At 44.6% G+C, this 70,617-nt stretch overlaps 1 protein-coding gene across 9 annotated transcripts; it reads right to left on the bottom strand.

Moving 5' to 3' along the window:
- Positions 1-32,531: 32,531 nt before the first annotated feature.
- On the bottom strand, positions 32,532-60,659 carry ST3GAL5 (ST3 beta-galactoside alpha-2,3-sialyltransferase 5). Of its 9 annotated transcripts, none has more exons than XM_075752745.1 (7): positions 60,544-60,659; positions 43,420-43,541; positions 41,514-41,622; positions 38,950-39,293; positions 37,342-37,528; positions 35,259-35,417; positions 32,532-33,996 (listed from the first exon to the last, which is right to left on the bottom strand). In XM_075752745.1, the coding sequence occupies exons 2-7, from the start codon at positions 43,455-43,457 to the stop codon at positions 33,730-33,732; spliced, it is 1,104 nt and encodes a 367-aa protein (XP_075608860.1). In that variant the 5' UTR covers positions 43,458-43,541; positions 60,544-60,659; the 3' UTR covers positions 32,532-33,729. The 9 variants fall into 9 exon arrangements, with proteins under 9 accessions (XP_075608860.1, XP_075608857.1, XP_075608854.1 ...); XM_075752742.1 differs by having other exon boundaries at positions 41,508-41,622; XM_075752739.1 differs by having other exon boundaries at positions 43,430-43,541; positions 60,544-60,655.
- Positions 60,660-70,617: the final 9,958 nt, after the last annotated feature.

Here is a 70,617-nt window from a genome sequence, read left to right on the forward strand (position 1 = left end):
TCTTGGGTTATTGAAAGAAAGCTAAAAATTTTAAGCTTGGCTGGAGCAAAACCTAAATTTTTTACAAATGTTTGGTTCTGTAACTAAGGCACACAAACAAACAAACAAAAATCTGTTTCTCACAGATCAGCTTCCCATCCCAATAAAAGGTCTTTCTCCAAACCACTGGTTTTCAGTGGATATGAGATGCCACCTTTGGTGATTTGCTCATTTGGAGGCTACAAGACTTCTGCTTAAAAGCAATTAGCAGAAATTGCCCCTAGTGACAAGAAGCCCATGTTTCTGGCACAAAAAGCCATTTTGCTCCTTCAGGTGGCAGTTTATGACAAGATCTGTAATAGTGAAACTCATTGTACCAGCAGCCAGGCCTTATCTCACTTATTTTAACTCAAAAGTAAGCAAAATGAGAGTCTGTGATGCTGCACTTCAGCTAGGGCAGGTCACTTGGAGGCGTCTAACAGGCAAAAGACTCTCTCTAGAAGATAAGTCCCCAGCTACCACCCAGCACAGTCCCTCTGAGGAGCAGGTGACTTGTCCAAACCACTCCCTAGTGTGCCTGGCTTATACCTTTGGATGAGCACTGAAGCCTCCTGGGACAAAAAAAAACCCAAAAAACAAACAAACAAAAAAAACCCCCAAAACAAACAAACAAACAAAAAACAAACTACTAAGAGCTGGCAAGATTAAGCTAATTTGTCCTTCCCTGTGAGCCATTGAAGTATTTTTAAATGGACCTTGAATAACAGAGCCCACCTCACTTGTACTGTCCATGCAGTAGACGAGAGCTTCTGGCCCCAGGCAATGTCTTGTGGGCATCATTCTGAATAGGAAACAAAAATAAAGTTGTTGCATTAGCAAAAAGGAACTTGTTTTCCTCACTTCTCTGGTTCCCAGCTGTCCCAAAGCCCCTAATGGCTCTGGTGCCCTTACTTGCAAGTGCTCTGATGAAGTACTACCAAATCCTGGCTCCCAGGCCTATCCCACACCAGTTTTACGTGACAGCAAACCCTTAGTTTAGAAGCTCCCAGAAGTTTAATGTGCAGTGACTAAAATAACCTGTCTGATCGGTGACCCAAAATGGCTCAATTACATATCCATTGGGATTCTCAGAGTTGTGGGGTGCATGGAAATTGGTCTATATTGAGCCATCAGTTGTGAAAGCATTTTTACTCCTAAATATGAACTGGGGGAAAAAAAAAATCTGGTCAGTGTTTTTCCAATGATTATGGCATTTATGATCTAAATTTTGCGGTAAGTTACTGACAGCAAGCTGGACGCAATAGTAAAAGTTCAGGTGTGTTGGTACAGGCTCATCCGTCCTGTGTACCACCTCCAGTGGGGTTAGAGAAGACGTTGCTCCAAACACCCAAAATAAGGGTTATTAAATACAGGCTGCTTTATACTGTCACATGTCAATGTACTCAGCTGTAGCAGTATATTAGGTTACCTGGTCTTAGAGGGAAGCCACATCAGCAATTTGAGAAAAGCACCTTTTGGAATCCTCCAGCACTGTCAAAGGACTATTCAAAAGAGGACATAAAAAAGCAAAACAACCCCTCCAAACAGATATATTTTAAGATAGACTGAAACAATAGATGTTGAACTGTACAGATTAAAAAGTTGGGGTGGCAGACCTAATGAACCTGTTTTCCTGAAGGCTTTTCCCCTACAACAGGTCCACACCGTCCCAGGCCAGGAAAGACATGGCCAGTGGTGCCCTACGTGCTGCCCAGCAGTGGCCTAATCCCAGGCGCATAATCCAGGTCCCTCTTCTCATTCCCGTCAGTTTGCACAATTAAAAACCAAATGAGACAACCTTGCCTTTGTCAAATTTGGTTGACCAAGTAATTTAGGTGAAGATAATGAGTGGATGGCAGAGATGCTGCTGAGGAAAGGATCAAAGATGGAGCAAAAGGTATCCAAGATACTTGGAAAGATCCCTGGGCTTTGAACTGGCTACCAATTAAAAACCACAGACAACATGACTCGAGGCAGACTTGTGCATCAGGCTGCTTAGGAGTGTGCACACTACTGAAATCCACAGGCAGGGACATGTTTCACTAATATTTCACTGATTTGCACAAACCCTCTAGCCTGCTCTATCTGAACTTTCAGGGACGCAGGCTTGAACTGTCCTCAGCTGCCCAAACCCAAACTCTGTTAGTAAAGACAGTGGAAATCAGGACCAGGCTTTGAAATTGTGGGTAGCATAGACTTCAAGCATAGACAGACTCCCATGGTGGGTGGAGATGCTGCTTTCCATGCCCCACCTGCTCCCTTCCCCCAGCTAATTCTCTGGATACTCCAGAAATACATCAACTAAAGGCACTTTTTAAGCTTCTGTGGCAGAGGGTGAATCTCCAACCTCCACAGCCCAGCTCCTCTGGCTTTTGGGGTTTGCCAGGCAGTTGAACACTTGTAAGCAAGAAACCACTCCATGCTACCATGGGGAAAGGAGGACTTGAGCTACCCCTTGAAACAGAAATGCTGATGCCCAGGGTAAAGCGAGCAAGCGCATACTCTCCATGGATTTTCTACCTGATCATGAAACCAATTCCAAGGCAAAGTTCAACCACCACAGCTCAGAGTGGGAACCTTTCGGCCACTTGGGTCTCTTGGGCTGTGTTTCCTTGGCCTTACCTTCTTGCTGCTCTCCTGTTCCTACCTCTCCTTGTCCTCCCTTTCCCCAGTCCAATCTCTCTTCCCCAACTGTCATGTTTATCCTCAGCTGGGTCCTTTTCATGGCCTTTCTTCACCTGGGCAGAAAACGAAAGGCTTTACACCCAGCCTCTGGGCTCATTCCTGGCAAACCAAACAGCAGCAGTTCCCACAAAACAGGCTGCTCCCCTCTCCAAAAATCACAACTCAACCTCCTTCACGGAGGAGGACTGATCTATCCCAGCTCGCGGCGTTCAGCCCAGGCACATGCTATGGGGTTGATAGGAGCATCACTGGGAAAACCCCGACCCAACGCCGCTCCGTTATTAAAATGTGCCTCACAGCCAGCCAGCAGAGCCCTGGGGACCGATTCGGGTGCGACGATCATTGCTGCTGCTGCTGCTGAGCATTTTGCAAATATCTGATGATACGGCCCCTCTCCTACAGGCACCACGATATAACTAGGCAAAAGTGCGATGGAAGGAAAGATAAAAAGAAAACATGGGTAGGTTTGGCACACAGCCTGCTGCTCTCTTCCTTTGTTTATAATATGTACAAGGGAGAAAAAGCAGAGGAGAATGAAGGATTTTGTGTATTTGCAGTGCACACAGGTCTCGCAGCATTATTAAAAGCTGATTTGATCATCTGCAGTTTTGCATTCTGTTCTTCCCAAGATTTGTGAAAATGTACATGGGATGATAGGCAAAAAAAATGAGGTGTGAGGGGACTCTAAATCTCTCTCCAAAGACAATTAACTGTGATTATTCACTAATAGTGAGTTCGTGTTTGCAAACTAGCCTGACCGCAGAATATGCTAAACACGTTATCATCAGCTCTGAGCTGGGTGAAACCTGATAGTGCTTCAAAACACGCCTCACTGTGAGGAGCATTGCTTGCTTTTTTATCTTCTGCCTCCAAATTTCAGTATTATTTTAAAACTATAATTGAATTTCAATCATGTGTGTGTGTGTGTGTGTGTGTGAAGAAAGGAAACACTTCTCCCAAGATTTACTGCATGTCTGTTACTGTGTGGGCTGTTTTGACTCTGCAGCGTAGCAGAGACCATGCAAACCGCGCGCTATTGGAATCGGTTCAAACTTTTACAGTCCTTCAAATTGGGGCTGGAGCCGGAGAGGAAATACTAAAATCCTGTATATACAACTTCTGTCTGTGAGGGGGAGAGAAATTCCATGAAAATTAAGAACTCAATGATGTATAAATTTATATTCTGTTTAAAGGGTGGGTTGGGTTTTTTCTTTTTTCTTTTCTTTTTTGGGTCTTTTTTCTTTTTTTCTGTTGAAAAAACAATTGAACTCTTATATAAGGAAACCTAGGATCTTTAAATAACACTGAGTCCTGCGAGCTGATGGTAGAATAGGGGCTCAATCTTTTTAAGCCAAGCCATCTAATTAGCATGTGAGCCAAGTTTTATGAAGGTGAGTCAGTTCAGACGTGTTGCTCCTGAGAAAGCCGAGCCAATTTCTTTTAATGGCATGCGCTGTGAGTAATTAAACCGGATTCTGCAATCAGCATATTGTCCTTCCCGGCTGCAAACAGCCGCCAGTAGGCTACAGTCAACAGGCACATCCACAGCAACTCCTGCCCAGCAATGACTGGCAAGCTCCACGGCCAGGATGGAGGGAGGAGAGGATTCAGGAAGCTTTTAGCACCCTCTGATGGTTGCACAGCTTTGCCCCAAAGAGCCTTTCAGAACAAACAAAAAGCAGATATAATAACCTCATCTCGGGGTTTCCTATTCCACCAACACGATGCCCGGTGCCTGGTACCCAACTGGCCCCGCTCTGCCAGTACGGTCCTGGTGCAGCACCGGTTTTGGAAACACGGACACCGTGACCCACCCTCGGTGGCTTTCCACAGGGATCTCACAGCCTCCCTGGCTTCTGCATGCGGCTCTCATCCAGAAGGAAGCCGCTTTAACCAGGACTATTCCCATATTGTTTCCATTATATTTTTATGACTGTCATGTGGACAGGGGAAAAGGGGAGGCGGGGGGAGACAAATAAAAGAAAAAGAGAAGCAGGATGTCAAGTTCTGCCTTTGAGGAGGGAGCTGACAAAAACGCGATGGTCAACTCCCTCTAGCACATACTTGCAAACTCTGAAAATCTAAGCAAGCGCAGGCAGCCCCATGATGGGAAGGACCAAGCGCTTCCCTCAAATGCAGTTTTACAGCCCCTCTTGCAAGCAAGAAGGCTACAACCTCAGCCCCCCTCCCTTTTTTTGTTTTTTCCTTTGGCCTGGGCAATTTGCTCTCAATCACACAGGTCAGGAGAAAGTAAGCACAACAATTTGACGAATTGCTTTCTGCAACCCTCACACGGCTCCAGCAGGATGCAGCGCTCAGCCCTTCCCCAGCTGATGCCACGTGCTTTTGCCCCAGCGGTGACACTGCACGACCCCGTGGGTGACAGCACCGCAATGGGCACGTCACAGCAGCCCCCCGCTGCTTGCAGCTCACATCCACAGGGTCACGCACACCGATGTGTGTCCCCAGACCCTCGCAGGCCAAACCATTTTGTTCTCCATCTCTGTGACAAATATCTGACCCTGGTGAGCCCCATCTGGAAAAATGGGATCGTTTTATTTCAGTCTGGGTCCCTCAACCAGCTCCTGCTGGTGCTGACAGGTTAAAGTGCTGCAGCTCGTCTCTGTGTTGATGCCACCATGCTAGAGAAGGAGAGTTCATCTCTTCTACCCCACATGGATGTCCATGTCAGTGAACTTTGGCTCTGCTGCGCTGGTCTCCATCAGTCCGTGCCCTCCCTCCATGTGCTAAAATGTTTCTGGAGTTTGTCCTGCTACCAAAGGGGAGAAAAACAGAAACCTTGCAGAATTTGTCAGTGGGAAAGAAGTTTGCTAACCTGGTCAGGGCATGAAAGGCAGAACTAAAGACTTCTCATTTGATTGAGAATCAGATGGTGATATCAGGAGTGGCTATCGAAGGAAGAGACGAGACAGATGAAAAGGGGAAATAATCTTCTGCAAGTATTTTTACTTAGTACAAACTCTGCACTGGATGCAAGCTCTTTCTACAGCGGGTCCTCACTGTGCTATTTCTTAGACTTGTGCATCAGCATCTCACCTTAACTCTCCAATATCTCCTGAAATAAAGAATGTACCGTTATTGCCTTTGTTAGGGTACAGACAAGGCTCAAAGCAAAGTGGTTGCATCCAATACTCTTACAACGTGACAGCAAGTGCAGGGTGCACATAACTAGCACAGATTATCTTGTCCATATATGGCCACGTGTCCGTAGATATTGTTTTAACCTCTTCCTAGAAAATGTCATTCTTATGATGGAAATTTTTTGCCCCCTCCAAAACCATCAGACCTAAAATGTGCATTGCAGTGCTTTATGGGAGCTGTAGTTTTCTCCTGGAGTTTCCACTTTCTGCAGGGTCAGGAGGCACAGCCAGACTGCATCTCCATGAACACACCATGAGAACAGCTTGCAAACAAAAAGGAGACAACAGGATGGGCAACCAGGTGGCAGAAACAAACCAGGTCAGGAAAAGCAAATTACCACTGCCACTTTCAGCTGCAACATTTTCAGTTCCGTTTTGACAAACCCAAAAAGACTTCTGTTTTCATCAAAAGTTTATGCAAAAGAAAAATCACTTTCAGGCAAGGACTTATTGTTTCCTTCCTTTCCACAGAGTGATGACAGACCTTGCAGAAGCCCTAAGCATAGGTGAAGTAGGAGAACCACGTAAATATAAGCTAAAATACAGCTATACTTCCTTCCTGTGGAATACCGTCAACCCTTGTAAATTCTGCAACGTGAGCAGCTGGGTCAGAGGCAGAGGGGAACAATAAACAACAGAGGAAGCGATTGCTGACATTGCTGGAGAAGCTCCTAGAAACCCCAAGAGTGGGGTCCCCTGCAGTGCTGTGGTCTGTGTGCTGAGTTCTTCTGGTCTCCAGTGGAGTTACAGGCCAAAGAGGTGATGAGAACACAAGGAGAGGTAGAATAGTTGCTGCAGGGTCACCTAACACATCTGTGGCAAAGCCATGTTCTCCATCCCTTCACACCCTGTCTGGAGACCAGTGTGTAGACACCAGAATATGTCAAAGAAGGGCAGCAACCTCTAGCTCCCACAGTTTGTGCCTCTCTTTCCATCCACGTGCTCCATGATGGCTGGAGATAGTGGGACAAATTTTGGTATATTTTTTTTAAGTCATCCAGAGATGGAGAGTGCACCACCTCTCCAGCTGAGTGACTTAGGGTAGGAAGAGGCATCTCCGAATGAAATGTCGTGGTTTGATATCATGCTTGCACCACTTTTTAAATTTCTTAGGGAAAAAGTAGAACTATTAACTTTGGGGTCTCTCACCAATGGGTTGTGCATGGTTCCTCAAGCATTGGCACAGCTCCTTCCTCAGTTGTTAGCCATTTCTCAGCATCCTTTTGGATGTAGCACAAAGGCAGCATGACTGCACCACGCAATGTCATGGAGTTTCAATCTCTTGGGCATCATCACGCTTGTGCACTGCCACCTAGGACATGCTGGCAGGGACATCAGGTTGTCCTGCAGGTCTTCGTTGGGACTGTGCAGCCCACTCTGCCCCAACACCCTGGGGCTGCCACGGGCACCAGACACTGTTAGGCTAGCTGAGATGTGTCTACACATCCCTGCTCCCTAGGTAGTCATCTCCTAAAAAAGCTCATTTAGGCCACAGAATGAAAGCTGAGAGGAGACATGGTTACTGTCTATAAATACATCAGGGGCAAGCACCAGGGAGGCAGTTGAGCTATTGAAGCTAAAAGACAATGTTGGCACAGGAACAAATGGGCATGAAGAGGCCAGGAATAAATTAGGCAAGAAATTAGAGAGAGAAGACAACCCTCTGAGAAGCTCTCGCCTGGAACAGCTTTCCAGGACTGCAAGACACAAACTGCTTTTCTGTCAGATGGATCTGACTAAACTAATAAAGATGTGGGGTGGATGTGCGGTGGCTGTATGTCACTGCTACCTGAAACACAAAGGGCCATTGCATGCATCCAGATGATCCTTCTTAGTCCCACATCCTGGTTCTTATGAATGTGTAGGTATCACTTTGCTAAACACATAGGTAAATACAGAGATATAGCTATAAAAGCTAAATTTTACCTAAGCTGCCCCAATTTCCCATCAAAATGTCCATTTTTGGGAATGTAGTTAAGAGAAAAAAGCCCACTGTAACTTTTTCCATGAGTTTGGCCATTTTTGTTACCCGTTTTCTTCTGGTGCCCACCAGGACTATGCTGCAAAACATGCTGATGAGGAACCATGGTCCCTGCTCCACAGAGCTAGTGCAGGTCTTCTCCATAGTGCAGGTGAAATTGGAATTCACCCCCTTGACAAGGAAGGGGTAGGACTAGACTGCTCATCCTATGGGAAGAGGTAAGGAAATGGCCTGATCAATCCAGAAGACCAGGTGGAGTAAACCAGTAAGACTTACCTGTCCTGCTGTCAAGACCCACTAAGATAACGCATCTTGCCATCAATGGTTGCCGCCACCACCACATGGTGCCCCCAGCCCTCCACAGTCAAAGGTGGAAGTGAAACAAAGCCCTAACGTGGAACAGAGAGCTCCTTCCCTTTGCACTGAGAGAGGAAGGAAAGCCACAGCGCATCCAGACACAATGCAGCGCTGGGCACAGCCACGGAGCTGGCAGCCTGTGCAGCCTTGCAGGCTGCTGCCCCATCTCACTCATGGACATCATGAACAGTGCTAGCCAAAGGGATGCAACCCCCTGAAACATCACTGCCCCTCCCTGGGGTCTGATTTTCCCCCTCGGCAGGAGGAGCACACTAGCATCCTCTGAGCTTTAATCAGGTTTACAAGGTCCAGCCTGTACAGGTGGAGTCTCCCTCGATGCTGTGCCTGCTGCAGGGCTCCCCAAGGAGCCTTTTCACCCCACGTGCTGCAAAGCCATGGGTGGGAGAGGAGGTGGGCAGAGATAGCTGCAGTTCACTGCCTGATTCATGCATACAAATTGGGGATTTATGGCAGCTGAAAGGGCTGAAAGGAAAGCTGAGCCCAGCTTTCCTGAGGAGCTCTGAACACTTCTCATCAGCCTCAATACCAACGCAAGTCTAAGTAGTAACATGTACCGGAGGAAAATGGTAGGTGCTCCCAAAATCATATTCTTTTTTTTTTTTTTCTCTTCCTCTTGCCTGGTCTAGTGGAGGGTGTCCCTGCCCATGGCAGGGGGTTGCAACTAGATGATCTTTGAGGTCCCTTCCAACCCAAACCGTTCTGTGATTCTATGATTCTATAAGAAAGTTCTGGTTTACCAGCTGGAGATTTGCCAAAAGCCAGCCCCCATTGTAAGATCACACTTTTGAAAAGATTGCAGAAGTAGGTTTGTGCTTAAATATACATGATGCATAAATGTATATGGTGGATGGGTTCCCTGACATTTCTGAGATAACCTGAGCATAGTTTAGATAACTCAGGAACTGTAACTCAGATTTGTTCTGTAAACACTTCTAGGCTACATTATCTTTTACATCTATTTTACTCAGGCTTTATTATCCTAGTCATCCCAAATGAGAGCCAATAAACCCTTCCTACCACACCCCGTATCATATGTTCCCTATATACTTCATATTTAACAGACAAAGTTCACTAGGGATGTTTTAATCTGATTATTTTTAAAAAATACATCTATAAAGCCAACTCAGGGCAGATGGGTAGGAGAAAGGCCTAATTACTAAACATATAATTCATATATAGCTCTCAATTCCTCTCTGCATTTAGGTTCAATCCTGGGAACGCTATTTCCAAGCATAGCATTCTCGGCATGTATTTTTTCAATAAAAATCAATGGCTGTTCTCACAGGCACAGAATCAGCTTACATAAAACCTCACAAGTTCTTCTTTTGGCCCACTGACTTCACGTATTTTTAGGATCTTTCTGACCATTGGAGACTCTGAAAATGTAAGCAATTATATCAGGTTTAAGAGATGTTGGATGGGGAATTGTCAGGAGAGGAGCCGTTTCATGTAACTCTCCTGACTCCCAGAGAACCACAAAAGGCTCCACCACATCTACAAGCGCATCTAGAGGAAAACAACTGAATTTAATTCACTTTAACAACAGAGAGAAACACACTCTTGCAGCTGTGCAATAATCAACCATGCAATGGCCCATGTATTACAAACTTAATATTTACTCCCAAAACATTTTCACCTCAGATGCACTTGGTTTGTAGACTTCAGAAACATGTTCCCACTCCTCCTAAGGGAGATGAAGGAAGGGGATGTTTGAAAGTCCTCTCCATTCTGCATTGCCCAAGACGTTCTCCCCCTCACCGCATGCCCTGATGGAGCATAGCACGAGCCCAGGAGCTAACCCCACACTTGTGAATTGAGACCGTCTACCCATTCCAGCACACAGCTCGCACATTTTTGTTTCGAAATGAAACAGTGTTAAGGAGGCCTTTGGGAAATGAAACAAAAATGGCGTTTTATTTCTTTTTTTTTTTTTTTCCTATCCATCACTTCTCCTCAAGACCTCAAGTCCCAGGACATCCTGCCTGACACAATCCAGAGCTGGCCACTTCAGGCTCTAAATGAAGTCACAGCTTCAGGGTTTCCAAGCAGAAAGTTCACTGGAAGGGCCGTGGTGGGGGGTGTTTGTCCTTCCTAAGTAGAAACCTGGATGTTGGTTGCAAAGGTAGGAACTCAATTCTCTGAGGAGCAGGACAAACCATGAATAATTTTTCTTCTTGTACCCATATTGGTGGTGTTTTAACAAGGTATAGCTTAATTCAATAGTGTTCACAGCAGCTCACAATAGTGACAAGAATAAATGAGCCATGATATTTCACTCCAAGAGCAGTAGATGGGGGATTCACAGATGGGAATTTGTGAAACCTATGAATTCCCTGCAGCTGCCTCCTTTCTCTGCATTTGTCTGAAAGACTCATTTTTCAGTTCCCTGTTATAACACAGGAACAACCTCTCCCTATTCACCAGGGAGCCACAAGAACATGAGATGCTTAAATATTCTTGCATAGGAACATCTCCTATGTACCCGAAGAACATCCATCCCTCCATACCCTCCGATACAAGACAACGAGCCCCAGGTCTGCCAAAGTAACACCCTCAAGAAGGAGGAAAGGAGGTAATCCCTTCGTGCTTTTTGTACCCTGTAAGTAAAGGAGCATAGGAGAGGCACACGCTGCAGCTAAATGTGCTTCTATTTCTGGAGATATTTCTCCTCTTTATGATCATGCATCACTTCGCTGTCACTGTGCAGGGACCTAAGTAGATATATCTGCTGTGTCTTCAAGCATAACTCTTAGGAGCTATGTGAAGACTCACAAGTCCCTGAATTTCAGCCTCAATTTCCTTGCTTTGCTTGTCTTTCAGATGAAGTAAGAAAAAGGGATCCACCTTGAAACCCAATGACAGCAAGTTAGCCTGTTTCACCCCCACTCAAAGCAGGCAGGAACATGCAATCTGGAAATTGTCACCTCCTTGTAGAAGTGGCCACTTATTTTCAGGACCCAGTAAGTCAGAGTTAGCTTCATATCTGAAGCCTGGCACAGCTTTCCTCCAAAATTTCCTATATGAAATTTTAGGCTTAACACCTTTTTTTTCTGCAAAATTTGCTTTTGAGCATTCAACTATTTTCCTGCTAAAGTTTGCCTCATGCTGAGATATGAAAAGCATGGATTTTGGCTAAAAATTAATCACTCAGGACAGAAAGTTTCTACAGACCTCATAAACTCCATAGCCCCAAGTAATTTAAGGCTACAGCCCCAGGGTTCCTTTTGGGATAGCCTTTGACTGAACCAGGAATTTGGTTGACCGCTATTCAGTTCCCAGTGGAGACTGGCACTTTGGGAGATATTTTACAGTTTGAGACTGATTTCAGGATGGTGGCTCTGACAGAAGCATCTGTTGTGTTGCATGGACCATTGAGACAAAGGTTGTTGCAGCAAGAGAGCTCTGACCGCCACCCACACGATGAAGCAGTGCAAGATAGGAGGAGTCATCCCTCCACGGGCCCCTCTCCTCAGTCTCTGGTCCTCACCATCATAGGCTACTGGCTTCCCATGCCAGGCTCATTTTGCTCCAATCCAGAACATTGCAAGCTCATTTTTACAAATCTTTCACCATTTTCCTCTAAAACCCTCCTCTGCCAGCTGAAAGGTGGCTTCTTCACCTCCAATGTTGGGAAGCAGAGGGGCACCCACTCCAGCTCAGCCACCTGGGAGCCACCAGCCATGCAGGGTGCCAGGGCTGCAGTTTCCAGCGCAACAAAAATAACATCAAGACTATCAACCTATTTCAGGACCGTTCCCTCATGCAGGGCTACCCGGCCAAACTATTCCAGGCTGCTACTGTACTTGCTGATGGACGCTGCCTGCGTGTGCCCGGCATACTGTACATTCCCTTGTAAGGGCTTGCCCCATTCCCTGCTATGCTCTGAGTTGTCATCTGGCCTTTTGCCCCACACCTGCTGACGGGAAGGTCCCTGCAACACCCACTCTTGAAAACCTTCTCCTGGAAGCTCCCTGGCAGGCTACAATGGCTTCAAATTGAAGGAGCTGCTCCCGGGGCAGAGCTGAGATGGTTTATCATGATCCTGCGGTGCAGAGTCACAGCTCTCCAGTCATGCAGCACCCCATGCAGCAGACACGTGCTTCTTGTTAGGAATCTGCTTTGAAAAACTGTTCCTACATTTGTTAGATCTTCTGCAGTCAGCTAGAGCCTGGGACTAGGGCATCGGAGGAGGGACGTGGATGTGAGAGCTGGGTCTAACACAGAATCCCCTCCTGGGGTCTACATTGGAGATCCTAGAGTTGGAGCTTTGCTCCAGGGTTTATCATCGCTGATGCCAGCAATTTATAACAGCAAAACCAGACTTTTACAAAGTTCACAGTTTCACTTTGATCATCACTCAGGAGCAGGATGGCAGCAGGCTGTGTTGGTGTAAACCTTATGAAATGGGATTCTGGGCCACACCAAGGTCTGCAGGGATGAGTAATACTGATGAGGCAATCTTAGAAGAGAAATAGGTAAAAGCCAGTGGATATGGGGCTTTATGAATGTCAAAACATTTCAGATCTCAACCCAGAGTGCTAAGGACTGTGGGTTGAATTCATCCTATCCAGTTGTATTTTTAATAAGATGTCTCACTGCCCTGTGTTTTCTTTACAGCCTGTGAAGATGATTCAAACTCCAGGTCTAGGGCACCTCTTCTCTCTCTCTATTGACGTCAGAGAGAACTTCAACCAGATGCCAATTCAAAGTTAAGGACCTGAGTGGGTGAACCTAAACTGAAACCTCCAGTTTACCACCAAAGCTAGTAGAGCTCCTATACAAACATCCCCGTAACACGTTGAACCTGATGTCTGCCAACAACGGCCTGTGGGAAACCCCTTCAGAGCAGGGAGGAGGATGTGGCCTCCATGGCCAACCAGCTGCTAAGCCTCTCTGCTGAGATGGGTGGTCATACCCAAAATTACTGCCACAGAGGGGATGAATTCTTGATTTTGAGAGCTCTCTGCCAGCAGCTTGATTGAAAACATCCTGAGATGAGCGAGTCCCTGATGGAGATCAGCTTGCAGGTCAACAGGTTGGCTCTGAACTTTCTTTGGGGAATGGAGCAGCCCCCTCTGAAGTTACACACTTAACCTCAGTAATACAAATGTGTTTTGATTTTCCCACCTGCCTTTTTGCCCCACTGAAAGCACAGAAGACATGGTGCTCAAAAAGTATTTCATCTGTCCTCCTCTTCCTCGCCATACTCTCTTCAAAATCTGCGCTGTATATCAGATACTCTCTCCCTTTTGAGCTTTTCAAGGGCATATCTGCTCCAGCAGCCTGCATCCACCAAAGATTTTGGGCACCTAAAAGACACATAGCAGGGACTTTGAACTCTTAGCTCAAAATTCACCTAAAATTCACACAGCTGCTGCTTAATTCCTGGAGATGCCTGACATCAGTAGGGACCAAGGTTCCCACTAGCAAGGTGCCTGCCTGCCTCTTTGTGGGCACCTCCTCTCTCTGCAGCACTGTTTTTTCCTTCTGATTTAAGATTTTTCCTTACACAAAAAAAATGTATATACCCAATTTAAAAATAAGCATGATTCTTACCATGCAATGCACATCAAGCTAAAGAGCAGCATGAGTATAGAGTGCCACAGTTCTCTCAAAAGACTCAAGACGCATTTTGACATTGTTCATCTCTCACACCATGCACACAGTCACAGAGCTGTCAAACACTTCGGTTTTGCTCTGGAAATGGATCCCTCATCAGTGTAAAGCACAGCGGCCGTGACAACTCGTGTCACGGGAGGCACCGAACACCTGCCAAGAACAACAGGAACGGACGGGGCCATGCACAGAACCAAGCTTGCAGCAGGAGATGCTGCCTGCTGCTCCAGCAACCCGCAGCCATCTCACACTCGTATCTGAGGCGCTGACAATGTGACTAACTGACACTTAAGCATGAGAATTTGCATCCAAGGAGCATCATTTGCTGCAAAACCTCCTTCCCCTTTGCCATCCATGGGGGTAAGTCAATCAGGATAGTTAAGCTTCCAAAACCAACAGAAGCTCTGCGGCTTTTTGGCAGCAATGCGTCCCTGCTGTCTCTGCAATACTGCTTCCAGACGTGCACAACCTTCAGTCAAAAGCACCACTCGACACTGGCCACCTTCAAAAGTTCACCCAGAGATCCTGAGGCAGCTCACTGCCCCATTGCCTCACGTTGAGATGAACCACTTCACAAATTCTGGAAGCCGTTCCCTTGACCTGTCAGATAAAGCTGCTGCAGGAGCCAATTTCTCAGCAACACTCCTAGCCTGCAGCTGAAGTAATTCCTGCAGTAGCCCAGCCTGATAAAACTGCTGCTAGATTCCTCCCTTTTTGGCTGAAGATTTAATTTGAGATCTAGTATCCCACTGTGCACTCCCCTAGACTTCCAAAATGTTCTTCTCTAAACAGCCTTCCCGTCTCGCACTGCCAGGCTTTGCACATCTGGAGTCCAGACTTCATTGTCACTGACCCAGAACTCACCATAGTTCTCCTCCAGCTCAAAATTAAACTCATACAGTTGTCCTGATCTGAACACAACCCTTCTGCCAGGTGGTGTCAGGATCCCACAGCGCCAGGTCCAACAGCTCACGTTCGCTTTTAAAACAAAACAAAACAGCCCCAGCTCAAGGCACCCACGCTGAATTTCTAGGAATCCCAAAAAACCTCCACTGTGTCCTTAGTAATCACTACGGCCTCTCCACCCACATCAGGCTGAGGATGAAATCAGGGAAACTCTATTATTGGGCTTCTTATTTCCCCCCGAGGTGGAAAAAAACCCAAAATAGCCCGTGGAAATGGACTGTATTGGTACCCCACAGAAGCATTGGCAGTCACTGGTTAAGTCCCCACCAGTGGGAAGCCTCTGCAGGCAAACGCATTGGTGGGTGTGATTTCTGTCCCTCACCACATAAGCCCATGCACCATTTGGAATCAAGGAGTGGTTAGAATCAGGCCATGGAGACCAGGCTGTCTCCAGCCCTACAGGAAGGGTAAGAACCACCCTCTCCTCTGCTTTATGTATTTCTCAGAAAGTTACCCAGCTCCATCATTCCTGCCTTGTGGAGGGTGTCTTCTGCCTGTATGTCACCCTGCCCAGACCCATCACATAGACCTCTTGCAGCTGTAGACCCTTATGATGGCACAGGACCACAAGAAGGAAAAAAAAAAAAAATCTACATTATATAGCCACTTTGCTCTGACATAAAAAACTTCCCCTCCTCCATATTCTACTGTGCAACTACTTTTGAATTTGTCTGCAGCTTCTGGTGAATTTCAGGGTGTCACTGGAAACATTCAGGAGAGTAAACTGCTGGCAAGTAAAACACTTTCTTCACCAAGATGAATCCCTTTGCTTACAGAGCTTGTCCCTATCCAGACATTCAGCTTAAGCAAAGAAACTCTTCAAGTGCAGTTTCTCCTGCTCCTGGTTGAGGAGAACATCCCCATCTTCTGCTCTGAGTCATCAAGTGTAAATTAGCAGCAATGCTGCCCACAGGGAAGAGTCTGGAGGAAACATAGACTGGACAGATGTTCTGCTTTCAGAAGACAGCAAGTGATACATATGCAAGAGCAATGGGCACTGTGAGAGGAGTGAGACTGCTCTCTAGCAACCCTTGGAGGAAAGGGTCAGGACCAGCTTGATGCTATCAAGCAAAAAAGAGAAGCACAGGAAGATCTGAATCCCTCCTTCAAAAACTTCCTCTAGCATCACCTAACCTGACCCTTGCTGTATTAAAAATATAATGATTTTTGCTCAAAACTTGAATACTAAGGTCCAGTCCATCACTGGACACCGTGGTTGGCAGCAGAACCATGTTCCGTGCATGTGTGTCTCCTCTTTAGCAGGCACCTAGTGTATCTCAGTGCATCTGATTTTAACATTGTAGAGCTTTTGGGTGTCAGAATGACTGCGCTGAAGAATGACACCTTCTGTTGCTGGAATGGGCGCTTGTTCAATACCGACTCAAGAGAAGAAAACGCCCCTTACTGAACCTCCAATACTTGTTTCTCAACAACCCAAAGCTCTTGGAGGTCTCCCATCTAAATACTAACCAGGCCTGTTGCTGCACAGCTTTTGAGACCTCACAAGAACAGGTGCAGTATAAGGAGGATGCTGAGCTATTCAGGGCAAAAACTGGTAGGAAACAGTCAACTGCTAGAAAGACTAAGGCTAATACTGATTGTTTTGTTTCAGATCTTCTGCTCTGAATTTCAGGTATTGGTGGGTCGGTGCATAAAATACGCAGGTGTTCTTTGTGTGCATTCATATCTGAGTGTGGTGCCTTGAGCCAGAGGGTCTGTGATCAGCAGGGAAACAAAAGGAAGGAGGAGGCTAGCTAAGAAAAAAGATATTATTACCTTCACGCATATTTCAGGGTGGTAGTTTTCTCCTGGTATCTCCTCCCAAGGTCTCCATCTGCAATCTGCTCTCAGTGTATTTGTTCAGGCAAAAATCTATGGTCAGAATACGGGATTTCATCTGTTTTCCCTGCCCCCAACCACCCTGAAACATCCACTCAAAATAAATTACGCCAAAGAGAAATCATCCCTAAGAATTCTGCAAGAATTAGCATCCTGCAGGGACCACTTTAACCCACCCCCGTCCTACCAAAGACCCACACCGAGCTCAGGTTTTATGGGCTGGAGCCACAGGCACTGTCCTCTTCAGCTGGGGAAATGAGAGACCCAGCCTTGATGCCGCCAGCTTCTGAGCAGGCTGGCCTCATCCAGCAAAGCAGTTAAGTATGCGGCTTACGCTACAGCATAACTGGCTCGAGATCCCTGGCTAAAGGGCCCCCGAGAAGAGTAAAATAGGCCTTGGCGTATGTTGTGCATCCATCTGTCCGTCTGTCTGTCACTGCCCTCTGCCGGGGAGCGCAGTGGCTTTGGGACTGCGTGTCCGGCACAGTCACACAGGCCTGGGACACGAGCGGTGTGAGTGTCGGGCAGTGATGCTGAGGATGGAGAGGGGAGGATGCAAACCTGGACTCGCTTTCAGGCAGGCTTTAACTTCTCCCGCCCCACGCTGAGAAGATGAAACCAAACCTGAGCAGCAAGAGATGCCACGATGCCGATGCACCCACGCATGAGAGCCCACCTATCCAATGCAGACACCCATGACATCCATAAATTATAAACACACTGACCAGAGTAAAATATTAACTTGCCTTGAAACACAATATAAGCTTACTAAAACAGGGTAGCTAGCGAGAGCATACGAGTGCTTTGTAACGCTGATAGCATAGCCAGACACCACTTTGCACATGTGTGTCAGCGCTGTGATCGCCAAAAAGCAGACAGAGATGGTGTAGGCGTACTTAGGAGGCATCCCGGTAACAAAAGTCACCAGAGGGAGGCCAAGGTAAACACAAGGGGCTGCAAAAAGGCAAATCATCCCCCCAATACCCAAGGAGGCTGGCTAGCAAGACAAAGAACATGAAGTAAAGGTATCATCAGGAGCAGAGGAACACACCACCACCACCACCACCCCCCTTCCCCTTTTTGGGATGGGCAGTAGCGTAAAAACACCAGACATAAATGAGGAAAAGTAGATTAAAAAAAGAAAACAAGCAGTTTGGTTCTGACTTGCTCTCTCAATTCTGGTCACCTTGACCTAGATGACCAAGAGCCACCGAGACTGCAGCCACCGGCGCTCCCTGCACAGCATCCATCAGTTGTGTGGTTTTACAGCTAACGTAGGTAGGATTGCTAGAGACTGAGTCTTGTATATGCAGTGACACAGATTAACACTATGGAAGAACTGACCATCAGCAAGAAGCCTGTTGGAAATTTAGCAAAGTTTAGTTCTACACTTTAAACCTGGCCTGATGTGCCAGTCTTCTAAATACTCCCATCGCAGCCGCCTATAAATCTGCCACAGGTGGATGGATGGATGTATGGGCAGATGGATTCATACACAACACAGGGCTCTACTGGAGAAAGACTACAGGCTCAGCAATGTTTCACTCCATGCCTGCTTGTTTAGGTACCAAACACCACCTCCCCTCTCCCCAAAACAAAGTGACCACCCCAGGACCCAGGTAGAGGACGGCAGCTGGGAGCTGTACTCTCATCCATCGTCTATGTTGTCTGCAGACTCCTTCTGTCCCCTTCGGTGGCTTTATTTGTACCAGGGACTGTAAGGAGCACAGCTAGTGACAGGGGGCCAAAATAACATGGTGGCCATCAGAAGTAGTTGTCACTTACCTGCCTGGAGCAGGGGGGGACCCTGAGCCCTGCACAGGTGCCTTATTCTGCTCCTTGTTCATGAGGGGTTTGGACCCTCACACCCCCGCTTCCTTAGCCCTATAATACAAATTAGGAACAAGAGAACAAGAATTGCCTCCCAGATGACATGAGAAGATACCTCACATGATCCCAGCATCCAGCACGAGGCTGGAGGCGGGTTTGCAACTCCAGGTCTCCCTGCCAGACACCCGCCTGTGCTGGCTTCTCCTTCACTTGGAGTTGGGACAAGCACGACATTTGTTGGGAGTATCTTCCTTATGATCCTTCAGCTAGTCTACACACACTGCAAATTGACAGCCACAGCAAGAAAATACAAATCAGAGCCGTGCTTTCTCCAGCACACAGCAATGGGAAGGTACAAGAAGACAGCAAGGAGGCAGATATTTGGGGATCTCTCAACCATGAGGGTCTCGTCCTAAACTCTAAGCACTAGAGAAGAGCTAAGGCCTGAAAGCACTATTCAGATCTGCTCCAAAACTTGCTAGCATAATCCCTTATGGGTCTGGACTAGTGTTGCGATCCATACAAATATCTGACCTCCTTTTGAATTTTACTAAGTGCCTGGGATTCAGCAATACTCCGCAGCAACATGTTCCAGAAAAGGATTCCACTTTCCATGAGAAAACCATGTTCAGATGCCCCTTGAATGAGGTGTGTGACATAAGAAAAATACAATACAATCACATAAAACAGTGGGAGATCCTTACTTTGGAGAGCACAGCAATAGTTAGCTCATCTTAGAACGGAAATCCTTGATGCTCAGGCCAGGTCCTCAGCCTGGATTTTTCCTGAGCTCTGCACTTCCCTAACTGCATTGCCTAGAAAGCACTGTAATTGATAAAGAAGTGAAACCTACTGCTTTTTAGCTCCTCGTCCTTCCTTTTCATTTTGAAGGACGCTATTTCAGCACTGAGCTCCAGGATCTAAAGGCCACAGAGTTGGGCAGCGATCAATGGAAATTCTATCTGAGGGTGTGAAGGAAAAGAAACGCATTCATACAGGGAAATCTGGCATCAGTAGAAGCAGCAAATGAGACAGAGAAAAAGGTTTCTTCTCTCTCAGGGGGAAAGCACAAGAGCTATCCCAGCAACTTTTATGGACCACAGTCTTGCAGCCAAACCTGGAATCTCCTGGCTGCTGTGAAGGACTTTATGAGGTTCCCCCAATATATGCACTGAACTGGCCTGTTTCATATGCACCACTTGTCCCTTTTGATTTATATCCCTCAAGCTCTGTCTGCTGGAAGAAAAACAGAGCCAACGGCAAGTGAGGTGCAGCACAAGTTGTAAAATCACAGCAGCGAGAGCACAGGAGAGCATCCGATCACTTCTGCTGTGGAGCAAACACAAGACAAGAGAAGGTGAGTGTGGTCCTTCCATCCCCTTCCAGCCCAACCTGGTGATGAGGCTGGGTTGTGTTTTCTGACTCTAACACAATTCCCTGCTCATTGCTAGCAAGGAAGCCATCAAATCCATCAGTTCCCTCCAGTGAGGATGAAACTCCTGCCTGCAAAGACTCCCTGTTGTAATTTCAAGCATCTCTTCAAGCAAAATGAAAAACACCATGGATTGTGCTTCTGCATCCCTAAAGTCACCCCTAAAATTGTACCTGCAAAAGCCAAAGTTAGAAGGTCTGTGAGCAGCAGGATTGAGCAAGCCTGGATTCCCACCAAGTATTGCAGCCAGAGCTGGCTGGCCAAAACAGGGTGGGAAATGACCTACCTTTTTCCTCCCCTACCCAGGCACAGATTTTTACATTGTTTATGAACTTGTAATACCTTTTACAACTCTCCCCATATGTAAAGTTTATTTAAAATTGGCCATAAGCTACCTGGGGAACCAACAGACAGAGGTCACACTCCAGAATCTTTATTTCTTCAGTAAACCTATTGAAAAAAAGAAAGAAAAGGGGGAAAAATACTTGTCATTAAACATACCAACAACTTGTTCAAGAACAAAATGAAAGCTAGATGCAGACTACAGTGGAGGCAACACGCTGAACAGCAGCCACGTCTCCTCTTACCTGCCCTGCCTGAAGGCACATCAGCAGAAAGCAAACTCTTCTCATTTTGAAATTGGGACCTGACCTAAAGGGCTCACAGAGATCACACAAAACCAACATTTGACCTGCTAAGAGATCCATCAGTTTACAACTTCCCCTAGTGCTCTCCATAGGCAGTTGGAGATACTCCATGGTTCTTCCGAGGGAACCCACTGCCGCACTTGCAGATCCTCCCAGAGCGACGTCTGTACGTGTGCACTGGGTGAGGGGCTCAACGCCCATTGCCTCCTTGTTTCTGTATAAGAAACCTGTGTGTCCTCCATCTTTCCAGGGAGCTGGTACCACAGGGGATGACTGCAGGCTGTGCGCAATACCATGGGCTTTGGTTTTCAGCTGCTGTTAGCAGGAGGAACCACATGCCATGGACAGCACATTACACCTCCTGTGATGTTCCTATTCCTTTCTTTCATGCAGCCTGTTGATGAGATGATGAATTGAGCATCATTTTCTTCCCATCCAACAGCTAGTGCAGATGGAAATAAAAGTCAGAGCCAGAATAAAACTGCTCCAGGTGTATTTGCTTCATTCCTGCATTTTGCAGCAGTACTCCTAGCACCGCTGGTTAAGAAATGATATGTTCTTGGCTTACACTTTTCATGGCAGCTTTACGTTGGGAAACTTCTCTGTCAAAGGATCGAAAGTCACACAGGAATGTATTTTATTTGGAGCTCTGCATGTTGATGATTACCAGCTGCTGGGTCAAACATCAGGATCTCTTCACAGGTACATCAGGATGCTGTTGTAACTACCAGGTGTGAACATTTTATGGCAACTCTGATTTTTGTGGACTGCAGAGAGAAATGACAGCAAAACTCTGATCTGGGAAGTGCTGTTTGGAAGGAAAGTGGTGGGATTCTCCCTGTCTGGCCCACACATGCTCAGGAATCAGCTTAGGGTTAAAAAGAAGGAGACCTCCAAGCAATGTTGGCTGGAGCAAGGGCCGAAAAGATGTCATTGCATTGCCATAACCCACCGCAGCCATCACCAGCAGCAAGAAAACCAGTCCGGAACAGGAGAGGAAGCTTGACTGTCACATATGCTAGATCAGGGACAGGCTACATCCCACAATAAGAGTCATAACAAGCTCATGAGACCAGCTAAGGGCAAGTGCATATGCCAAGAACAAATAATACGGGCTCAGGCTTGCAAGTGTATCCCAAAACAAGAGCAGGAGCGGTACGTATGCAGTCCCTTCATAGTCAAGGATTGGGCTGACAGTTAGAGATAAACAGAGTATGGGAAAAAATGCTTTAGTTTGCCAGGCCAGTATTTTAGCCAATTATGTTTTTCCTCTCTTCTCCTCTCCCATAATAAATGTGGAAATAACACTGTGATCAGAAAACCTAGAGAAAAAGCTGAGGTCCTTCAAACACAAGGAAAAGATTCTCCAGGGACATCAGACATGGCAGAAGTGGCTGCAGTTGATATCAATGGGTGATCTCACAACCTGCTGTGGCATCAACCAAGGCAGCTCCCAGCTCTACACAGATCTGCGCCTGCAAAAAACCCACCCCCATCCCGCTTCAGCGGCTTCACGTGCAATGATGTATGTGTTGTATACAGACCAAAACATATCCCACTCCATGTCACACCACCTCCTCTGTGCTGCAGGTTTCACAGGGTAGCTCCTCCTGTGGCCACCACGGCTGCAGGTGCAAGGAGCAGCTGAAGCAAAAGGCCAGCTGAGAGGGCAACGAGCCACGGCGCAAATCCTCCCTGGACAGGCTGCAGGCAGGATTTAGCGGGGAAGTGTTTTACAGTGTCAGGGTCCATTGCTTCCCTTGGCTCCAGCTGGCTTCTCCAGGTTTCACACGTTATTTTCACAGGAGGAGAGAAAAACTAAAGGGAAGTGCAGAGAGCAGTTCTCCTGTGGTTTTTGAGCCTCCCCTTTATTTCTCTACAAGGTGGAACCTCTTTTGTCCCCAAATCTCCTCTCCTAAGTTGACATTCCCAATCACGACTCAAGAAGAGAGGTAAGTCCAAGCCCCAGTGCTCAAACATACCTGAAGACACATCTCCAACTAACTAACAGCTTCTGCAAGTTGATAAGGTGCTTTTTCCAGTATTATAATTTTAAATCAATCCAAGAGATGCTCTAATTTTGGCCATGGTGGGGTTCAACATGCAGCTCCTTCTGAATCAAGGGCTTGCAACTCCCTCACCTCTGCCCCCAGCATTGACTTTAGCTACAGGGGCAAGTCTGTCCCCAGTTTTATGGCTGGGCTTTACTTTTTCACAACATGTCCTATAAGTAGAGCTAAAAATGCTTCAGGAGGAAGGGTGAGTAACCACAGCCCCAGCATCAGTGTCTAATACCATGCATCAAGCCGAAAGAAAGAGGCTGGAAAGAACACTCCCTTCCTCCCTCCGGGGCAGTTAAATCCATCCCCTGCCCACGGTGGGATCGGCTACAGCTGAAACAGTGCTGGCTGGAGCTCATCCAATTCAGTCTTCAAACTTTCCAGTGCTGGAAGACCTCCCGACACAATCCATGCCAATGCTTCTCTAATCTCATGTTAGAAAAATCTTCTTGATGAACCTAAACCTCCCAGGATGCTACTTGTGTCTGTTACATCTTGTCCTTTCCCCAGGATGATGTAGAGGGAAGAAGAGAATCACTCACTGTCATTGAACATTTTCATTGTCTTCTCTGGACTAGTTGGTCTCTGTTTGCTCATGTATCCAGGCCAGTCATGTTTTCAGGTGTCTCAGGATTTTTGTTGCCCTCAAAGTCTCTCTGGTGGCATTGAGGACTGAGCCAGGCTAGACAGACCTTCATGCATTAGTCCAGTTCCCTGGCAAATGAAGCAACCCACAACATCTGTAGCAATGCTCCCTCTAGAGCTGGAGACTGTTCCCTTCCACAAACCTCTACACAACAAGATTTCTAGAGTATGTGCATATGTGTCGTTCAGACTCGCAGAAGTCTCTAACACATTGTTTTCCTTAAATTTGTGCTTCACATTTCTGAATGCAAAGACCTAGGACTGAAAATAACAGGAAGGTTTTATCAACCGGAGCACAGGCAGCTCCTGCCTGTACCTTCGCATGCCTGAAAAAACCATCTCGGAGTCTCCTTGTGCTACCAAATACAGAAGGGTTTGTGTGAATTCATCAGGAAAACACCCTGTACCTTCACCTTGGTACTAACAAATCCCTAACAAGCGAGAAGGTACACCCCCAAAAGTCATATCACTGCTTGGTTTCTGCGTAATACCTTCCCTCCTACGGCACTATGCCCGCAGGGAGCTACCACGTTTTGGGAGTATTTTACTGCTCTGCAAAGCTGGCTCCTCGCAGTCTTGGTCCAAAGCCTATTGAGGTCAATGAGCCTCTGTATTTTAGTGGGCTTTGGATGAAGTCCTAAATGACCTCTGTGGCAACTTCACAGCAGAGAACTAGGAAACACTATTGATTTCAAATCTTCTCTTGAACAGCCCTCACTGTGAGTACCTAACACTGGAGATGCATCCATGACAGATCAAGACAGATCAAGCAGGACTCACTACAAACTCATGGACTCAGATTGTTCCCAGGGCTGTCCTGATATCCTTCCCATTTGCCTGTAGCAGTAGCAATCTGCTGAAACCATCTCACACAGAGAGGCATCAGGACTGAGATGCGCTCTGGCTCATTAATTACATCTTGAAAGCGAGGAACAAACTTGAGCACGATTCCTGGCGTCCTGGGTTAGAGCTGGGGCTGCTGAGGATTTTACACACATCACTATTGTCCTGTCCATTATGGCTGCCCTGACTTTCCTCATGCAGGTAAATCTCAGCTTACCTCAGATCCAGAAGATTCCTGCTGTCTACGAACCTCTGGGAATTGTGAGCAACAGCCTGTATATCCATGGAGGCTGGAGCAGGAGGCATCAGTAACGCTGACCATGTTCTCCTATATCCAGAGAAATGAAGATGCATCATAAAACCTCTGTCTCAAGTGCCTTCTTCCACTTTCTCATGCTGGAAGGAAATAAAATACAGGGGGCATTCCTTCAAATGATGCCAAAGCCCAGCGCTTTGTGAATCCCAGAGAATGGATCATCTGGGCAGCCCATGGTTCTGCCTCCAACCATAGCCAGGGCTTCAGGTTAGCAGCCAAAGGGCTGAGACCCCTTTTGAGGTTATTTTTGCAGGGCTCATGGGTGCAATTGCTGAGCCAAGAGCCAATTAGGCTGTGTACAAAGGAGAGCTCATTCCTGAGCCTGGGGAAGGGCCCCATGCTGAGCTGCACTCGGGGCATCTGCCTTCCAAAAGGCCCTGCAAGGTGGTATGGAGGCAGCTCAGCACCACAGCATCTCTGCTGCTCCGTGACACAGCGACCAACACCATAATTCCCAGAGCAGGGGAGAGGCTTGAGCTTACGGAGGGAAGCAAGGAGACTCCTCCACATGTGGGGAAGGACCACCAGATCTGGCTGATCAAGACCATGAGGTGGTTCTTCAGAAGCAGCACAAAGCAGGATCAGGGCAGGAGGTGGGAGAGACCTTGACTTATCTCCAAAATACTGTGTTGGACCCTCAGAGATTCAGTGTTGCTGGTAAAGGCTGTGGTATTTTTTGGACTGTTCTGAAGAGGTCTGATGAGTTTCTGCCATGGCAGGCAAGCTCCACACTTCCATCTTCACCAACCTCAAACACAAAGCGAGCTTTTCCTTCTGCACTGCTGGTGTGTGGAGCAGCAGTGTCACAGCTGAGCAGTGAATTTCACTGTCCTCACAACCTGGAAACACTCCCCAACCTGCCCCTTCCAGGCCTCAGGATGCTGGATTGGGCTGAGGGAATAGAAAAAATTCCCTTTTCCCAAATGCTCTTAAACATTAGAGGGAGGGAATAAAATACAAGCTCCTCGAATCACTAAGTGGCCTCTCCCACCCGTTTTCCCTGCAACCACCAGAGGAAGAAAAATAAAGGACAGACAAACCTAAATACCTCTATACAGGGTGTTAAAACCCACGATTATTTTTCTCCAGGTGCAGGCAGTAGATCCAGGACTGGTGCTGTATCCTGGCCACCTGAGTGCCACCAGCACTAGAGTGTGATGCTCTGCTCAGAGGACACACACTTGTCTCTGTGGGGGCACAGAGCGGCAACACAGTGAGTAGGAATGGGGAAATCAGCTCTCCTCCCTCCAGCCCATGTAGCAGGTCCCAACTCTTCAGATGGCTTTGCTACAGCCGTGCCCTTGGGTCCACACCTTGCTAGCTCTGAGAACATGCTCCACACCACCAGCAACCACCCGCTGAAATATTTCTGTAGAGAAATGGGCTTATCTCTGATTTGATCTCAAACATCACACACAAACCCCACTACAAGACAGGGAGAAAGCCCCATCATCACATGCATTGGATGTCACTGTACACCTCTCCTAAGAGTTCTATGCCCCATCTTCCACCTCCCCTGTGCTCTCAGGTCTCTTCAGGATGCCTGATTTAGACTGATTTATTATGGACAAAGGGCACAGAGTCAGGCACCCAGGTCCATTAGCAGCTCTCAGATATCCCCATCTCAGTCTAGCTCTTGGACCACCAATGAAGATTTTGAGGAAAGAGGATTTATAAATATTATTAGGCACAAGTTTTGCTATGTTCATAGCTACACAGATGAAACTGAATTTACAATCTAAGAAAACATTATCCATTTAAAAAAAAACCCACAAAAAAACCCAACACACTTTGGTTCCTCTTGGAGAGTGGCAGACCTGGTGTAGGGTGGTATTTGTAACCTTGGGTTGCATCCTTTGCTGCACTGTGGTTGGGCTGACAACTGATGGTATTTAACACTCAGCCATGGGATACAAGTCCTTATTTCAAGCTCCACTCGTGTGTCAAGCAAGGAAAACAGTTCACTCCCACGGCCTTCACTTCAGGCTTTACCTTCCAACACCCAGCGCACCCGTGTTCCATCAGTGGTTAAGGATTTTTTTCCTGCTTTGATCCTTCAAAAGGGTGCATTGCAGCTGGAGCAGGACTTTGGCCACAGCCTGTGCGCATCTCAGCTTAGCAGCACGAATGACGCCAGAGCACTAGATGGGGCTACGCGCCCGCTTCTCATCTCCAGCCCTCCTGCAAATGGGAAATGCTTGCCTCAGGCTCAGCTGCAAGAAAAGCCCAAGCTGCATTTACTGACCGCAGGGAGCCCTCCTTGGCGCTGCTTTCACGGACCACTTCACCGCATTTGCTTTTGTACCACGGCGTAAAATTCAGCATCTCTTATCTGTGAGCCCCCAGATCTGGTGTCAGGCACGGTGACATCTCTTCTGGTACCCAGGTATCAAAATTCATCGACATTTCTAATGCAGCATGAGCCATTATAGGCAATGGCTGGGATTGTCCCTTTGCAGCAGGGGGGTCCAGCCCAGGACACCCCCAAGTGCCTCCCCAAGCTGCAGAGCTACAAACCTACATTCATCCATCCACTTCCGAGAAGCAGCCAGAGCAGGGGACAAGTCAGCACAAATTACTGGCTAGTGAAACAAGGGAAAAGCCATGTGGGGGGGAAAAGTAGGCTTAGAAATCAAACCAAATAAAACCAGACAGGAGAAGCAGTGACAGGCTTCAGACCCTTGTGACGCAGAAGGAAACCCCCGTGGGGTTTTGAGCCAAGCCGTGATCTGTCCTGATTAACTGCCTCTATCAACAGGAAAGGACTTGCTTAAAAATTACCCCAAACCTCTCCACCCAGCCATAAGACTGAAAACACTTACAGTAATCTTGATACTCAACTGCTAGAACAAACCAACCCTTCACTCTTCTTGAAGATTTTGCATTTAAAAAAGCATGATATGAGCAACTATGGTAGCCTGCAAACTTCTGTCCTGGGCAGAGAAGCACAAATGGGTCATAAAATTGCCCTGGACCCATGTCGTGATCTTTTCCTGCAGGTAACCCCACAGTAAATGCCTTTGCATCCCTTGGGCACAAACCATTTCCACCTGAACTTCTCCAGCTGGTCACCCTCAAGAAGAGGCCAAAGAGACACTGCAGCCCAGTGGGGCACACAGGAGTAAGCAAGGTGGCAAAGAAAGGAGTAAAACAGCATAAAAAAACCCCAAACCTAAACCTATTGATGGCCTAAAATAAAGGAGGCAGAACCAAAAGGGAGGCAAGGGAAGAAAACCCATGAGCAACAATCCAGCTCTCGCAGAGGAAAAACTCCTTTGCAGCTGCCCTATCAGCTCCACCAGGTCCTCTCATCTTTAACTCAGCCTGAGGGGGTGGGGAAATAACTCCAGCTTATGCAAAATGTGGTTGGGAGGGTTTTTTCGGGGTTGGTTTGTTGTTGGGGGGGGGGGGGGTGGTTTTTTTAAAGCTGAGATCTGGTAGAAATGTGCTGGAGAAAGGGAGAAATTTGCAAGGAATCTTGGTTTCTGGTTCCCTCTCAGGCCTGGCTTACATACTAAAGGCTCAAGCTAGTGCTCAAGACTTTCTTGAGCTACAGAATAATTCTTTTAGCTACAAAAGGAAAGCAAAGACCACTGAGAAGGAAGCGTGTAATGTTTAGCACAGCAGCACCTGTTTGTATTTCTAGTTTTCCTTTGTCGGAAAGATGGAAAAAAAAAAAAGTTTTTCTGCATCTTGCCCATCATGTTCCTGTTGACCCTTGGCAGCCCCTTCCAACAAGCAGCTGCAGTGCCCGACTGCTGCCATCCTGTACAACTGGAAGTACCTCCTTCCAAAGGCCAGGGCTCCTGGCTGCCCAGGAGGAGGGAGCAGGAGTGGCTGCACTGAACAAGAAGGCTTTGTTCTCCTCAAAGGCGTATGTAGGAGCTTGGAAACAAGTTGATTTTGGCCCGAGCACAAGAGAGGTAGGCTGTGGAAATGAATGACCAGACGACATGACCCCAGAGGGAAGTAAACCACCTATGTTCAGCCCTGCTCAACCCTCCCAAAGCATGAGCAGCTTTAATTCCAGTTCACAGGCTGGAAAATGCAAGTGTGAACAGGTATGAGAACTTCAGTCAAGATTCAATCACAGGGGTTTTTTGTTAAACCGCAAAGAGGTGATGCACAAGTGCTTGGGCAAGAAGAAAAAGGTAAATCAGTTGGAACAAGCAGGTAGCTGAAAGATTAACAAAACCTACAGGCACTGGCTCTCTGCTCCCCACCCTGATATCAACATAAACCACAGTTGTCATAGCACAGTTGATTTAATGCCTGTCTTCTACCTTGACCATCAGAGTTGCCACTGACGGTGTCATGACCCTACAAGAATCAGTCATACATGATAGAAGTTTGAACACCAGATTGTGAGGAACCAGGCCCTCACCAAAAGATGACCACCCCTTGTCATGCTTCAAGGAAGGCATCTTATTGTATGGGTTTTTTAATTAAAAAGTGTCTTGTTGCTTTTAGCACACAGGAGCAATAAGCTTTATACAGAGAGGAGCAAGGAATAAAGGCAGAGCTTGAGGAGGAGGATTCCCTCACAGCAATGTAGAGGTCTGTCACCAGTGATACGCAGAGCAGCAGAGATCTGTGAACCACTGCGGCTCCTTCCCAGGAAGGGTGGGGAGGATGGTATCTGTGTAAAATGTGAGAAGTTTTAGTCAAACAGTAAAAGCGCTCACCTTGCAACACACCCACCCCTTCAGGGACATGCCGAAATGCAGACGAACACTCGATACCCAAGTTTGTGAACCACACCACCAGTGGGCACGTGGGTGGGTGCTTCAGTCCCTGCTCACAGGGTTGTTTTAGGGAAAACAAAGAAAATAGCCATGGAGACAGAGAATGCAGGAGACTGTAGCAAGAAAAGCCCTTTCTGTGTGCCTCAAATGCGATGAGATACATGGAGTTTTAGGTATGGTTTAACAGCCCTTTGGGGACCTGAGGAGTGGGTCACCTACCTTCAACACCTCATGAAACATGGGACAACGCTGATGCTAAACCACGCAAACATGTTGTGACCGGGATGTACCTACATTTGTCTACAAGCATAACTCCTAGGGTTTTGGGAACTTTCCAGTCAAGATCTGTGCCGTGACAAGAAGGTAAACATTTCCAGAGTTAGGTGGCTGCAGAAGAAAGGGGTTGCATTTCACAGCTGGGCTCAGCTGTCCCTCTTCATACTCCTTCATCCTTTGATTCGTATTTGGATCTGGTCATACATCACTTCAGGCAATGGTTTCTTCAGCAGCATCTAGCTTCTCAGCAGTAGCATTTTTAAAGATCATCATATTCTCCAGTTTTACTGGAATTGGTCATAATCTCAACCCCAACAGGCAGGATTTTGCTGGACTTTTTGTTTTTAAAAGATGGGCAAGGTTGTTCTTCGCCAGGAAACAGAGAGCCTTCATTTTAGATGACAGCCACAAATGTTTGTCAGCATGTATAGCCTGGATTTATTTAATGAGATCTATGTAGAATACCATCACCTTAGGTATGTTTGAAATTAGGAAAGGCAACAGCCTTCCCAGGCCACAGAAATTTCAAAGGGCAAGATCCAGGTGCTGGTAAAATCGAGTATTTGTATAAAACCTTGCTGCTGGCAGGCTGGAGGAAGGAAGTCACAGCATCGCATCTGTGCTAGTCTTAACAGAGGTGCATGAGCTCCTCCTTCATCTGCCCTCGGCAACAGGCAAAGACATCACACTCGTGCTACGCAGCCACCTCCTCTGATCCCCTCCCATCTCCTGCTGGAGTTCCGACCACAGCACGAGAGCCCAAGCTATCAGCACACATCCATCCGCTGAAGAGGCTGAACTGCTCTTCAGTTCCTTATCAGCATCTCAGCAGACAACCCTACATGCTAAACATCCGGTTCCAGTGTCAACCAGTCACTGACTGTGGTCCACAACCACCTGTTTTGGCTCTTTCCCACTCTGCACCCAAACGGCTCTATATGTCTCTTCCTGCAACTCTGGCACATGTTCGTGGCATCGTAAGAAACAAATCGTAACCTTACCCATGGCACTCTTCCAAGTTCAGATGCTGTTCATCTCTCTTGCTATTCCCTAAGTGGCCATACAAATCTGAACATAGCGAAAGAATAAAAAAAACTTCACAAGTTATCTAAATCTTCAGAACTGTTTCAGAATTGTTCAGTCCTAACACAGAATTTATACTTATCTCACCTGAAAGACTAAAACATAACAGATAATGCAAGTATTTAACAACCACTCTAAATCCAAGGGAGGACAAAGTTGAAGCTACGTTCCCTGCACAGGAACCATGAAACAAATTCAGCATTGGAACAGGTCAGACAAACAGAACTGTGACAGCTCCTAGGCAAAGAGGAGAGTTACAAAGAGAAATTCTGATGTGGAGCACAATAGCTTTATCACCGCTCCCAAATTCTTTGTTGAGTTTTTAAACAGACACCATTAAGGCACATCTACGAGGGATGATGCAAATTCTTTGCAAAGCGTAAGATGTGGGACACAGCAACACAGACACGCACAGTTTTTGTTCTTATCTCACCTCCAGCAAGACTTGAAGCAGAGAGCAGAATCTGTGGTCTGTCTCCACTATCGAAGGACACACACCCTTGACTTTAAAGCCAGTGCTCTAACCCAGTCTGAAATATTCTCGTCCACATTAGTCAGCATTGAGATGGATTCTCTCTTCCAGGCACCAGAGAGATATAACTCTACTGACAGGTATTAAAAAGGCACAAACGAAAGGAGAAAGACTCATCATCAGCCACTAACTCCTCTCTTCTTGAGTACCTGGGATCACATCAAGAGTTTCAACTGGACCAGTAAGACACATAAAATCCTTAAATAAAGGAGGCAGAACAAATTGCAAACTGTGAGACAAATACGTAAGTAGAAAGTGGTTTCATCAGTTTATTGCTTTTTGCAACCTGAACTTTGCTGCCATTTCACGGATGGTCGAGTCTGTGCAGGCATATTCAACACAGTATACGCTACCACAGAGAACAATGTTTTATCACAAGCCATAAAACTGGTGGCAAAACAATCTAATCCTACATCAACATAATTTGACAATCTGACAGTAAATAGAGCATCTCCAAAAACCCATCAGCATCTATGTTAATCAACTGATTATTTTTAAGTTACTGAGTAGAGCAAACTGGTGAGGGACCAAGTGCTCTGAAAAACGTACTTTCGGTGTATTCAGGATGTCCTCCCAACGCACATGTTCTGAAATCTTCCAAAATTTCACTAATACCAAATGAAATTAAAGTACTTTGCTTCCAGTTTAAATACCAGGAGAAAATAATTACAGCATTTTAATATATTAACTAAAAGCCCATCTGTATAAAACTTCGCACAGGAAATATTGTTAAATTAAATATAATTATTATACTTACAAAAAAACATAGACTAGAAATTTATTGCTAGTACAAAAATTAACGTGTTTCACGGAAGAGAAGTTAGATTAATATTATTGCTATGTACACAAACAGTGCCAGAGACAAGAATCTGAATTTGCTCACTATCCACAACTGGCTTTCAAGGACATGTAGGTACATGGGACTTCGGAAAGATGAGGTCCACAACTTTCTTCAGAGTTATGCTTTCTGATCTGATGTCATTTTATTGCCTTTTAGTATAATAGCCAGAATCAGTCTGCTGCTCCTACATTCCTACATTATCATTCATTAGAACTTCTCTCCATAAAAAGCCCCCACAAAACTAAAACTAAATATTAAAAACCCCAACCACCCTAATCTTGCTTTCCCACATGAGCATTTTGAAAATTTAAAACTACAACTACATTCATATCTTAGCCCATAACAAAAAACAACGTGGGAATGTCCACCATGTGGAGAGTCCATGACTATGAGCAATGTTTCCAGGCAAACCTTTGATCAATTTGCTAACAAGCTTTCATTCCCAGAGAAAGCATTTTTCCTGTACTGTAGATTGAGTAACACTACTTGGTGCGCACAGTCATACCTACTACTCTACTAGTAATGAAATGAAAATGAAAACCAAAACCTGCTTGCAGATCTGCACAGTCCAGTTTCTTTGCAATGCACTGACTTCCAGTCACAAGAGCATATATTTATAGCTTTTTTTTTAAAAAAAAAAGAATGCTGCTTTCAGCAGCAATTTAGCTTGCTACTAGATCATACTACTTTCTCAAAGTGATTTTCTTCTTAACTTATACACATTCACCCAACTGCTGACTGAAAAGCTGCTCTAGGAAAACCAACAACTCTACCTCTCCCTCAATTAAATAGTCAACACTAGACTTCATAAGGGTTATCATCATTGTAAACTATTAAGGTTACGGTATCTGTAATTAATTACTGAAGGATCATAAAGTAAATGGAAATTTTAGCTTAATCATAGATTCTATTATTGCTAAATAGAAGATTTACACAAACTAGTGCTTTATAGAACCTGCAATTCTCAGGTCATTCTTATAAAAAAGGGAGGGGCAGATTTTGTATTAATGCCACTTCTTTAATTGGGATAGCTGAACTTTACTGCAAATCAATAGTTAGAAACATTTATCTGGGTCTTAAGGAATGGAAATGACAAGAGATCTGATTCAGGTCTAAGTCTCCTACCAGCTAAATCCTTTTACAGTGTGCCCTGGTCCCAAACATGCCTCATGATAAAGCAGGATTCTAACCCAATACATTAATGCATCAATGATTTTAATATCAATCATGAACACCAAAGCACTTACTATTCAGTTGTTGCCACAACAGTTCCTTTTCCTTCATCTCCACTCCCACATTCCTCCTCCACCCCCAAAAAATATTAGCACAAAACGAAAAGAATATAAATATTTAAGGGGGAAACACAACGCTCAAGTTGCAAGAAATGAAAAACTTGAGAAGCATATGCCTATCTTTTCACGTTATGCAGGAAAAGGAGTCATACACTAAGAACTTGATCGACAAAGATAGTAGTCCTGTGGAAAATAACTCTTGTACACTGTTAGACAACTCAGGCTAGCATTGTGTGCACCACGTACATCTGAAAACATCAACAACAACAACAAAAATCTGCTTTCCTTCAGACAATTTAAAACATTAAATAAATGGATCTCTTTCCAAGTTGTATTTACATAGTTATCCACAAAAATGTGCAAAGTAAAATCCGACATCAAAATAAATCTGAAAGTCCAACAAATGGAACTTGACATTAAAAAAGGCAGCAGGGATTCCACGTCCATTCTATATACATTTTAAAGAACTCCTTAAGACAGTGAAAACGTTGTTCCAGCTGAACCTCTGGAAATTTAACAAATCCAAACCATGCTGCACTTCAATCACTGGCTGTCTTTGCTGCAGAATTCACAATGTATCCCACCAGTAAGGTCTTTGACAACTTTTTCTTTGATCAGTTTTTGCAGGAATTTTGTTTCACTCGTCACATTGTGCATAGTTTGTCCGTTCATGGCAGCCATGCAGAGGTTGTTGTAATAGTGCAAAGGTGTGCTGGGCTGATCGAGGTCATATCCAAATCCTGCTAAGCTCACTTCATCACATAAATGCGTGGCCAGAACAACTGCTGTGACCCCAATTGTAGGTACATTCTGAAGAGGGAGGAAAAAGAAGCCTGCTGAATTCAAGTATATTCTCCTTTGCCGGTTTTATAAACACTTTACAAAATTCAATGGCTTTGTCTATTTCCTCTCCTCATTTAAAACTTTTATCAATTAATCAATTAAAACTAAAATCAACTACAACTAAAACTAAAAATAAATTAAATGATCAAGTAAAAATAAAACCTTCAGGGCCAAATACTAATACAACTTGAGTTGTTGGTTGTCAACTCTAAATTTCTTTCTGTGAAGGCAAGATGCCCTATTACTATGTAGTTAAACTACAAGCAAACCCTTGCTCCAAACACTCAAAAAACTCCTGACACGCAGTTAAACTGGACATTTTGTGATGTATGCTTACTTCAGTCTTGAGCAACAGGCTCTAACACTGTTCTTCATAATATAACTTTTCTTCACTGAATAACCCATGAACAAGACAAGCATACTACAATACAACTAGAAGATAGGTAGCTTGGTATGTTATGTTATTTTCATAAATAAATGTGAAAAGATCCTTCAAACATTTGTGCAATAACACTACCATTACATTTTTTCCACACAAAACATAAAAAGATGATGGTTATTCAGTATTTTTTCATAGTTTAAGAGAACAAGTGACATCCAATTTCTGGAACAAATAATTACAATAACAAAAAATGCAGTGTCTAATTAAACTGAGCAATTCATCACTCCATACTATTGCTGGAGCTAAGGACAGAGGGAGGATATACCCATCAGTTGCTATGAGCACATTAGCATACACAGCAGTTCCAACAGGTGGAAGGTTGTTTTACACTGGCCTGGTTTCCATACTCTGTGCCTTCCCTGCAACTAGAGACACATCTGTCTGTAGGCGATTGCTGGTTTGACTTAACAGGGCTGCTCTTAACACACTTAACGTACATCAAATGAGTGTTTTGAATATTTAACACCAGCCACAGTGACGTGCGAGTGAACACACTTTCTGGAATGGATTTGTGTCTCTCTGCATCTGAAGTCTTTGTAAAACAGGCCATTTCCTGTCAGCCTACACCAGCATAATATCTCATCTAAAAAGGCGAGCTGAATCCTACTTTGATTTTACACAAGAAAATACAAGAGTCCTTCGAGAGCACATTAATTTCCCCATTACTTGAGACCAGCTCTGAAATTGCACAGAGAAACTATATTGAAGGAAAAGCCCAAAACTTTTTTCAGTTTCTTGTTTTACTTTGTATTTTATAGTCTCCTCCTCCTAAAAGGAAGCTTCTTACCTTATCCCAGCCCCAGAATTTTGATCGAGGTTCAGGGAACTGCAGAATGTCCAAAGCTGTCTCTTTGATGATGACTGGATTCAGAATCCGAAACTGCTTTGATGTAAGAGGAATTTTCTCAGCAACCTCCTTCCAAAAGAAGAGTCGCACCCACAGAGGCTAAGAGAAAGAAAAAAAATAGTTCAGCAAAGGCAAACTCTGAGACTGCAAAGTATATGGCAGACAGTACACAAGTTGTAGAATTCATCAGTGATGCTGAGAAATTCAGGAAACAGTTTATAGCTAACGTGGATTCAGAAATACCAGTGTACACCTCAAGTGACTGATCCAAAACAGGAAAAACCTTCTAAGTATTTAGAATTCCAGAGAGGATAGCAGAGGGAAGTTGTTTATTCTGAATACGTGACTGCACTTTGTGTTTAATCAGTCAACATATCCACCAGAATCCACAAGGTTCTTTGGACCTTCCCCAGCACAACTGAGCAGGCAGCACTATTTAAAGAAATGGGAAAGGGAACCACAGTTTTCCACAAACATTATCCAGGCATTCTGAAGCAAGCACTGGACTTAAAACAATTTTACTCAGGCTTTGAAGTGAACAGCTGTTGTCTGACAGCATCCACCTAGTGATAAATGTAACACTTCAAAAGAGGATTTACACAAGATTCAGCAAGCTAGATTCTGATCTCATGCCACTTGCAGTCCATTAGCATGCTAATGGAAAACACAACACTAAATCAGGCTCATTTTACAAATCTTTCCATATAATGCATAACACTAAGGAAATGATAAAACTTACATAGCTGCAACATAGACCTATATTTTTTTAAACAGGCTTATTGCTACCCTAACCTACAACTCTACAGCAGCTTAAACTGATCAAATCTAGGTTGCCATGGTCATGGGCTCTGAACAAGTTTAGTAAGTACCAATGCCTGCATAGAGCTGATCCAACCAGAAGCCTAGTGTTTGAAAGGAGATGTTTTCAGTTCACAGAATCACTAGGTAGTTGAGGTTGGAGGGGACGTCTGGAGGCCAAGTGGTCCACAACCCTGCTCAAGCGGGGACACCTGAGCTGGTTGCCTAGGACCACGTCCAGATGACTTTTGAGTATCGCCAAGGATGGAGACTCCACAACCTCCCTGGGCAACCTGTGCCAGTCTCTGTCACCCTCACAGACTAAAAATGTTTCCTGATGTTCAGAGGGACCCTCCTGTGTTTCAGTTTGTGCCCATTGCCTCTGGTCCTGTCGCTGTGCACCACTGAAAAGAGCCTGGCTCCTTCCTCTTTGCACCCTCCTCTCAGGTATTTATGTACATTAGTAAGATTTCCTGCTGAGCCTTCTCTTTTCCAGGCTAAACAGTCCCATCTCCCTCGGCCTTTCCTTGCAGGAGAGATGCTCCAGTCCCTTAAGCATCTTCGTGGCCCTTCAGCGGAGTCTGTGCAGTATGCCCATTCCCAGATCAGTTCCCCAAACTGGCTCTCTGCACCACCAAAAACACCAGAGCAAGGAAGAAATTATCTGCCTGCAGAAACTATCTGCCTGCAAACTGAAAGAGGTGAAAACTACCAATTTAAAGAGAGTTTGGAAACATGGAACCCTGCTATCAGTTCCTTAGGAATCTCCGCACTTCTTTAAATATTCAGTAAGAAATAAATGACCTCTTAATTTTGGAACCACAGACAAATATGACCTAACAACTGCAATGCTTCAGTTACACATTAACCGCAGGTATGCCTACTGTAGCAGCTGTTAAAAAAACCAAATGGACTGGCATCCAGAAATCTCATTTCTGTTTCAGACTCTGCAGATTTGAACAAACCACTTAAACCTAACGTGAAATGAATTCCACTGTAGCTTGGTACAAACCACCAATATTTGCAGGAAAAAAAAGTGTTACTGTCAGCATGGGGCTTCAACATGAATGCTGGTACCTACTGTCACTAGGGAGACATAGCTAAAACCCCACAAAGTTAAACAAAAGATCCTCAGTCTAATAAAACAGAAAGTAACATATCAGCAGCTTCTTAAGCATTAGAAAACACAAAAGTTACAGGTACATAACACTGTCACATTACATACCAAGGTTTCATTTTTTACTATTGCTTCAAGCCAATTGAAATCAACACTTTTAAACAAAACAGCCACAAACAAGCTAGCAGGAGGATACTCGTGTTCAGAAAGAGGGGCTCCTTCCGGGTAAGTCATCCGTATAGTAGTTTTGTTACCAACATGATCTGTGTATCCTTGCACTGGTGCATCATTTAACCTAACAAAAAAAAAAAAAACCACAACAGAGAGAAACTGCATTTAATAAACACAGGTTACAATCTCAAAGCATCAGACACTAAGCAAAGAACTTGTATTTGGCCCACAGATTTTTAACACAGCAGAGTACAGCATTTGCTCAGTACCTCCATGTTCCTCACCTCACACTCATCCATCCCTTATTTTTGAGAGGAAGCCAATTCTATTTCTGGATTAACTGGCACAAGTGCAAAACTTCAAAGAGAAGCCTGAATAGAAAAGTAACTTAAAACAGCACTGCAGAATTTCATATTGATTGCCTTGTGCCAACTCAGAGAGGCTTAAAAGCAGAAGGGAAAAGACAAGACACAGGAAGTTGCCTGCATTTTTTTTTTTTTTATATCTATATATACACACATGCACATACACACAAGGGTATTACATATAGAAAGGCATTCAAATTATCCCTTCAATACAACGTGATGCATCCTGTTGGTTTACATCACTTCAACTCACCGAAAATTTCAGATGCTAGCACACTGCTGACAAGAACAGCATCATGCAGCTCCATCAGTTCTGCAGAACAGTGTAAGTCCCACAAACTTTGCTATATCAACAGAAAAGTCACCTTTGCACTGCCAGCCCCAATTTCAGAGAACAGTGAACGCAAATTCTTTGCCGCTCCACATGCTAACAGGTTTGTTTACCTTGGTATAAGAGATATCAACTCACTGTATCAAGTCTTCCCTTTTTAACAGATCAAGTCTTAGTTTACAAAGCAATTTGGGAAAATGCCTCTATTAAATTTATGTGTGACTTTACATGATTCAAAATACAAAGGAGAGTTCAAACAGTAATGTTCAGAAGGCACAAATACAAATACAGAGCATGTATTCATTTAATTCAGACATAAGAAAACATGGGTAATCACAGAAAGCATGTACTGATCTTGTAAAGATAAGGAAAGATAAGCGTGCTATACAGTGTGTAAGCAAACCCTATACTGAAACACCAACTAACTTTTATTGTGTTCAAAATAGCTGTTAAAAAAATCCTTCAAATAAGCATCCCAGCTAACCATGGGGGAAAAGGCAGAGGTGAGTCTTAAAGCCTACCTCTAAAAGCTTAAACATATGAATGGATAAAACCAGGATTGTCTACTTGTCTATGATTTCACTTGTTTCTATCTCATTTCTGCCCATGGTTTTTTTCCTATCTGAAGTCCAAAAATAATTACGCTGAATTCCTGTCTTGTGAACACAAGAATTTATTTTGCTCCTAAGACTTCAAATTCCATCAAGTCACAGGTAAATTTCTCAAAAGCATTTTCAGAAATAGTTTGAGAGTTACATAAATGTTGGAGATACTTTCCCCTTAAAAAACCAAAGTCAGCTCATGAGATAAAGTTGAAGTAGTTGGAATCCTTAAATGGAAAATACATACCTTATAACAATATCAAACTGATTCAATAAGTGACCCAGCTCTGATCCATGAAGAATTCCACCACTACCAACAACAACACAACGCTTACAGTGTTTCAACTTTAAATCTTCTGGTAAATCATGCTCAGGTAAGAGTTCAAGGAGATTTTTAAGCTTATCAACAAACTTGTGAAATCCAAAAGGAGGTTCATATTTAAATAAGCCTTCATCTTCATTTACATTTTTTCTTACAAAGGGAGATAGGTCCATGCTATATTTCTCTGCAAATAACTTCCCCATTTCTTTCTTCACATAAGAAGGCCGGCACTGTTCCTGCAATGCGGCGCTGGCATACTGTTGTGCTCTCTAGAACAAAACATACATGATTTCAGTCAGGAAAGCCAGCTTTGGGAACATACAAAGCCCTCTTAATGCAACCCACCAACTGACCACTGGCAGTTTAGCAAGCACAGGGGTTTATAAAGAAAGCACAAACGGGGAAACACAACACATTTTAAAGCATTCACTCAAATGCAGATACTAACCAGTGCAGGGTGAAAATCTACAAAGGAATGTCTCTCCATCCAATCAGTTAAATCTGGATAGTAGCTTTTCTAGAATAAATTAGGTTACTAGAAGAGGTGAGCTGTTTGGGAACATTTGTACTGTTACTTACAAACATAGATTAAAAAATCTAGATGTACTTCTACCCACCTAATTCAGCAGCAAGCCAGCAAGTGGAGTTCTACTCCACTGCTCAAATGCGTGACCCGAGTTCTGGCTGTGGTAGGATTTTACCAGACACACATCCACTGGGTAAAAGTTGTGTGAAATGGCAGCCTGGACTTGCTTACTAATCGAAATGAAGCAGTACTTCTGGAAGAAGTGGTATTGCTAATGACTAAAACACAACTTTAAAAAGAATGCAAGATAGAAGTGTTTCAAGTCTTCTTTCAAAGACTAGTCACCAAAATAAAAGACTACAGTTCTGTATTGCATAAAAAGATTAAGCTGTCAGATAAAACTACACATTGATTCGTCTCGTTAAAAAAACCAAACCAAAAAACTATTCATGTATGTTTTTTAGAAATCTGTAGTGGCAAGCCACTATCTGATGTATGGAAGAAAAAATAGCAAAGGTACTATTTTTCTCAGTTAAGATAAAATCTTTTTGCATGTTCTCTTTCCTGATACATCTCTGCTGGTCTTTCCTGCACTGTAATAAAAAAACCCACAAGCAAACACAAGGGTCAGAGTCAAGATTCAAACCTAGTGCTATCTCAGTTCCCCTCCTGTACTGTTAAGGAAAGGGAAGTGTCCATCCGGGTACACAAGGAAGTTGTGCTGCTTTTATTTATTTATTTTTAAACAGGATTGTTCTATAGAACTGCCTCTGCCACCGTTACAAAGGTGTCTGCAAGTCTAGGCATAAATATCACACTTCTTCCCGGGCAAAGCACGACTGAGCAACTCCATGCTGTACTTTGCCAGCAAGAGTCAGAACATCTTTGGAAAAGGCTCGTTTTTAAGGCCGACAGTTGTGCCTCCTATCAGTAACAATTAATGCCAATCACTGGACAACTGACCCAAACAGTTTGCGATTGGCTACTACCTAACTAGACAAAGAGCAATGCTATTGCCTCACCATTCATGGAACATAAACTAAATTAATCATGAGACAGCAATAAACACAGTCCATGCAGTTCTTAGGTTTGCTTGGGTTAAGGTGGTGGTTTTTGGAAGCAAGAATATGTTACTGAGAAAAGAAATAAGTGAAATGAGAAGAAAAGGGGATGCAAAAAAGCTCAGAAGGGGAAAAACGTGCACTGAAGAAGGTGGGAGGTGGGGGAGAAGGCATATGCAGCGATGTCAAGATGAGACCACCTTAAATCAGGGCTTCTGCTATAAATTGTGTCTTAGCATTGAGACATCCAAAGACAGAAACGTAACAACTCTAAGCCAGGGTAAGTACTGTTAAAAAGAGCAAACAGGTTAAGTAGCAAAGGCAGAGAAATGTCAGCAAGAATTAAGAGAATGCTTTATTGGTGTCTCCTACATCAGCTTAAAAGCCACAAGCAAACCTGTAGCTGAACTAAGTAGCTGCTGCCTTAAAGAAGTGAACCAAGAGCTGCACCCTCCTGAACATTTGCCCTGTGATTCCAAAAACATCTGAGCAGCTACAACACAAAGCAGACTAGGAAACTGGCTTAGGTAAAAATGAACCTGTGGTTTAATGAGTTGGGCTTAGTGCCTTTTTTTTTTTTAAAAAAAATGGTTTTGCATCAATCACCAGTGTCATCTGCACTGACACAATAGTATGATGATATGTTGTACCAGTTTCAAATGTTATTCTTAAGTCACAGTTATCTCATTTTACCACTAAAAATCCAATTTCTCTATGCACTTCTGTTGTCACTCCTCAAGATCAACAACCAGAAGTTCGCATGAAATGAAACAAAATATATTTTCCCCTCACAAGATAATTTCAACATTCTAGTTTTTTGTTATAGAACCTTATAACTCTCATATTGTCAATAACTTTTTTTAAGCCAAGTGAAGAAAATGCCTAAAAATACCAACCCTTACACGATTGAGGTCCACATATGGCATTTTTGTTCTGTCACATTCTTCAGGGCCAAAATGTAATTTGAGGATATAAAGGAAGCATCCTCCAACCACAAACAGTGCAAGAAGTCTGAAAACAAACAGGAGGGTATAGGGGTATGAGAGAGGGAAAAAAAATAATCATCTTTTTTCCAGCAATCTATCAACTGTTAAATGAGTATTTTTAAACAAATTTAAGACAGCTGAAGAATTTCAGGTGAATACTTGCATTTGATTAAAAGAAAAGAAAAGCTATTGCTTTGTTCACTGCAAGTCTTTCACAACTCGTCAGAGCTATCTGCAGGAAAGTATGAACATATATAGATGCTTTGATAAGGAAAATGTTGCATATTGACACTCTGATTTAAGCAGTTCTATGCCTGCCTCATATTTTAAACGCATCTCTGATGGGCCAAACAGAAACCAAAAGTGACTTTTGTTTTCCTACTTTAAAGGGCAACTCTATTTTGAAATATGTATTTTCAAGCAAGTTAAAAAAAAAGGATGGAAGTTCAAATTCCGAGATTTTGGGCCAACGGCCACCACTCACAAGCAAAACTTTCAACTCACTACCAGGCCAGAATGTAGAATTTAGATGTTGAGTTTTATATTGAGAAGCCTAATTTAGTTATGTACATCCCCAAAAACACACAGAAGAAAAACAAAACAAAACCCCCACCCTCTAAAATTCAGTAATATAGACTATCCATATTTTTATCTACTCATTTCTCATTCCTAAGGAATCTCACTATTGATCTCCAAATATTCACTCGGCTCATTTCATGTCTAAACCGGTTTGCAAAAACTACATCATTATTTGGTTAGAGCTGTGGTTGTTGCTCAAGTGCATAGTCTGAGCTTTATTATTGATTTTCCTTTCCTATGGTTTCCTAAGGACTGGATGTTTGTTTAAATGTCTTTAAAAAATATACAACCTACTAAGTGTTCAGTGCTTCTTGAAACTCTTTCAGATGAAGTTGATACAGACTTCCAAGATTTATTTTTTTTTTAAAAAGCCTTGTAACATACGGGCTAACAGACACAATCCTGGCACTTATTTGCAGTACATACTGAAAGTTAAGGCAGCCACTGGAAAAGCAGCACTATTCCTGCATCTGATTTAACTAAATTAAATTTTGCACTGATGTGGGGTCTCCAACCTAACTAGCACGTTAGGCTGCAACCCCTGGAAATCAGCTGACTGGCAGAAACACGGGATTCACAGAGAGATGAATGAGGCTGGTTTTCCTCCACAGATGTTTATCAAGTATATCTAGATTCATATAGGGCTGCACCATTCAGATGCTCAAAACACCAGCAGATATAACAGTTTGGCCTTGGGGTTTTTAAGCTTTAAGAGCTAATAATTGACATGGCAGAGAGGCATAACAGTAGTGAGCTTTTTTGGTTTAAAATATGGTTCTGGATGTACACTAGCACACATTCATTAATTCCAATTTGATGTTAAGAGTAGAAACAATGAAGTAATGAAGATTTTTGTGATGTAGCATTCCAGAACTCTTCATAAAAACTTAACTATGAGGGGACACCTCCCCGAAATACCCACTAAGCACCCACTGCCCTTCAATTTCTTCAATTACCAGACTGTACAAAAGCCTCAACATTGTAACTTGTCTGGATACCAAAAAAAAGATTGGAAATACTTGCAAGTAAAGTACTAGGATCTCACATTGGCTTGGGAAAATAGGTACTACTACGAGTGAACCTAGGCTCCAAGTGTTTTAGGTGCCCCAGGGAAAGCTGTGTGCCTAATTCTCCATTCAGTTCCTGCAGCAATCTCATCCCTTGATTTTTGCATCCTTTTAGTAACTGCCCCAGCTAGAGGGAGAGACACTGACCTCTATATTGGCATGACAATGACACTTACTTGCGAGTACCTTTTAAAAACCTGCTTGGTCTTCTCATCTTTATGTGCAGCCACCTTACACCATTGCACAGGAGGTGAACAATCACTTTTCAGCTTCCCAGAGTTATTGTCACTCAGCATTGCTGTAAACAGGGGAAAAAAAAACAAAACCCAAACATTTTATCACAATTTTTTATGAATCAAAAAAGTTCACAGGACATCCAATGACTGTTAACTTATTCTGCTTCCCAGAGAAGACTGTGATTCTTGGTTATTGTGTCAGGAATATTGAATTGCTCCTGATCTCCTCGTGATCAAGAATATACTCATTTCAGATGCACTGCCAGGACATGATTCTAAAAATATGTATGTGTTGCCATGTATAGGTCTGTATATTCTTCATAAGCCTGAAGTCTAATAACTGCAACTACATCAGTTACTATCAAACGTTATTGTTTGATCTTGGTCAAACACCATTTTGTTTGAGGAATTATTAGATTCCGGACAGGAAAAAAAACAATCTACATCTCCCAGCATGCAGAACCTGCACAAACCATCCCATCCTCAAAACTGGAGTCCACATCTCAAATCAACTCCCTGATTTCCCTGAAGTTAAGCAAACTTGTCTCATCTTCAGTCTGACTCTACTGCTGAGCTCTTCAGAAGACCCAGCAACATGGTCAGCAACTTCACCAGCAAGCACCAAAGAGGGCAGGCAGGAAATTTTGCTTGGCAGTCAGCAGGACCAGGAGGCTGCCAGCACAAGGACAGTTTCTGTGCACAGCAGCAGCTCCCCTCCAACAAACGTTGTGAACCCAGCAGGAACACACAGTGCTACCTCACAGGTGGGCAAGTCACTGATCATAAGCTAACAAGAAGCAAATCTCAGTGCTTACTGTTTGGAAGCTCCCATGAGTTTCTATCAACATGCTTATCATAGAATCATTAGAATGGTTTGGGTTGGAAGGGACCTCAAAGATCATCTAGGTCCAACCCCCCTGCCAAGGGCAGGGACACCCTCCACTAGACCACGTTGCCCAAAGCCCCATCCAACCTGGCCTTGAACACTTCTAGGGATGGGGGCATCCACAACCTCTCTGGGCAACCTGTGCCAGTGCCTCACCACTCTAACAGTAAAGAATTTCTTTCTAACATCTAATCTAAATCGACCTTCCTCCAGCTTGAACCCATTACCCCTTGTCCTGTCACTACACTCCCTCATAACCAGTCCCTCACCATCTTTCCTGTAGGCCCACTTCAGAAACTGGTAAGCCACAATTAGATCTCCCCGGAGCCGCCTTTTCTCCAGGCTGAACAACCCCAACTCTCTCAGCCTGTCCTCATAGGAGAGGTGCTCCAGCCCTCCAATCCTCTTTGTGGCCCTCCTCTGGACTCTCTCCAACAGCTCCATGTCTCTCCTGTACTGGGGACCCCCAGAGCTGGACGCAGTACTCCAGGTGGGGTCTCACAAGAGCGGAGTAGAGGGGCAGGATCACCTCCCTCGACCTGCTGGTCACAATTCTGATTTTCAAGAGGAAAATGCAGGCTGCCACATCAACTTCTCACAGGCTGCTGCCACTAACCAAAGATGTGAGCCAAAACGGAAACACCATGCAAAGTCTACCCACGTGAGCCCGCTGGTTTTGCCCTGAAAGAAGAAGGGATACGGGCAAGGGTTTTTCCTGCCTCGACAATCTCCAGAAGCAGCACTCCCTCTGATCAGCCAACCATGGAAGGGTGCAGTCTGATCCTCCACAATGGAGGATTTACAGCCCTACTAGTTCCCTTTGATCTCAGTGCTTAACCTTCTCTGCTCTCTACTGCAATGATGTTCACACTCTTCTGTTCTCCTGCCAGAAGCTCTGTCACAAGGACTTTTTGAGAAAAAAAAAAAAAAAAGGTAGGGCTAAGGAAAGGCTTTTATCTAGGGACAATTTTCCACATTCTCTTTTATTTTATATAGCTGTATGACCCACTTGAACTAGCCTGTATTGCCACTTGAAAACACTGGGGTTTTGAACAAACAACTGACCTTCTTAAACACCAGAATGAAAGTGATGAGACAGAAGCGTCCCCTCTAGATCTCAAACCCAGCCCACTGGAATTTCAGGGATATCTAATCCAGAGGATGACTCAAAAGTCTCTCTCTCTTTGCACAGTCATACATCATTTCTCAGTAACAAATCTGACACAACAGTAGAAGGTCAAAAGCCACAAACCATTGTGAGACAAGGTGAGACAAGGAGAAATAAAGACCAACACCAGCATCTTAAGCCCTTTGAAGAGCAGACAACAGTTAAGTGATGCTTTCTAGAGTCACCTACAAGTGGTCATAACCCACGAAACAGAGCAAGGCAAAAAAACCCCCACCCTACCAGGTTTTACTGCCGGAAAACTTCACCATTTACACCACAACCACTGGTAACTTGGTTATTACAATACTACTAAGAACCTCAAATTACCCATCTATAGCTGTATGTATTAATTGCAGACTCTCTGAGCTGCACACCCATTCGGAGGCCTTTGTCACAAAGCAGCTTACTCTTAAACAATGCTTTTTCATCCATCTGATCAGACCCCAGCAGTCAGTCGCCAAAGAGCACAGCTCCGGTGCTGGCCCGACTCACAGTGGAGCGGCAGATCCAGGCGCACGAGGGGTTTTTCCTGACTTTCCAGAAGCAGGGAAACGCCAGAGATGTGGAAAAGAGCCGCCACGAGCCAGCTGCTCTCGCGGGAACTGTTGACGAGACCTGGGCATTGCCAAAGCAACGGCGCTCAACCCCGACACCTATAAGAAGCAGCCTAGGGAGTGCGGCGAACAGAGTGGGCAAACAGAGCGTGGAGCATCAGCCAGGGCGTGGTGTGGCAGTTTGCGTGGCAGTTCGTGCGGGCAGGGCCTAGTCAGTCTACCTGCTCAGGAGGAGAGTTCACTGGTGGTCATCACTCTCTCACAGGAGTTCAGCCATGGCACCCACCAGGCAGAAAGCCCTAAGCTCTGTGCTCGCCAGAAGGGATGTAGCAACACAGACAGAGCTGCCATGGAAGCACACAGCCACCCAGATCTCAGGCTGCAGGGAGTGTCTGAGCTTGGCACTGGCAGGGGAAGGCAGTAGTGAGATGAGCTGCCTGAGGTGTGACCAAGTGGACGATCTGCTCAGCCTGGTGGCAGAACTCCGTGAAGAAGTGGAGAGGTTACGGAGCATCAGAGAGGCTGAGAGATAGACTGGTGGAGCCAAGCTCTGCCCTCCCTGAGGCAGAAACAGGAACAGCTAACAGACCAAAGCCAAAGTGAAGGGGACCCTGTATCCTCCCCTTGCCAGGCAGAAGGCAGCAGCCTCAAAGAGGGGAGTGAATGGAAATGGAAACAAGTCCACGCACGTTGCGGCAGGCGAACCTTCTCCTCACCCACCTCGTCTTCCCACATACCCCTGTGCAACAGATAGGAGGCTCCGGCTGTAGAAGGCCACTTGAGCGAGGATATGGATGGCAGTCAAGCTACTCCAGAGGTAGCACCTAGGCCCAAAAGGCCCATGCCTCGGGTTGTGACCACCCCAAGAAAGAAGAAAAGGAGAGTTATAGTCGTAGGGGACTCCCTTATGAAGGGTACAGAGGACCCGATATGCAGGGCAGACCCTCCTCTCAGAGAAGTCTGCTGCCTCCCCAGGGCCCATGTCAAGGACATCGCTAGGAAACTCCCCAGCCCGGTATGGTCCTCTGACTATTACCCACTGCTGCTCCTCCATGTGGGTGGGGACAAAGCAGAGACACGCACCATGAAGGCAATCAAAAGGGACTTCAGGCTCTTATGGCAGTCACTGAAGGATTCGGGGGCACAGGTAATATTCTCATCCCTCCTTCCAGTTGAGGGCAGCAATGGTGGGTGGAACAGGCGGACGCAGTCCATAAATGCATGGCTCCGTGGCTGGTGGCAACACCACAACTTTGGGTTCTTTGACAATGGGGCAGCCCACATCGCACCAGGCCTGATGAACCCTGATGGGATTAATCTCTCTCAAAGGGGGAAGAGGATCTGAGCCGCACTAGTTCCTGGGCAAATCAACAGAGCTTTAAACTAGGCTCGAAGGGGGAGGGGGATAACATTGGGCTTGCCAGTGACATGTTGTGGGACAATGTACCCAGGTTGGAGGGACGGGATGCTGGCGAGGGACCTCAGCCTACTGCTCAGAGACGTGCTGGATGCACTACAGCACACTCGAAGCCTAGAGGAGACGAGCCAGGGGCCCCGGATGTAACAGGAACCAATGGGGTAACACTGGGAAGATACATCAAAAGAATCCCAGCCACCCCAGCCAATAAGTCAGCCTCATTGGGGGCACAACTGAAATGCCTCTATGCGAATGCACGGAGCATGGGGAACAAACAAGAGGAGCTGGAGACGTGCGCCTGCCTGCAAGGCAATGACGTTATTGGCATTTACGGAGACGTGGTGGGATAGCTCCTACGACTGGAGTGTTGGGATGGAAGGGTACAGGCTCTTTAGGAAGGACAGGCAGGGCAGGCGAGGAGGGGGCATCGCCCTCTACATCAATGACCAGCTGGAGTGCATGGAGCTCCACCTGGGGATGGAGGAGGAGCCCACTGAGAACCTGTGGGTCAGGATTAAAGGGAGGGCTGGGGCAGGGGACATCATAGTGGGGGTCTGCTACAGGCCACCTGACCAGGGGGACCAAGCAGATGAAGCCCTCTATAGGCAGATAGGAGCAGCCTCACACTCACAAGCCCTGGTCCTTGTGGGGGACTTCAACCACCCTGACATCTGCTGGAGGGACAACGCAGCTGAGCACAAGCAATCCAGGAAGTTCCTGGAATGTATCAATGACAACTTTCTCCTCCAAGTGATAGAGGAGCCCACGAGGAGAGGTGCCATGCTGGACCTTATTCTCACCAATAAGGAGGGCCTGGTAGGGGATGTCAAGCTCAAGGGCAGCCTTGGCTGCAGTGACCACAAAATGGTGGAATTCAGGATCCTCAGGGCAGTGAGGAGGGCATGCAGCAAGCTCACTACCCTGGACTTCAGGAGAGCAGACTCTGGCCTCTTCAGGGATCTGCTTGGTAGAATACCATGGGACAGAGCCCTGGAAGGAAGAGGGGCCCAAGACAGCTGGCTAATATTCAAGGGTCACCTCCTCCAAGCTCAGGAGTGATGCATCCCAACAAAGAGGAAGTCAAGCAAATCCCCCAGGAGGCCCCTGTGGATGAACAAGGAACTCCTGGGCAAAGTCAAACAAAAAAAGGAAGCCTCCAGAGGGTGGAAGCAAGGGCAGGTAACCTGGGAAGAATACGGAGAAATTGTCCGAGCAGCCAGGGAGCAGGTTAGGAAAGCCAAAGCCCTGATAGAAATTAGTCTGGCCAGGGATGTCAAGGATGACAAGAAAAGCTTCTATAGATATGTTAGTGATAAGAGGAGGATGAGGGAAAATGTGGGCCCCCTCCGGAATGAAACGGGTGACCTGGTTACCCAGGATGGGGAGAAGGCTGAGGTACTCAACGACTTCTTTGCCTCAATCTTCACTGGCAAATCCTTAAGCCACACTGCCCAGGTCACAGAAGGCAGGGACTGGGAGAATGCAGAACCGCCCACTGTAGGGGAAGATCAGGTTTGAGAATATCTAAGGAACCTGAAGGTGCACAAGTCCATGGGACCTGATGAGTTACATCCGTGGGTCTTGAGGGAACTGGCAGATGAAGTGGCCAGGCCACTTGCCATCATATTTGAGAAGTCCTGGCAGTCCGGTGAAGTTCCTGCCAACTGGAAGAGTGGAATTGTAACCCCCATTTTTAAGAAGGGTAAAAAGGAAGACCCAGGGAACTACAGGCCAGTCAGTCTCACCTCTGTGCCCGGCAAGATCATGGAGCAGATCCAACCTTGACAGGCTGGAGAGGTCGGCCCATGCGAACCACATGAAGTTCAACAAAAGGGCAGGTGCAAGGTCCTGCACGTGGGTCGGCGCAATCCCAAGCACAACTATAGGCTGGGCAAGGAACGGATTGAAAGGAGCCCTGAGGAGAAGGACTTGGGGGTATTGATTGATGAGAAGCTCAACATGAGCTGGCAGTGTGCGCCTGCAGCCCAGAAAGCCAACCGTGTCCTGGGCTGCATCAAAAGAGGGGTGACCAGCAGGTCGAGGGAGGTGATCCTGCCCCTCTACTCCGCTCTTGTGAGACCCCACCTGGAGTACTGCGTCCAGCTCTGGGGGCCCAGTACAGGAGAGACATGGAGCTGTTGGAGAGAGTCCAGAGGAGGGTCACGAGGATGATCAGAGGGCTGGAGCACCTCTCCTATGAGGACAGGCTGAGAGAGCTGGGGTTGTTCAGCCTGGAGAAGAGGCGGCTCTGGGGAGATCTAATTGTGGCTTACCAGTTTCCGAAGGGGCCTACAGGAAAGATGGTGAGGGACTGTTTATCAGGGAGTGTAGTGGGAATGGGTTCAAGCTGAAGGAGGGTCGATTTAGATTAGATGTTAGAAAGAAATTCTTTACTGTTAGACTGGTGAGGTACTGGCACAGGTTGCCCAGAGAGGTTGTGGAGGCCCCATCCCTGGAAGTGTTTAAGACCAGGCTGGATGAGGCTTTGGGCAACGTGGTCTAGTGGAGGGTGTCCCTGCCCATGGCAGGGGGGTTGGACCTAGATGATCTTTAAGGTCCCTTCCAACCCAAACCATTCTATGATTCTGTGAAAGCACTGTACAGCCGAGGTTGGTACCATTATGTTCATCTTGGAACAGGGTAAACCAAAACCTGAGGGATATGACACCCCAAGGTCCCCCAGAATGCTAGCAGTTAAGATGGAAATCAAATCCAGCTCCAATCTCCCACACAATCTGCCAGGACACAAGATAACAGGTCACAGGGAACCTATCAAGCCTTACAAGTTCATAATTTTCTCAGAGCGTCTTTACTGGCTGCATCAACAGCACTGAATAAAAACAGCACTAAGGAGCAAAACTGGGTATTGACACCACCACCTGCAGTTACAAGTCCATTTTGCACTCAGCTAAGATTTGCAGTAAATCAGTCAAGTCCACATGGGTAAAGGCCTACTGTGCATTAGCAAAATTTGTTACAAGGACCATAACCTAGTGCCAGTTCTGGATCACCACTTTTTTTTTTTAACTGCTCTACCTTGAGAAGTCCAGTGCCGATCCAGCAGGACTTGCACAGTCACCTTATATTCCAGGATATGACACATACTTCTTGCCACACTACACAGACAAGACAACGAAGCACCCGTCGTCATTACCTGGGGCCCAGTACCTTCATACCAATATGTCCTGGAGATGTCAGGTATCCACAGAGATCACATTGCCAGCACGCCCAGGGAGCAGCCCCAGTTCATGGAGCCTGCCAGCACAGTCACATGTGGCATGTGAAAAGAATGGCAATTAAAGCATGCTGTAGAGGAGAGCATGAACAAGGCCTGCAGACTACATGGAAACTCCAGGATTGCTCCGCGTACTACAGAGAGTACCCACAGCGAGATCACCTCGGAGGAAACTGGCTCAGACTAGCACAACAAGGGGCACTCAGCATTGTTTGATGAAAGGGAAGAGGATCACTCCCTGACATGGATGGCTTACTGCATGGACACACTGAATGTCTAAGCTATAATGTACGACAAAACAATAATTACATCTGTCAGTTCCACAGACCTGTACATACAGGGCTGGGGAGATGCGTAACAATGGAACTTTTCTTTTTAAAAAAGAACAACGCTGAATAAAAAGTAGGAAACAAGCTTCAGCCTTTTTCACTACAGAACAATGCAAGTAATAATTGTCTCTCACGTAAACAACAGGAAGAGGCAACATGATCACAGTCTAATAGGAACCTAGATCAGAACAGATTCTGTACAAAACAATCAGTCAACACTAGGTATCAGAGGACCCTGTGACCAGGATGTCACTGCAACAATGTACAAAGTGACATCATGAGATCTGGCCATGGTACTGGTAAAATTCATGAAGGAATACACTCCAGATTCAGCACATAAATTTTCCAGCAGTTTGAATTAAATCCATAAAGTTTTACAGCTTGAATTACAAGGGTAAGGTTAAAGCCTCACTGCCTTTCCTTTGTTCAAAGCAGATTTTTACTTCTCTGCAAATTAGTCTTTCCTATTCTACGACTCAGTTTATGTTGTAATTTGACAGAAACACTTGCTTGTGAAAGACTGCTCAATGTATATAAAACTTTTTATTGCTTAAAGGCACTAACATACTCCTGGAATCATCCTGCAGCATGGAAGGATGACACAGTTGATCTCCTCTGCATTATAAATCGTCCGAGGGCTCTGCAAACAGCACGCTTTCAATCATTTCCTAGGGTGAGAATTTCCTATGACAGCATTGTACGCAGAGATCCTACAACAGATGCGCTTTTCATGAAGCCTTTCAAAACAAAGAAAAGAGAAGGCCACAAGAGTTCTGAAAGATGAAGAAAGAACTGAAGAGGTGAAGAGTGATGAAGACAGAAGGGGATTAACAAGGAATGCAAGACCACAATAAACAGGTGCTATCAGAAAGTCTTCCCTGCCTCTGTGCAAAATAAATTCCAGTCATCCCCAAACAGCTGTTTCACTCATCTCATCCTGGATGTGCAAAAAAGAACAAGGAAACACAGACGATTTAATTAATCATCTGAGCACAACCTTTCCAAGTCTAACTCTTAATATTTAGTATGCTCAAAGGTTTTGTTTGGTTGTTTTTTTAATAACTGAAATAATGTTATTTTTCATTTCATTTGCAACAGTTTACTTCAGGTTGACTTTGTCAGTTGTTTACTTCAGATGATTCCTTTCTTGATCAAGTCAATATATATAGGCAGACAGATGAACCCAAAATATATCTGTCCAGCACAGCATTTTTTAAAAATTACTCAGGGTTTGATCCTGCACTCTTACCTAAGTTACTAAGCACCTTCCACTGGCTGGAATGAAGTAAGTGCTCAGAAGAGCAAGGTACCCGAGAGCCCTGCTGTCCCACAGTCTTCCTGAGCTTCAAAAAAAACCTGTGAATTTACAGAGAGAACCATGACAGTTAAGAAACCAAGCACCAGAGACAAGCTGTGCCTATAGCTTCCAGATTTTGTTGTTTGCGTACAACCAGCACTGCCAAACACCACTACACCCTTTCAGAAAGGGGCAGTGCTACAGCTGTTTTGGGAGCCATAAATGCAAATGTGTCAATTTGCATACACAAAAGATGCCTCAGTAGTAATGCTGTATTACAATCACATTTTGCATTGACATTTCCATAGCTACTCACTGTGGTGTAATTAGTGAGGACTCAAGGGACTTAAATTTGCTTTTCATCTACTGAACTTAAGTGATCTTTGTAAAGCTGCTGCGAAAGCTAAATTGTCCATCAGCAAGAATACACTCCAAAGCTTTTTGTGGTGCTATTCTTTTCACCATAATTTACTTTTGTCTCATTGTTATTCTTAAGTAGACATTATTTCCACACTTGGAATATTTCAGAAGCATTTAATTTAAGTCTTCAGGATGGCTTTTATGTGGGAATGCTAAAAACTAAAAAGCAGCATGTGTCAAGTTGTACATGACCACTGCCACACCCTGAAAAATTGCATTTGGTTATGTACAGCATCTGGATTTACCCAAAGACGAGGACTCTCACCCCCACTGTTTGAGTGCCAACAGTGTTAGCAGGCATGGAGACAGGACCAGACCAGCCTGCATACGAGTGCAGAATGAGGCATATACCTACATCCCTCACCACCCTCTCATTAAGCCCCCAGAACCATAACCCCACACAGGGGATGTTTTGACTTATCTCCTTTGCCCTACCAATTCAAGCACGTTCCCATCTTAAAAGTTAAAAGGCAGAGAAGGTGTTTTCACATGGAATAAACTTGAGCAAGATACTCTTTGTTGAGATGATGTGTACATTATCAGCAATGGCTTGTGCATTAACTTACTGTTCCAAAGCTTTTTAAAACAACAAAAAAACCCACAGATATAATGCAAAACTTTACACAAGGAGATAGAAGAGTACATTTAAGAAAACTTAAACAGATTACGGATTTTTCCTGGGACACATTTGGGGAAAACATGACAAAAATTGACAACTACAACACTAATGTCTGTTATTACTTGCAAGAGTTGTACTGATAGAAAGATTACACATTTTAATCTACCATCATTATCAACCAAATAGATGAGATATTAATTTTCATTAATGTTTTCAAGACTGATATATTTGGATTAGTGTTATATTTAAGAACATGAAAAATATTTTGGTAAAATTTATAGGTAGGATTGTTTGCTTCTACAGTACTGAAACCCATAGAGATCAAAGGTGAGGGCCAAGATGTAAAAAAAAAAAATAATAATTAAGAAATGGTAAATTAGGTGGTAGATTTTGTGTGGGGTTTTGTGTTTGGTTTTTTTTTTTAAAGATATAAAAAAATGTTTGAGTCATCTGTTAAGCAGAGCCTCTCAAATGAAGTAACCTATATGAAAAATTTACTTACCTTCTTTTTTTTAACAATGTCATTAAAAAACGTGATTTAGAAATCAGTATAAAACTCTCCCAGTTCCCTCCCACATCCTCAAACCCTGTTCAACTCTCTTTAATGGGCAAAATAGTCTTGAATCTGGAATTTTTTCATAGCATCACAGAACGGTTTGGGTTGGAAGAGACCTTAAAGCCCACCTAGTTCCAACCCCCGTGCCATGGGCAGGGACACCCTCCACTAGACCAGGTTGCCCAAAGCCCCATCCAACCTGGCCTTGAACACTTCCAGGGATGGGGCCTCCACAGCTTCTCTGGGCAACCTGTGCCAGCATGTCACTACCCTCACAGTAAAGAATTTCTTCCTAACATCTCATCTAAATCTCCCCTCCCTCAGCTTAAGGCCATTCCCCCTTGTCCTATCACTCCATGCCCTTGTAAACAATCCCTTTAGGTACCAGAAGGCTGCTATTAGATCTCACCGGAGCCTTCTCTTCTCCAGGCTGAACAACCCCAACTCTCTCAGCCTGTCCTCATATCAGAGGGCTGGAGCACCTCTTCTCATCTTCGTGGCCTCCTCTGGACTCACTCCAACAGCTCCATGTCTTTCTTGTACTGGGGCCCCCAGAGCTGGACACAGTACTCCAGGTGGGGTCTCACCAGAGTGGAGTAGAGGGGGAGAATCACCTCCCTTGAGGTGACTATGTTTTAAGTAATATTATTTATTACCAATTAATACAACGTCTAATCACCAACTCCATATACTGAGAAAAACAATTTAACCCATGAGTAAACACACCTTTCCTTCCCCTTCCACAGGCTAAACTTAAGCCAAGCACTTCTCCCTTCCTTCTTTGTCTCAATTTCACTTATTTTTGCCACAGGTTACACATGGAGCCGGTCCCAACTCCTTGGGGAGGTGACGGGCAGTGCAGGGGCACTTGGGATGATGTGCATAATGGTTTCTGTCTGCAGCTCCTCTGTGATTCTCAATGTGTTTCGTCTGCTCCTCAGTGCTTCTCACCAGCTTACCTGCTCTGGCATAGGTGGCCCACTAGTCCCCCAGGGGTGTGCCTTCTCTGGGACTTTCCCTCCCAAGTGTCCTAATCAACCCATGATACCTTCAGATCCTTCCTACGCTTTGAAACTTCATCATCTCGTCACCAGAAACAATTAATCATAATTAAATAAACTTTGCAAATAATCTCTACCCTGTTTATAAAAAATAATTTTTTTTTTAAATCAACTGTAGTTCAAACCCTGTCCCAATAATTTTCAGGAAGAAAAATGATAATACAAAGAATAAAAAACCTGAAGCTAAGGACAGTTAGTTGTGCAACCCATTGTACACAGAGGACTCTGCAGTTGCAAGTGCTGTACAGTCAAACTGCTACCTTACAACTGCAATGGATTAGAGGTATTTTTATTCATCCAAAACAGTCTTTCTTGCACACAAAACCAATTTGGAAACCTACTCTTCTGTAACTTACAAAATTTGTTATTAAAAACCAAAACAACCAACCTGGAACAACATACAAGCACCCTCTAGCAAGAGGTACTCAAGAAACTGCACCACAGTGAAGGTCTGACTCACTTCCCAATGACTTCTGCAGAAGTGAATCCAAATTTTTAAATCAAATAATTCTAAACACAGGTTTACAGACTAGGAAAGCCAATTGAAAAGCTGCCCAGATGATGAAATTGGATTTCAAACCTATACAGGGAAAGTAAAAGGCCTTTTATCTGAACAGGCCCATTTGCCCATAGCAACAACATACTCAGGAAAAAGTGGGGAAGACGAACAGACAAGTTATCCCAAAGCAACTGGTTTTGATTGCAAAATCTCTTTCTGTAACACAATGAACACTGAAATACCTTCTTTAAGACTGTTGTTCAGTGGTACTTGACAAAAATTCCTTAAAAAACAAGCATAAGGAAAAATTCCAGAGAGATTAAAGATTTCAGGCATACTTGAGAGACATGCAGAGGCATGAGAGACTCTTGCATTATAATCTGTAGCAATGTATTAACTGTTGAATATTTATCTTCAAATAATCCTCTGATCATCATCCTACCATTTCCTAGCAAAATAGTCACAAGACATGACAGGACAGCAGCCTAGGAGCTGTTGCAGACTAGAGACTGACAGCTTCTCAACAGAGGAAAAACTGGACCTAAGTTAAAAACTAGAGACTTCTGTCAATTATTTCTTCTGTTGCAACTATACAAACCCCACAGTAAAGCTGGTACTTTAACATAGGTAGATATTTGATAAACTTTCTTTGAATATTATCTCCTTAGCATCTATTACTATTGAATGAAAAAAGTATTAGACAGACATGCCTCTTCCGATGAACAGTAGAGTTCGTTGTTTTGGTTAATTTAATAAAGTCAATAGAAAGAATACATCCTTGATGGCAGACAGAAGTTTAGTCTATAATATGGTTATAAGCACCTACAACAGGACATTGATTACATTAGTGTATAAGGTGTCTTACAAAATGACCTTTGATTGATAAGGCTTTTTAATCAAACTATAGAAAGTAAAAACCAATGTTGTCTGTACAGTCTGCAATTCATTTGGTCAAGATCTGTCTCCTCAGAAAAATAATACTGAGCCCTACACTTGTGGACCCAACTGGCAAAAAGTGAAACAAGGAGTAAATGAAAATTTCAGAGCAGCTAACAGACACTCAGAGTGAGACACTGTGAGAGACACTCAACATTTACTCAACAGTAAATCAAAATTTCAGAGCAGCAGACAGGGCACCAACAAGATCACAGGTGAAAATTATTTTGCTTGGAGCCATGAATACCAGCCAGAGTCAATAGCACCTTAGAGGCATTACCATTTTTCTCTCCTTGCTTATAATGCTCTACTTGCATTTTCTTCTAATTGTTTAATGGCTTGATCCTTCCTCCTCTTTGCAACATCAACCACCAACTAACTCATGAAATCATTAATAATCTTACATTAATGTGTCTATTTGCCCAGTCTTTTCCTTTAGGAAGGATACACGTAGCTAGGCTACAACTTGCTCTTAACCTTGGATCACCCAGATTGAACAAAAAAAAAAAAAAGTTCTGGCTCAAATTCAGTCCAATTATCAGCTTAGACATATTCAGAGTGTAACACCACCCCTTCCTTTCAGCAGCATTCACAGGAAGCCTTATGGACATTAATAGTGCCTGCTAAAATAATGTTATAGGCAAAGAACTTCTTAGTGGGGTTCTGAACGACAGTTCAATGTTCATAAAAGGGATCACACTCTTGATTTCACTTCTGCCTTGGCACGCTCCTCTCTAGTCAAGTTTTCTAAGCTTTTCTAAGTGTTTCTGCGAAATCTCTTTCAGGTGCTCTAAAGTGAGGAACAGCAAAAATCCATAATGCACAGGAAATATCAACAAGATGTGCTTCAACACTTAAGAGGGCAGCTGATGCTTTGAGACAGATGAAAACAGTATCCAAATTTGAAATTTTTCTGACTCCCAAATGAGCCACAGAAAGTCAGTGTTCCAGCCAAGCAGGAAGAAACAGATGAGTTAAAGCACTGGTGTCGTGAACAGTGTGGTATTAAGAAGATAAGTTTATTTCTTGCAGAGGAAGCTTTTGAGCCCCCATTGTTTTGTTGGGGTTTTTTTTGTTGGGTTTTTTTTTAGAGCAAATCCCAGTTTTTCATATTACTTGTGTAAGAAACAGCAGCCTGCCTGCTCAGGGTGTTCAGAACCTGAGGTCAGACACTCCTCCCTGTATCAGCTGAAGTCAGCACACACGCAGGAAGAACAAATTGCAGCATAACAGCATGTTAAGTGCTACTCAGATACCCCTCCTCTGCACATCTCGCACGCTCCTTTCTGCAGCACATCCTCCTCCCCAGGCACACAGACCCCGATCTGTGGAAGCACTGCTCTGCTCCAGTACCTTGAAGAAGAGCCACACCAGCCAGGAGAGGAAGAAGAGGGCACAGTGTATCAGCACACCACCCACCACCAGCTGGGCGAATTCATTGCACACAAGTGGAACATATTTCTGAGCCCTTGCAAGGAAGCCAAAACAAATTATGTCTTTCCCCTTACACCAGAAGTTTGAGGAATAAATCTTCCCTAAAACAAATGGTCGGAAGAGATAGGGCATAGTATTAATCTTTACTGGGCTAAGGAAACATGCCAGCAGACTTACACCGCCAAGATGTTTCATATTACATCTGAATTATGCAGCAGAATAGCACAGAACAACTGGTAATTATGCAACAATGTTAATAGTACAGCAGCATTTTTACCACAATATCCTCTAACACTCTAAGAGATCATGGTTAAAAAAAAAAAAAAAAAAAAATCACACAAGCATACAGAAGCAAAACAGGAGATGCCAAAAGCCTCCCATGAAGAAAAGTCTTAAAAGGAAATTTCAATATAGCAAAGAACATTGCTGGAACCAATTTTAATGCTTAACTTCTGAATTCAAGATTTCAGAACGCAACAGGATGCAGAGAGAGCTGGTGGGACAAATGAATGAAGAGCCGCTCCCAAGGAGAACAGAGAGCTCAGCTTGTCTAGCTTTGCAAAACAGTCTGAGAGTTTGTCCTTAAATATACCAAGCACATAAACACCAAAGCCGAAAGTAAACAATTCCAACAAAGGGACAATATTCACACACATGAAAAAGTGGTCATAATAAATACGGACTACAAGCAAAAGATTCCTGAGCAGCAAAGGAATAGCCTTCCCATAGGAGTAATGGAAAATAACAGCCTACATAAGTTTTAGGAAAGTCCTTAATAATTTATGAATGACCTTATGAAAGAGAGTTGCCTGCAGCAGGGGAGACTCCTCCACGATCCAGAAGTCCTACGTCCAAATTACCGTGCGGTTTTGAAGCATTGGAAGCCCCCACTGCAGATGCTTTAATCTATCGTGTTTGAGTAAGTTTCATTCAGACTCGCTTGCAATTTCAAAATTACTCCATGATAAGTTTGAAGTGTTGGCTGGGTCTTGTTCAGTAATTTAACCTTTATCAAAACTCAAGACCTACTTAAGTTTTCCAGGGTCTCTTATCTAAACAAAATAACCTGCCCTCCAACCACCCCAACTGCACAGCAATCTTCACATGTTCCACATCCATCACCCAAACTGAGGTATGCAAAGCAAACAAAATTAAACATTTTTAACTCATTTTCCTGAGTGAAAGGAGGTTTCTGCTATCATACTTTGTCTTCCTACATCCTGCCCCTAACTGCCTGTCAATCATTTGGTCAATGTCATCAAATTCTACGGAGAATGCTAAATCCCAAGAAGTTCCAGGAAACCAGAAGCAGGACAAGCCCATGTCTCACCAGCCCTGAGGAAGTGACCAACGCACCAAAGCGCTTGCACACACGAACTCTCCAGCTGCACTTTGACCTTTCAATGAATCTCCATGCATTTGCTGCTTCTTGTCCTGCTAGCAGAGGGCCTGGGAGACCCTCAAGGTCTCCTGCTGCATGATCCAGAAGGGAGATAATAACCTTGCTGCAGCAAAACAGATAGAACAATACAGTCTGCAGGAAAACCGCACACCACTTCTAAACTGCATATGTACAGTCCCATCGTAAGCTGCATTTAAAAACATGTATCCACCTTAGAAACATAAAGAACATTTATCTCAACAAGTTTTCTTCAGAAAAGTAAGAAATATGCATCTTTATTTACCCTTTTTCTCAGAATAAGGCAAACCCAGCCATTTACCACAGGAAAGCTGTTTACCTCCAGTAATTTTATGAACATTTCCTATTCATTTCCATAACTAGAGAGAGCTGCAAAAAGCATCTCTCCTCTGTCGGCCTTATATTTTGATCTTATCTACTGACATAGAAGAAAAAAAAAAAAAACAAAAAAACCCCAAACCAACCACACCTCAGCTTTTTCCTGAGTAGTGTTGAAGAAAATAAAAAGGTTTTGGCAGCAAGAGCAGAAGTCACTTCTGTTCTGCAGCTACATCGTTTCATAGCAGGAAAAGACAAAATCAGTGACAAAAAAGGCTACTGCAACCCACAGACAAGCAGAAGCCTATAAATTTTATTTCAGAAGAACAACTCGAGACACCCCCCAGCTACATTCCTCCCAGAAGCAGCCCAAGACAGATCCGCCTTCCATCACCCACCTGCTCAAGAACTCACAGCCGCCACCTCACCACCCAGACACCTCCTCGGCCAGGCATCTGCTCACCTTCCCCGGGGGAGACCGCGAAGCACAGGCACTGGTGAGCACATCCTAAACGCCTCAGCCTCACACAGCAGTGGGGTGGACGTCGCGGCCTGGCCCGAGTGACCCCAGAGGCCTCCGGGTATCCCCGGCCCACTGAGGCAGCGACGGCCCCGTGGCACGTAACGACCACCGGAACCCATCACCCCCCCTCAAAAAACAGCCCCAGAACCTCGGTGCCTTCACGCCTCGGCGGCACCTCAGCCCCTTTTTCAGCAGCGACAGAAGCCCCCGGGACTCTTCTAAGAGCAAAGCACCCCGCCTCCCCACACCCGCAGGCCCCGCTCCGCCGCACCGGCCTCCCCCCCCCCCCCCGCTAAAAAAAAAAAACCCACCCTTCCTCTCCTCCCCAATTTTCCCAAACTGCCGCCTCATACCCGCGAGCGGCGGGTCTCCGCCGGCCCACCGCCGCCTACCTGCGCTGGGCTCGGTCCGGGCGCCTCGCCTCCGCATCGGGGCGGGGGCGGGCGGCACAGCCCCGCCGCAGGTAACGGCTCCGGGGGAGCCGGCGGAGGGGGGCGGCGGAGGGGCGGGGGCGCCGCGGCACGTGGCGGAAGGCAGCCAATGGGGGCCGAGCGCGGCGCCGCAGCGGGGCGAGGGGGGAGCAGGGCCTGTGCTGCCCGGGACCGAGGGGAGGCAGCGACGGGCCGGCGGCGGGGTGGGCGCAGCGGCCTAAGAGGAGGCTGGGAGCCGGCAAAAGTGCCCCAACCCTTCCGCTCCCCCGCCTTTTGCGGTGTTATTTCCCGAAATGAACATTTTCCAGACCTTTCTTTCCTCAAGAAATCGTGGGTTTGGGGTTGTTTTTACCGCCGCGGCCAAGGGGCCGAGCGGGGGGGACCCGCGGCCCCCTGTCCCCTCAGCCCGGCCGCCCTGCTTCGCCACCTCATTTCCTTGCTGCGCGTGCAGCGCCTTCGCCTTCCCCCTGTGGAAAAACGAGACGGGTCCCAAAATTGTAGCATTTTAGCTGCTTTTAGTGTGCCTTATACTCCCAGGAGCTTGGGTGCATGAGGGTTTTGAGGCCTCTCTGCAGCAGTCTTGGGAAACTTGGGTTTTTGACAAGACTTACCCAGTGCTACCACAATAACCGTAAAAAACAAAATGTCTGATTTAGTGGTAGACTCGTGTAAACTGTCTTGACTTGCAGGAGAGGAGAAACGACCTTGCAGACCTGCCTGACCATGGGCGTAGAAATCACAAGTTGAACTACCAAAAAAAAAAAGAAAACCAAACTGAAAAACCACTGAAGCAGAGCTAGAAAGCCTGGCACCAGCTGTGGGACAGAGCTGATTAAGCAGAAAACAGATTAAGTCATTACAGATTGTGCTAGCTAAGAATTTTAATTATTTTCTTTTTAATATCTGCTTTATTGTTATGGTGTCTAAAAATTGCTCTCTAACCTAGATGATGGCTGCAAAACAGCAATTCCAGACATTGGTGGCTGCTAATTGATGCGCACTGGTATTACAGTGCATAACACACTGCAAGCAGCCGTGTCAGGAGAGCCGAGGGGATATGCTTGCTCTTGGACAATGTGCGATAAAACTGGCATTATGGCGGCATTCACAGTTAAAAAGGGGCGATGCGGTAGAGGTCCGCATCGTTTTCCTGCGAGAAGAACTGCTACACAAGGAGATCTGAAACCAACCACGATTTTCTGACACATCTATATGTTCCGTTACTGTAAGGGATGGATGAGCGCATGTCCTGAAGCAGGATGGCTTAGATGCTTTAAAATTTTATACAAGATGGATGCAGCTGTGCTTTTTATCCATATATGGGTCTTTTCTTCACAGTTCTTAGTAAACTATGTCTCTTGATCTCTACAATAGACTATATATCGCTTTTGTGTTCTGTTGGCTGTTTGCTGGTTTGATTTGTAGTCAGGGCAGATCCTTGATCACTTTTTGTACAATTCAAGAGAAAATATATAGGTCAGAAACAAGGTATTTCCTTCTCCATTCTTTCAGCCGTCGGCATAACTGAGGACAGAAGATTTATTTAGGATTAGCTCTTAATGCTCGTCCTCCATAATTGCAAGCAACCATTCATTAGTTTGGACTTTTGGATGAAGCCAGAAGACGTAAATAAAGACCTGGACTGTACAGCCATGTGTGCACAAGACTGTCACAGGGCCTGTAACATCAGGCTTCGGCCGGGAAACAGCTAGGCTTTGCAAGCGGCCTTGAAGCAGCTGCAGTGAAGATGCATTATATTAATTTCTTTAAAAAAAAAATGCAGGAGTGATTTCAAAGGATCAGAAATAAAACCTTAATAAAACATCGTTGTAAGAGAAAAAATGACATCTATGGGAAAAAAAGAGAAATAGCAGGAAGCATTTCCACTGGCATGAAAAAAGTGCTAGAAGTAGATTCAAATCAGTTTTAACTGCTGTATTTGCATCATGGCAGTAAATATGTTTGGATTCGTGGGCTGGCAGAGGTGTGGACTGTGCTGCTGCTGCCGCCACCTCCTGCTGCTGCCACGTGATGTGGGCTCCGAAACACTGCCCACTCTTCCGCGCGGCATGGTTGGCGTGAGAGGTACACACAGCGGTGTGCACATAGCTCACACCGCTGGGCAATGCTGGAAGGGTAGATGGGCAGAGAGGCAGCATCTCATCAAATATTATACAAGAATCGTTTCCGTGATCTCTGAGATTTGTAGTTAAGGACTTCATGATTCCTGGAGACGTTTAGATGCTTAAACATACAGTTTAGGCATGGAAAGGGGGATTTAAGTTCTTCACTGGGCATTTCTTTGCTAATTCAATGGGAGTTAGGCACCAGAATGCTTCTCAAAGCCTCGCAACATTTATCCTCAGTAACTTTATTTAAGCAAGCCTGAGAACACCATCCCCTTGGCATGTGCACCAGCTGCTAAAAGAAAATTATTTATTTGGATCTGGTTTTAGATTTGTGTGCATCTGTAATTTTCTAAGTTGTTTTTTCAGAATTGCCTTCTTACCTGTATTATTATTTTAACTGTAGAGCTTGTGTCTATCCATTTCCATAAACTTTACTTTTCTGTAGGAGGACTGAGATGCCTTTCAGTTTTTATTGGTGAATAGGAGCAAGTCACTGCTGAATCAGAGACCTCAGAGATCTGAGCCCTGAGCATAATTAGGGCCATACAAGAAAAATGCTTTTAGGTTCAGTCATCAATTTTGCCTTCTAGGAAAGAGTCTGAATCATGGACTCCGCTGCTTCCCATGTTCCAGCTGTCCTTTGATGGGTGGGGTCATCACTTTAAAAGGTTGCTCCATTTAAGTAAATGGTGCTCTCTTATTACCAGTCTTTGTAATTATTTCTGTGGCACAGCTCTAATGGTTTTATTAAGCTGTGTTATGCTTTAATGATTATTCTGATTGATGAATGAATTACAGAATAGTGACACTGCTGTTGTACTAGAGAAGAAATGCTTAGACAATCGTGCTGTAATTCATAGGAGGAGCGTTTTCTCCACAGAGTGCTTTTCTAACTAGGTATATTTGTTGCTAAAAATACAGGCCGTTTTCCACAGTAATTTAAAAAAGTGACGTTTCTCCTCTGGTTATCCATAAATTGTTAACCTAGAACAGTGTATATAATTACATTAGTCATCTGTATAGGTGGAACCTGCCCAATTTGCATGGAGGACAAAGACAAAACTACATGGATATTTATCATCTTCATGTCCAATCCCACTCTTCTACCTGGAAGATGACTTCTTCTGTTACTGGCAATGAAAGATGCTTAGTGCCACCCCAAAGAAATCAAAATACATTCTAGAAACAGCTAAGGACGAAGTAATGGAGATAGGACTTCACTGTAGAAATCCACAGACTCCAGCTGTGCTGATAGAGAATTATGCAGTATGCATATACCGGAATAATGATGCAATATATATATAACCCTTGCCATGAACAGCATGTGAAACCATGACCTACCTGTCTTCTTTCAAACTGAGACAGAAGCCACAACATTATTAACTTCAGTGGGAAGATAGCCTCAGGTTTTGAAAGCTAATAGGAAAAGTGAACAATCAAATTTGTTATGTATTATATTGTTGAGATGTAAACTGCAAAGGCAGGGCAAGGCATGCCAGTGGATGAGTGATGCTATATTTTGGAAAAGGCTTAGAGGATCTTCCAATTACCAGTTAAATCTGCCAATAAATAAGACAGTCTCAGTGGATTGAAGTCCCAGAAATAAATAGGAAAAATGCAGTACTAGCTAACAAGGAGAGAAGATCAGAGAGTCTGCAGGGCAGGAAACACAATCATAAGTGTCTTCAGTAGTGGAGCTAGTGGAGGGTAAGGTTGGGTAAGTATCACGGGAAGGGGTGATGCTGTATCTAACTGTTTAGAAACTGTCCATGACCGCTAGTTGGGAAACCAGAAGAGGAAAAGAAATCCCTGGTTTGGTTCTAAAAAGTGTCATAATATTATTGACAAAGAACCATTGCTGTAACAGTAACTGTAACGTCCTTGGATTCAACACCCTGGTAGCACCAAGAAAAAGAAAATCAGTAGTATTCTGCTTTCTTTTCAAAAAAAAAAAAAGCAGAATAATATAAAACAAGACAAACCTTTCATTAAAAGGGGCCTAAAATTAATATCTGAAAGAGTTAAATCTTCAGGGGTGGCATGGAGACTGTTTAAAGCTGCTGTTCTGGAGGCAGAACAAATGTACCAGAGAATTTCTAAAGGGAAGAGTGTGTGAGTAAAAAGTATAGTATGTGACATTACTAGATGAAGGCGGCTTCCCTCAACAGACAGAAGTTGTATCCAAATTAGGAAAAGAAAAGACTGTAACCACTGATGGGTTAAATATGAAAGAGTGATAAGCAGAGAGAAAAAGGAGGTTCAGGGCCAACTTGCAAAAGATATAAAAAAGAGTAGCAAGTCTTTCTTGGAACAAATCAGGAAGTCTGCCAGAGTTTGCTCTGTAAGGCAAATAGGCTGTTTAAGATGCAGGAGAAACATCTGGAGAAGATACAACCATAAAAGAAAAGCTAAAGGGATTTTTGCATTTGTGAATGGCATGGATGAGCTTGGGTAAACTCCAGTACTGGGAAGTTTATTTAAGGGGAGTAATTGGGAAAACATTTCTCGAATTAAAGTGTAAGTATACAAGATGGAGGAACACGTTAACAAAATGAGCAGTAGCCAACTGCTCAGACCAGATGGTGTTCAACCAAGAGTTTTCAAGCAGCTCAGAGTTGAAGTAGTTCAGGTACTAACTGCTGTCTCTAACTTCTCAAAACTACCTCCGCATCCGGGGGGACTGGTAAGTTGCTCATGTGACACCAGATTTTTGAAAGGATTTCAGAGGAGATTTTGGAAGCTGTAGACTTAGAAGCCTGACATCCTTACAAATAAATAGAAACGATGCTAAAGCACAGAAAAGACTTAGTGGGCACATGAAGGTGACACATTAGTGGAAGTCATTATGGTTTTTGGTAAAGCAAATTAGTGTCTCACAAATCTATCTGTCTTCTTCTTTGAAGAAGTCAACAAGATCATGGAATAGGGAAGATTCAGTTAACCATCTATGATGATTTCCAAAAACACTCAGTAAGATTCCTCCCCAAAAGAAGTAAAAAAATTGGCTGCTAATGGGTATGAAACATGGACAAATAACTGATAGAAATGGAGGTGAATAGTGATTGACAACATGTGCTGATGATAGTAAGCTGCTGTGCATGACTTGATGTTACTAATAAACTCAGTGACAAAATGGCAGGTGAAATTAAAATCAGATAAATATGAAAGGATAACATATGAGGAAAAAAATTGCTAACTTCATTTATATACTGAGGAACTTTAGGTTGACTTTTACCACTGAGGAAAAAGGCCTTGGGGTTATGAGAGGTGGTTCTGTGCAAACATCAGCTCAGGGCTCAGCAGTGTTCAAAATGGAAATTGAAGCTGTTAGGATTATTGTTAAAATTCACTAGGAGAGAGAGAGAGACCAAAAGAGAAGGAATAATTATGCCATTGTATAAATCCCTGTTGCACCTGCGTCTTGATTTCCCTGTGCAGTTCTAGTATCCCCATCTCAGAAATAATATGGTAGAACTGGAAAAGATTTTAAAAAAATTAATAGAATTATCAGAAATAGTAGGACGGCTTCCCGATGGGGCAGGGCTAACTCGATTTGGTCTCTTAAGTCTGCAATGGAGGGGGAATAGTATCATGGCCTGGGTAAAATCTTCGGTGATTCAAATAAGGAACAGTAATCAAGATTGTTCACTAACTTACCAGACACAAGAGCTGAGGTACATCAAATGAAAGTAGAACTTGGAAGGCTCAGAACAAACAAAAGGAGATAATGCTTCACACAGTCTATAGTTAAGCTATAAGAAGTCTTTGCTTCAGATTATTGTGGATACCAAAACTTTGCACGGGCTTAAAAAGCAACTGAAAAGTCATCAAGGACTCTTGATCTAGCTCAGCAAGTTCCTGACTTGCAAGTTGCTGGAGCTGGGAAGGTATCTTGGGGAAATACAGAACGTGTTTGCCCTGTTCTTACACTCTTCCTACTCACGTACTATCAACCGCTGACAGAAACTACTGGGCTAGATGGAGCTTTCATCTGAGGCAGTATCAGTTTTTCTGAAATTATGATTATTTCAACGTAGTCAGCCTGATAATATTACTTCCCAACCCAAGTGTTACAATCTCCCCGAACCACTTCAGGTCATTAAATAATTGTGTAGGGTTTCTGCACCCCCTTTTGCCTTAATTCCTTCACCATTTTGTGTACCTTAGTATTATGTTTAAGCCCACGTGCATTTTTAGCACTGTCCACTATTTAAAAAAACAAACAAAAAACCTCAAAAGTCTGTAGTGTGTTCTTGCCATTAAAAATAAATTAATGCCTGTAGGTGTACTGCCTTTCGTACTGCCAGCGGAATGCAGGTTGTCAGCGCAATCCTAAATACGACCTAGATGGAAGGAGTGATGTTACGCATAGTGTGCTATTCTAGAGGAAAATAAAGCACTGTATTGCAGAAAAGGCAGCGGTCAAAATGGGTGGATGCAAAGCAGTTTATTATTCTTCAAACAGCTAAGATGGCATTGTGAATTAAGGGTAGAAATATTCATGCTTTCCATTTTAACTGGGGCAGACAGGCTTAGGACTATTGGAAAAAGAAATATCAATAGCAATATGTAATTTATAATGATGATAGACCAGATACTATCTGTGTCCTTTTGAGTTTCTTTTTCCTAGAAGAAAATATTTTCATGCAGTTCATATTGTTTTAAGTCTATTAATAATTGTACAAAGCCTTAACAGCAGAGATTGTAATGTATATATTAATAATGCATTTGCAGAGAAAAATATATTAATGCTTTCCCAAATGCTCAATTAAGCAATTACCTAATGCCACAAAGCATTAGTAATAGAGAGCAAGTATAACCTTAAATCATTTTACAAGACTGTAGATGTCTACAAGTTTTTCTAAGTCTGAGAGAGAAGAGGATGTGGAGTGAATGGGGATGGAGAAGAGGATGTGGAGCAGTCTGAGAGGAGACAAGCATCCAGCCCGCTGTGAAAAACAGCCCTGGAGGTTGTCACAAGCTCTCTCCATGGCTCCGCTGGCCGGGAGATGTGCCTTGGCCACAAGACTGGGGACTGCCACTCCTGGGAATATTAAATACAATCACATCAGCCTGAGTGTGCTCCCCCGCTTCACCCCACCTGACCTTTATTTCCCGTAACCTGCTCAAGTGATAACCACCAGCAATGGTGGTAATGGATGTGTCTGGTCGTGATGGCTACATCCAGCTCAAAGTGGATTCGGAGACAGATAACAACACAATAGCCAAGGGCTAATTTGAGCAATGTGCTCACCTAGCCACAGTGCTGGTCAATGTCCAGCCAAATTTGGAAGAAATTACTATCTTCAGTCGGTATGCGAATATGACTCTGAGTCAATCATCTTACCCCATAAATATGAGCAGCCCAAGAGCCCTTTGAGCTCTCCTGCATGGCAGTGGGCTGCACGCCAGGATCTCCCCTCGGGTAGGGACATCTCTCAATGTTACTCCTCAAGGTTGAGAGATTCCTTGCCATGACAGATTCTCAGTAGGTGACTAAAAGCACACTAAACTTTGAAATCGAAGCTAAGTGATATAAAGGATTGATTGCGCATATAAAATACTTTAGCCGTAAACCATTGACCAAGTTTGGGACTAGGCCTGGATCCAGCTACACCTAGACTCCTCTCTGAGAAGGAGTTCAGAAAGCAAGGGCGTCCTCTCTGAACCTGATGACTCAATGGGAGGGTCTCCCTGATGGTTTTGTCTGACCCTGTCCTCTATGTAGTAAATAATCAAGTGTACCATGCCATCGATTCTTGTTAAACCGCTGTTGCGTTTGCCATTGAACTTTGTTAACTCACTGTTGTATATCAATAAAATACATTGCTGCTTCTCTCTTGCGAGAGAAGTGCATGACTCTGTCCATTACGCTGAGTCATAACAAAGACTTTTCTGGCTTCTTTCTTCCCTTTCTTTATCTCTCCCTTGCCCCAGCCCTTTCTGGAAATGCCCATGTTAAAATGGAAACTGAAACAGCAAGCAAAAGGAGCAAGTCTGTACATTTGTTTATGTGGTAGGTTGTTTATGTGGGGGAGGAGGTGCTCCAGGCGCCGGAGCAAGATCCCCCTGCAGCCCATGGTGAAGACCATGGTGAAGCAGGCTGTCCCCCTGCAGCCCATGGAGGGAGGATGAGGGGGTGTAGAGATTCCACCTGCAGCCCGTGGAGGACCCCACGCCAGAGCAGGTGGAGGCACCTGAAGGAGGCTGTGACCCCATGGGAAGCCCATGCTGGAGCAAGCTCCTGGCAGGAGCTGTGGACCCATGGAGAGAGGAGCCCACGCCAGAGCAGGTTTGCTGACAGGACTTGTGACCCCGTGGGGGACCCATGCTGGAGCAGTTTGCTCCTGAAGGTCTGCACCCCATGGGAGAGACCCACGCTGGAGCAGTTCATGAAGGACTGTAGCCCGTGGGAAGGACTCACGTTGGAGAAGGTCGTGAAGGACCGCCTCCCATGAGAGGAACCCCACTCTGGAGCAGGGGAACGATGAGAGGAGTCCTCCCCCTGAGGATGAAGAAGTGGCAGAAACACCGTGTGATGAACTGACTGTAACCCCCACTCCCCGTCCCCCTGTGCCGCTGAGGGGGGGCGGAGGTTGAAGCTGGGAGTGAAGTTGAGCCCGGGAAGATGGGAGGGGTGAGAGGAGGTGTTTTAAGATTTGATTTTATTTCTCATTCCTCTACTCTATTTTGTTTAGGAATAAATAAGGTGAATTCCCTCTCTAAGTTCGGTCTGGTTTGCTCGTGATGATAATTAGTGAATGATCTCTCCCTGTCCTTATCTCGACCCACAAGCTTTTCGTTATACCTTTTCTCCCCTGTCTGGTGAATGAGGGGAGTAATACAGCAGCTCTGGTGGGCCGGGGTCAACCCACCACAGTCTAGCAAGCTTTCTTTTGAATTTAGGTAAATTTTGCCTTTTTTATTCTAGAACATTACTAATTCCTATGCAGCTCCTTTAGCAGTTATCTTTAAAACCCAGTAAAAACCCCTGATACAATTTGTAATTTTTTTTCCCTTGAATTTTGCTTAGGCAGATTAGTAGATTTCTTCAGAGTAAAGCATAAGCACTTATCACCTGCTGGTTTAAATTCCAACACTGTGGTTTTGATCAGCCTGTTTACTTAGCGTATCTGCTCTAACCTTTGTCATATCTCCGAAGCAGGGACCTAAAGAGTTATTTAATGGGAAATGTGTACACACTTCAGATGACGCTGTTTTTGTGCCATTCTTTATCAGTTAAGCAAATTTTCAAGTCACCTTGTCTACTGTTTATTAGATAAGCTACTCTGCAGATAAATGGCATACATTAGGATCATATGGCAATTCAGGTTAGAAGGCACCTCAGGAGGTCTCTTCTCCAATCTCCTCCTCAAAGCAGGGTCAACTCTGAGGTCAGGCCAGGTTGCTCAAGATGTTATGTTCTTCCTTCCCCGGTCCAGGGCTTTCCATGTGTCCTTGTGGAATTTCATAAGGTTTCTATTGTCCCATTCCTCCAGCCTATGTAGGTCACAAACTCTGTCAGGCTGATGTAGAAGATGTAAAGCTGCTATGGAAGGGGAAGGTGCTTATCAGCTCTACGCCAGGGCTGAGAGGGCTTGTCTTCAGGCGGTGGTAAGATCTGGAAAACTGAGCAGATGTGCAAGCTATTGCTTTAGTGTATGCTTTCCCAGAAGTGTCTTAACCTAATATGAAGTCATAAGTTAACTCTGTCTGGGCATAACATATATAACTCATAACTTGGCAGCAGAGCTACAACTGGTGAGTTGCAGTCACATCTGCAGGGCGGGTGCCGGGGACATGCCCTGAAGTCAAAGTCTGTGACTGTGCTTTAGGAGGAGGAGGATTTTTCCTTACGGGAGACATTGAAGGGTGACCACTGACCTCAAATCAACCAAACACGCCC

The sequence above is a fragment of the Balearica regulorum genome, chromosome 4 (genome assembly GCF_011004875.1).
Source record: "Balearica regulorum gibbericeps isolate bBalReg1 chromosome 4, bBalReg1.pri, whole genome shotgun sequence".
Lineage (NCBI taxonomy): Eukaryota > Metazoa > Chordata > Aves > Gruiformes > Gruidae > Balearica > Balearica regulorum.

What these genes read in the sequence shown, in the direction of transcription:
- ST3GAL5 (XM_075752736.1), bottom strand. Translation starts at nt 60,580, where the DNA reads ATGCGGAGGCGAGGCGCCCGGACCGAGCCCAGCGCAGGTAGGCGGCGG. An exon ending in TAGTAAAAAATGAAACCTTG is followed by an intron (nt 35,418 to 37,341) that starts GTATGTAATGTG and finishes TCTTTCTCTTAG; the next exon opens with CCTCTGTGGGTGCGACTCTT. An exon ending in AATTCTGGGGCTGGGATAAG is followed by an intron (nt 33,997 to 35,258) that starts GTAAGAAGCTTC and finishes CTCCCTCTTCAG; the next exon opens with AATGTACCTACAATTGGGGT.